The sequence below is a fragment of the Peromyscus leucopus genome, chromosome 15 (assembly GCF_004664715.2).
Source record: "Peromyscus leucopus breed LL Stock chromosome 15, UCI_PerLeu_2.1, whole genome shotgun sequence".
Lineage (NCBI taxonomy): Eukaryota > Metazoa > Chordata > Mammalia > Rodentia > Cricetidae > Peromyscus > Peromyscus leucopus.
This window is the reverse complement of record NC_051076.1, coordinates 86,659,041-86,731,129: the sequence shown is the minus strand read 5'-3', so window position 1 is coordinate 86,731,129 and position 72,089 is coordinate 86,659,041. Positions and strand designations below refer to the sequence as shown.

The window sequence follows — 72,089 nt, the reverse complement described above, 5'->3', positions numbered from 1 at the left end:
CCAGACTGTTTCTAATTACTAGTTATAATGACTGAATCAACAATAAACACATGATCAAGTTTCTGTAGTAGAATATAGCCCGAGAGTTTATTTAGATACTGGGAAAGATCTAGTCCTGACTTCCTGAGGAACCACCATACTAATTTCCATAGTGGCTGTACAAGTTTTCATTCCCACCAACAATGAATAAGTGTTCCTGCTACCCCACATCCTCCACAGTATGAGCTATCACTTGTTTTATTGATCTTAACCATTCTGACTCTTGTGAGATAAAATCTCAAAGTAGTTTTGAATTGCATTTCTCTGATGACTAATGATGTTGAAGATATATTTAAGTGCATTTCGTTTGTTTATATTTTCTCTATTGAAAATTCTGTTTAAAACTGCACCTCATTTTTTTCTTTTTTTCAAACTGAAAATTCATACAATTCCTTCTGATCATGACTTCACCTCACCCTTCTCCTATATACTTCTTTGTTTTCCATCCACCCACCTCCACACCTTAATATTCTCTTTCTTTAGAAAACAGACAAATAAAAAAGCTAACAAACTCGATGATTTAAAAACATAAAAGTGAGCTGGGCAGTGGTGGTGCAGGCCTTTAATCCCAGCATTCTAGAGGCAGAGACAGGCAGATTTCTGTGAGTTCAAGACCAGCTTTGGCTGCGGAAAGAGTTCCTGGAAAGACTCCAAAGCTATGCAGAGAAACCCTGTCTAAAAAAACAAACAAGCACACAAACAAACAAAAAACCCACAAACATAACAATGAAAAAGTAAAAGAAACATATACACACAAACAAAAAAGTAAAATTTTTGCAACCACAAACTCTTACAACCAAAAGACCAGTGAAATTAAAAAAAATGTCCAAACAAAGCAATATGAGAAAAAAATGTACAAAAACATTGTGTTATCTTGATGTCCAGTTTCTTTTAGTTGTTCATATATTTTAGTTAATAAACATCTAGCAGATATATTAATCAAGCAATCATGTCCTTTGCCATACAAAAACTTTTTTAATTTCCTCTGCTCACAATTATTGTTAGTCTTAGTGCTTAGTGTCCTGTCCAGAGAGTCCCTTCCAGTGACAATGAGTTCAAGATTATTCTCTACTTTTTCTTCACACAGATTCAGAAAATGTGACTTTATATTGAAGTTGTTGACTAATTAGGAGTTGAGTTTAGTGCAGGGTAACGTACATGAAAATATTTGCATTCTATATGCAGACATCAAGTTTGACCAGCACCATTTGTTGAAGATGCTATTTTTCCCCAATGTATATGTACTTATTTGCAATAAAATTAGTTGTCTATGTGTCTGTCGACTTTTTCTGGAACTTCAGTTTCATTCCATTGATCAGTGTTTCTGTTTTTATGCAAAGACCATGCATTTTTTATCACTATAACTCTGTAGTGGAACTTGAAACCTGGGATGGTGATACATCTAGCAATTCTTTTATCATTATCGGTTGTTTCGCTATCCTTGTTTTGTTTGTTTGTTTGTTTGATTTTTTGGGTTTTTTTTTTTTTTTTTTTTTTTTTTGGTTTCTTTCTAGATTTTCTGGATTTCCTCCCTGTCTTTTCACTTGGTTGTTCAGACCTTCCCCAGGATATTTTATTTTTTTCAAAGCTATTGCAAAAGGTGTTGTTGCTCCAAATTCTTAGGGTGTCATTTATATATAGGGAATCTACTGTTTTGTTTGCTAATTTTGTATCTTGATACTTTGCTAAAAGAGTTTATTAGAGGCAGATATTTTCTGGGGGAGTTCTTAAGGCTACTTATCTATAAAATCATATCATCTGCAAATAAGGATAATTTTATTTCTTTCATTGTTGTTTGTATACACTTGATCTTCTTTGGTTATCTTATTGTTAAGATAAGTTAAGGCTCTAAGTTCTATATTGAATAGGTAAGGAGCAAGTGGAAACCTTGTCTTATTCCTAATTTTAGTGGAAATATTTTGAGTTTCCTCTCCACTTAGGTTGATGTTGACTATAGACATCCTGTAAACAGGTTTTACTATGCTAAGAAATATCTCTTGTATCTCTAATCTCTCCAGAACTTTTATTATGAAATGATAATGGAAGTTGTCAAAAGGCTTTTTCTGTATTTAATGAGATGATGACGTTCTTTGTCTTCCAGTTCATTTATGTGGTAGATTATGTTTATGGATTTACCTGTATTGAACCTTTCCTACGTCTCTAAGATGCATTCTATTGGATTATGGTAGATAATTTCTGGTGTGTTTTTGAATTCAGTTCATAAGTTTTTTGTTAATATTTTTCATCTACATGCATAAGGGAAATTGGTCTGTAATTATCTTTCTTTGTTGAGTCTTTATATAGTATAGGTATCAAGGTAATTGTGGCCTTGTAAAAAGAATTGGGAAATATTCCTTCAGTTTCTATTTCGCCAAATAATTTTTGAATATTGGCATTTATTCTTCTCTGACAGTCTGGTAGAATACTGCATCATTCCATCAGGCACTGGGCTTGTTTTTGTTGAAACTCCTAATTACTTCTTGTATTTCAGGTGGGTGTCATTGGTCTGTTTAAATTGCTTATCTGATCTTGGTTTAACTTTCATTGGATACACACACACACACACACACACACACACGTAAATCGATCCATCTCTTTCATCTGTTACATTTGGTGGAATACAGTTTTATAAACTATATCCTTATAATTTTCTGGATTTTCAGTGTGTACTTTGTGATGTCCCCTTTTTCATCTCAAATTTTATTAATTTAAAAGAACAATTAGAACTCTTTATATACTGAATCATTTCTTTAGGCCTCCCCACTTTATGACATTTAAAATATTATTTTAATACATTAAAGTACTTATTTATCATAATGTACATTACAAAGTGATGCATTTCATAATTTGTTTCAGTTTTTAATTCCTTCATATTAGAACATAAATTTTAATATATTAAGCTATATCAATTGTTATAAATTTTATAATTTATTTCTGTGTGTTAAATGGTTAAGTGACTTTTTTGTATGTCTTAAAGAGCATTATTTTGCAATTGCTTTTACAATTGTTGTTATAATGTAAGTAAGATAATGCAAATTGTTTTACAACCAAGAGGAATATAATAAAATTTTTATTGCACTTTACCTGGTATAACTTTCAATCTATATCAATGATTAATTAGCCCAGAAAACATTGAAACTATAGTTTGCTGAATCTTGTTAGTAACATTAGAGAAAACAAATACAAGAATAAGTGCCTCCATATCTACAGTGTAGGAAATAAATACTAATGTATAATAAAAATATTAATTGTTATGCAAAAAATTTTGACCAGTCTAATTCATTCCCTTGTGGTTATTACCTGTATTGCAATTCTTCCAAATAACCACAAAGTTACAATGAGGTTATGAGTGCTGGGAGCAGACAGGCAGGAGAATGGGGTACTGTTAGTGTTTGTATTTATAGACACTTTTTCTTTTGTCTCTCTTTAAGTGCTATAGTTTTTTTTCACAATATTTCTTCTAAATACAAATTAGGGGACTGGTTTCTCAATCCTGTGCCTTCACCATGTAAACAAAACACTGTGTTCATTGCTTTTAGACAGGTACAGTGTATTTACACAATCATTTAACAAAACATGAGAGTACTATTACGGGATAATATCCTAATCTCTGAGAACATGCTATTTATACTAATTTTTTTTTTTTTGGTTTTTCGAGACAGGGTTTCTCTGTGTAGCTTTGCGCCTTTCCTGGAGCTCACTTGGTAGCCCAGGCTGACCTCGAACTCACAGAGATCCGCCTGGCTCTGCCTCCCGAGTGCTGGGATTAAAGGCGTGCGCCACCAACGCCCGGCTTATTTATACTAATTTAAATGAAATTAAAATTCTGTATTTCTTTAGAGTTATATAAGTAGAGTTTGTAGAAATAAAGTAAGTTCTTATTATGATGACAATGAATAAGAATTCACAAGGACTAAATGGTATATAGTGTCATCTAGCAAACACAATAAAAAATAAAAATGAATCAGATTAAATTCATACCCAACAGAAACTAATGCGTTTAAATGTGTGGTACCAACCATTTACCTTGGCCATATTTTTTTCTTTCTAAAAGAAGAAAAGTTGTCACTAAAGATCACTTTGAAGTGGGAAACATCTTGAAGCAATATATTTTTTCTTTGTCCTGCTGTCAGTCTGAAGTCCCATTTGGAAGTTAGATTGTCTGAAAAAAAAAAAAAAGCAATTTGAGGGAGAGCGTTAGGGATGGAGGATGAGTGATGTAAGGAGTGAAGTGCAAAGGGAGCAGGGTCTCACAAGTATGCATTGTTACTAAGTGCTAGAAGAAAACAGAAACCTTGGAGATTCCAAGGAACTCTGGACTTTGAAAAATGAATAAAACATTGCCTTTGAAATCCCTTTGTGCACTACAACAAAGAGATAAAAGTTTCATCATAAAGACAAGATTTAAAGATTTGACAACTTCTGCAAAATCATTCAAGGAAAGAGACTTTATGAAGAATCATAAATAAAATTAAGAATAAAAAATCTGTAGAGTATTTGTCATGCACACTTAAACATTGCTGGAATATTCCTTGCTGATAATGATGTTTTAAGCTAATTATTTTATAGATTTCTATTAAGAATTTATGAAAAACTTATTCTATGCATATTGAAATTATATGTTTTGTTTAAAGCCTCAGTTTGATCTTGGAACATTTGTAAAAAAATGAACATTTAGGGACTGTTTATGGGCTACAGTTCAAATCTCCCAGTCACAGCTTCTCAATACCCATCTTCTCATAATTCCAGATCAGATTCATATATCAATATTTGAAAACCCAGGAAATCTAGAAATGAAAAACTAAATTATATCTTAAAAAGTGAAAGCCATGCTCAAGTTTATATGAATCTGTCAGATTACCAAAATTCTGCCATTTGTTATTTTAAACTGTGCACAGTGTGGTGTATAAATACAGCAGGTTTGGGGAGGTAAACTAGTATAGCTATTCTAGCCATAATTAGAATAATAAGAACCATAAAGCAAGAATAAGGAGAGGAAGAAAAGAAAAACAAAATATTAGAGGAGGATAACAGAAAGGGGAGAAATATAATGGAAAGGATGAGAAGAGAGATGAGGGGAAATGGAATATGGTGATGCAGGAATAACTATATGCCACAGCAATTTTTATGAATACTATTTTATTGAAACCACCATTGCTTTGGAACAAAGATACTGCATTTCACATCCAGGGCTTTCTAACAGGTATTGGCTAACAGATGCTATTTTACCTCCCCAAACCTGCTGTATTTATACACCACACTGTGCAGTTTAAAATAACAAATGGGATTCTCTCACTTTCTGGATGATAGAAGCCTGTCTCAGGTTATGTGTGGGGTTCATTTTTTCTTGGAGACTTGAGTGGAACATCTCGTTCATGCCATTCTTCAATTGTACAGCAATGTTGAGTTCTTTTAACCGTAGATCAATTTTCTAATTATGACACCTCACTGAATCTTCTTTTTTGTATCCTCTTTCCTCGTCTTCATGAAGCCATCAGTACTGTTGTATTACAGCTTCATTATACCCCAATATGAGGCACATTGTAAGTAATTGCATTTGATTCAACTCTAAATCTCTAAACAAGACCACACTGTGAGGTTCTACAATGATAAAGATTCTGGAAGATCCTCTCTAACTCAGTACATTTTGCAGGACAAGTTAATGACTTGATGCTCACATCATTGTACAAAACAAAGAAACTAGTTTTTGAGAGTTTCACTATTTCCCCATCAACAGTTATGTCACTTTCTAAGTACCTAACAGGTACTCAACTACACATCAATTATTTGCTTGACAATATTGAAAAAATTAATTAAAAAGCCAAAAAGCAGGCATTTGTTACTATGGAAAAATAGATTCACATTTTATGTTAAGATAATTTTAATCTGTGTGATTAACATGGAAATAAATGCTGCAACATCCAATAAATAATGCAAACAATTGGATCCAAATTATGAATCATTTAATTGGGCACATGTTGTAGAATATTATTTTAAGGTGTGTTAACATTTGCTTATGTTGCATGTGTTTAACTTTGTAAAGCTGTGTTGCTGTGTCTGTCTAAAACACCTGATGGTCTAAGAAAGAACTGAGCAGCCAACAGCAAGGCAGGAGAAAGGAGAGGCGGGGCTGGCAGACAGAGAGCGTTAACAGAAAGAGAAATCTAATAGGAGAAATATAAAAAAGAAGTAGCCAGAGAAGGAAGAGAATTCTAGGGGGCCAACCAAAAAGCTACATAGCAGGACACAGATGAAGACTAAAATTTAAAGAAGAGAATGGGGAAATCCTAGAGGCAAAAGGTTAATGGGATAATTTTAAGTTAAGAAAAGCTGACTAGTAACAAGCCAAGCAAGCTAAGGCCAACACTTATAATTAAGGATAACCCTCCGTGTGTTATTTATTTGGGAGCGGGCCTCCAAAAGAGTAAATACAACCCAAAACAGGAGATTTTACACTCAACTTCATTTATGGGCAAATAATGTAATATAAAATATAAAATGTGGTATCTGTTGTCAATTTAAGCATTAAGTCTGTAATTATTATTTAGAATATAAGTTGAATTTTCCAGTTCACACAAGATATTTCACACAGAGAATTCACTGTTTATGCAAATATTTAATATTTTATTTCTGGAGATGACTCACTTCCTGTTCAAGCATGAGGACCTGTGTTCGAATCCCCAGGCCCTTCATAAAGTGTGGAATGACAGCTTGCATTTGTATCCTGGTGTTCCCTGTGGTGGAATTGCATGAGAAGACAGGAATGAAAGCCCTGAAGCTCACTGGCCAGCTAGCCCAGGCGGGAGCACAAAACAATGAAACCCTTGTTCTAACAAGGTAGAAAGTGAATACTGCCATAAGAGGCTGTCTTCTGACCACCACACCTGTGTGCCCACACCACACTAACACACATCTCTCTCTTTCTCTTCCTTTGTCTCTTGCTCTATCTCACATACATACACACACACACACACACACACACACACACACACACACACACACACACCACATTACTCATACACATGACAGAAAAGGAGTGGAAAATCACAAAAAATTCTTCCTTTCCCTGACCCATAAACTACATAGCCTAGGCTTACAAGTATTATTTTATACAGCTTTATTAAAATTTAAATAAGAAAATAATGAAGACAAATAACTTTAGCACAAGTATGCTACCTTAAATATTGCTGAACAAATAAATTGATTCTAATTTTTATTAGTTTACCACAAGAAGTTGAAATGTAAGAAATTTAAAATTCCATGGGCAGGCTATGACTCCAAAAATATTATTTAAAAAGATAAATAATTATAAATATAATATTATATCAAATTATAGTTAAGAGTTTAGTGTAACCAAATAATCTTTCTTTACAGAATGATTTATCTTCTTAAAAGATAATATTTTATTTTATAAGTGTTTTATTTTTCTTTACTAATCAGTTTTTAAATTTATTTTGTTTCTTACATAATATAATTATACTATTTTGCTCTTACTTTTCCTTACTCTAACTCCTCGTATATTATGTACCTCTTTGTCTTCCAAATTCATTAGCTGAATATGGACAACAACAATAGAGAAATTTAAGGTGACTGGAGAAAGTCCAGGAGCCCTCAACCCTTTACAAGCCCTAAATGCAACTAAGGAATTGTGAGAATAGGTGAAATTGTCTTCCCTATAGAAGAGCCCACTGTTGGTTATCCAATTCCGAATGATCAACCTAAATACATATATGCAAGTAACATTATACACATTTTCATTATAGTGTTACTTTCTTGGTAATTCCAAATTTGTGTTAATATATTATGTTAATACATTTATTTATATTTTATTCATCACAACTTATGAGTTCTTGTACTTTGCCTTCTAATAACCTTGTTATATCATGCAATAATGCTTTGTGTAGTATATGCATTTTTTCTTTCCATGTATAACTTCTTAGGTTTTATTTGTTGTTTCTGATATTTTCTATTATCTTAACAAATAATGAACTAAATTAAAGACCATTAATTATGTTTTTTAGTTGTTATTCTTCATTTATGTGTTGGTTTCTTACTGAGACCTTATTTTACTATATTACTCAGGCTTATATTTTTGTCCTGACCTCCTATATAACTATGACCAAAGGCCCATGCCACCATTGGCTTCTGAAGCAAAACGATAGTGCATGGTAAAATCAAAAAACAGTTGATGACTTCAAGAAAACTGTGTCTTCCAGGCACAGGGCATACACATATATGAATTTACAGAGGCTACAAGAGCATGCCCAAAGCATGTATGGATACATGTCAAACAAAATCCTAGCATTAAAAAGTAAAAGTGGACACCAAGTTTTACCCTTAAGCATGAAGCTTTTTCCCAATGGCATGTGTTAGAAGAGGGAAAAATCAATTTTCTCTGAGGAGTGTCACTGTGCAACATGCACCTGCATCAACAAACAACCAAACCCTCCATTTTAGGTGTGTTTTTCATTTAATTTATGGCATTTTTGTAATATTGGACTTTTTTCATAATAACTTTCATTTTTTTTTTGCTTTGTTTCAGAGAAATAAGGAAAACATAAAATGTGGTGAGTAAGGAGGTGTGGGGGATCTGAGAGATGATGAGGAAAGAAAAACTTGAACAATATATATGAAAAAACTGAAATAAAAGAAGAAAATGATAAGGCATGGTTTGTTGATAATTTCCATCCATTTATTTTCTTCAATGATCAGATAAAAAAAAAGCTATGAAGTCCTAGTTTTGCATATTTTTGTATGATCTCTCATATATGATCTCAGATTTAAATGTTTTGTTATTCCTTATTTCCTTCATGGCTAGTGAGTACGTGTGTGTGTGTGTGTGTGTGTGTGTGTGAGAGAGAGAGAGAGAGAGAGAGAGAGAGAGAGAGAGAGAGAGAGAGAGAGAGAGAGAGAGAGAGAGAGTGTTTGTGTGAGTTTGTGTGAATTTGTGTATGCCTACCATGGAATCCATGAGGATGTGTGAGGAAAAATTGCAGGGACTGTCTTCTTCCATCATGTGGATCCAAGGTGACTAATTCACCTCATCTTGTTTGGGCCAGATGCCTTTACAAACTGAGACATTACACTGGTCCATTTCTCAGTTATGTGTTCAAGAACCTTTACACAAATCAGAACAAAACTTAACTTATTGTAGCAGTTAGCTTCAAGTATAGCTTTGCATATATTTTGATAACTTTGGTTTTCATGACAATACTTGTCAGAGCCTGCCATTTTATTATGGAATTCAGAAATTACAAGCCATGTTTAATTTTCTTTCTCTATCAGTTTTACTTGGGCCTTTCATACTAGTTATTTGATAAATAACCTTTGATACAGTCTCTCTAGACTTTTCTCTTTGGCCACATTGAATACTAAATGTGTATATTAAAGAAGATGTTTTAATCCTGTTACCATTGTAATCATTTTATAATTGTTACAAGAATTTGTCTCATATTTCTTTACATATCTGTTCTGTCATGCTTATTTTAGAATCTGTCACAGGACTATTGTGTTTGTCTTATTTTCACCCTCTTTTATTCTTTTATTTTTTTCTGCTTCTGCTGTTTCTTTTCTGTTTGCCTGTCTCTCTTTCATCTCTGAATTTGGCTTTTCTGTCTTATGAATGATAGAACAGTATTTGAAGCTGAATCACAAAGGGTTTAGGCTCATATTTATTGACTTTCATGTTTTAAGCAGCACATCTTTATTCTCCATAAGCTATCTCTGAATCTAGATTTTAGAATGTCATTGGGTTTCATAGTAGAGTCTTTGTCACCTAATATCATAGCCTGACAATGGCAACTTTCAGATTGTCCTGTCAGTCATCTGTATCTCCTTGAGAATGAGATCAAATATACAACAGCACCTTTTTTCTTTTTGCTGTACTTTCTTTGTGATGTACAGTTGACCCTCACTCTATTCATCAAGACAAAATGTATTATTATCATAAATACAAGATTTTGAAATTAGCATGCAAAGCAGTGTGTTTTATTATATGTTTATAACATTTGGTTCATATTCATTGCTTTATATATGCTTTTCTTTTCTACCATCTTCTTACTGGAGGGACACTGAAGCTAATCACTATAAGTAATCTTAATATGTCTTGATACCCCTTTGAGAACTGTAACAGCCACCTTTAGGAACAAAGGTCATTGATGGTCCTAAGGTCTCAAGAGATTCTCATAATGACAATACACTTTTCAGTGTCAGCTTCCCCCAAACTCTTCACAGCTGTGGGTTTATGTTTGAAATTTTAGGGAATTTTTTTATCTTGATTGACAACTCTGTTTATTTGGATCGTATTTCCTAGTCTACCTTGTTTCAAAAAAGCCATTGAGATGAAACTCATTTAATTCTCAAAACTAAAGCTGATAAGGTTTTTTATTTATTTATTTTTATTTTTATTTTTTTAGGATTGGAAATTTAAGCTGTAACTGAGGTTATATTATATTTTCTTTAAAAATGGCACTATTGTAGTCTCTTAATATCTTGTCATTAGACCTGATTTTTTAAATAAGTCAAGAGCTCCCTAAGAATTCTGAGTTATTGAGAGGAATTTAAGAGAAAGTAGGATGAGTCTAGAACTGACGATCTTGGAGAAATGTGAAAATCCCACATTCCAAAGAGAAGTCCAATATTCATTTACAGTCAATGTTTAGAAGCAGTTTTTACTTTCTTGTATTATTTATTTATTTCAAGCACATTATGCAAGCATAGGAATTAAACCAATAAGGATAAAGACATTTTATGATCTTGAAACCTTAAAATTCACCAGTTCTGCCATGGCAAAAATTCTGAACATTGCTTCAAATTAAATAATTATGTAGAACTAGCATAGCAAAACCCAGAAAAACTATCTAAGGCAGTAATTTCACCTCCACATCCACTGTAGTTTCTCACAGGAAAAATAAACTTTTAATTTTCAATATCTACAACTATGAAGCAACACAAATGTTTGCATATAATTGGCACTGCATGATACATGTTTACTCTACTGTGTTAAGGCTTTGGGATATAAGCTCTGTATATAGCTGAATAACCTGAACATAAACAACAAACTTATTTTAAGATGTCTCATCACTGATTTTCCCAGCAATAGATCTTAACTGGCGTGTGCTTAATGGCTTAGCATTACAGATGAAATGATCCAGTTTGCAGAAATGTATCACAGGGGAGTACTGTGTCTTGCAATAGTATATTGGTCTAGTAGATGCCTGTCTTCTTTGGTGCCAAGATAGTCTAAAATAATTTATACTTTTCCCAAACGATATATGAAAAGCATTTTGGGAAATAGCTTGTGCATTCATGGTATCCAGCAATTTACTTGATTTGTTAAAAATGTTCAAGCAGGAAAGGTTGCCAGAGTAAGAAAAATGGAGTTTCAGCAACTGTAATCTTCCCTGCTCTCTTCCTGTGCCTGTTGTTCTGTGTATTACACTTTCACACTGATTGAGCATCCAAAACTCCACCATGCAATTTGACTCCCTGCTTGTGATTTGGAAATTTCTTCTGCAGAGTAGCATCGTTCCAATAATTACTGTGATAATAACCAAATTCTGCAAGATTTAAACATTTTCTGGTGGCTGAAGAGATGGCTCAGTGCTGAACAAATCTTCCAGCACACAATGAGAACAAGAGTTTACATCTCAGCTTCAGCATAGCAAACAAGGCAGTCCACATACACCATGTACACCCAGTTCAGTTTTCTGCTCAGTAGCTGTGCCCCCATCACATGTGTGTACACTCTCACAGTTGCGCATACACAAGCAAATATCAATAAATAATAAATAAGTGTATCATTTATTCTCCTTCATTTGACTGTCACATCACCTCACCTGTGAATGGTCACCTTTCTGGGATTTCAAAGTTCCACTCCCTCCAGACTTTCCCTTTTGGCACCCGCCTCCCCTCCCCTTCCCTCTCCTCCCCTCCCCTCCCCTCCCCTCCCCTCTCCTCCCTCCCCTCCCCTCCCTCCCCTCCTCTCCCCTCCCCTCTACTTTCTCCTCTCCATTTCTCTCCCTTGCTATTTCTTCTCTAGCCCTTCCACTTTCTCTTGTTTCCAGATTCCCCCTAGACATCTTTTTTGTTATATTGTAAGGGAATCATGAGAAGCCACATGTTTAACTACCTATTTTGTTAATTATTATAACCACTAACTGGAATTTTCTGCAGAGGCACAAGAAATAATAGGTTTGAACCTCCTAGTTCATCAGTTTCCTATTATAGTACAATGATCCAATCTCATCTAGTATATAACTTGTTTATAAAATTGGATTGTGCCGGGCGGTGGTGGCACACGCCTTTAATCCCAGCACTCGGGAGGCAGAGCCAGGCGGATCTCTGTGAGTTCGAGGCCAGCACAAATCTACACAGAGAAACCCTGTCTCGGAAAACCAAAAATAATAAATAAATAAATAAATAAATAAATAAATAAATAAATAAATAAATAAAATAAAATTGGATTGATGAAATAAAGCTTTATTTTATATTTATCCTATTTATAATACGAAACTATCAAGATATCAGTGATCATCTACTGATTAAATATCCATAGTTTTGCAGTATCAATTAATTGAACCCAGTGGTAGAGGGAGCCTTGGTTATTAATAATGGACATGTGTCAGTTTTGATAGAGATCAATTTCAGTGTCAACACTTTGTTATACTGCAAGGTTCAAAGTTATTAAATTTTAATGTGAACGAATCATAGTTAGCTGTGCTGATGCCCCCTCTTCATAGAGTACTATAGCTAACATTTTCATGTGACCAAGGATTTCTCTCTTTAAGTATAGCTTCTAGAAAAGTTTATATAGAGAAGGCAGTGACAGTAGTCTTGTGTACACAAGTCATATAAACCTAATAACTGCTATTCTGGAGGATTTATAATAAGATGTTTTCAGGAGAGTTTCATATAAGTGATTATATTGATAAATTTGTAAGACTGGGATTCTTATACAAGCATCAAAGAAACTGTAGACTCAATGTAAGGATAGAAGTAGCAAGTGTCAAGGGTGCCTTAAATGTTTTCTTAAGATACTCTGTGTGTGTTGTTAACTATGTTTTTGTTTTACCTTATTTAAAAAACAAACTGAAGTATAACTAGATTGATCTACACTTCCAAAGTTCATTTGGAAAAATATGAGGTGGACTTGAGATTCCTTCCTTAATATTCATAAGCAATGTACATACCAAAACACTTATCTTGAACCTCAAAGACTCATTACAATACTGATGGACTCTGGTTTAAAAACAAGATGATTGAGATATCACCTTATTATATCACCTTATTGAGATGTCACGTTATTCATGAGTATTTTTGAAACTTAACATTATTTCAACTTCTTCAATCTGTTTAATTCTTGTAAGTTGTTCTGGGTGAGTTTATTTTCATCTTTCTTCATACCTTTGCCAACTTCATCATATCAGGACAAACTAATATTTCTGTCCACCATAGCATCATGAACTAAATATTTTAATTTTAAACTAATTATTTTTTGTAGTTCTGTGTGTATGTTTTTTTCTTGTGTATTGTGTACATACATCTCTGTGGGGTTGGATTAAACTATATTTGAGCATATGGAAGCCAAAGCTCTTAACCACACTTTTGGAGACAGTGACTTTGACTGAATCTTCTCAAATTGTGACTAGACTATCAGAGCAATGAATTCCTGGGTTCATCTTGTCCCTTTGTCCCTGTTCCACAACACAGGACTTACAAACAGGCATGCACTTTCCTGTCCATCTCTCTATAATGAAGCTGAGAATATGAATGTAGGTTAGCAAGCTCATTCGTACTTTACTAAACCATCTCTCCAGTACAAAATATTTATTTCTTTTCACATTATTACTTGTCATTCTTCTTTAATTACATAAATTGTTAGATAAAATATTCTCAAATTTATTCAAATTCTTTTTTAACTAGACCTTTAAGAATTCACTACAATGTGAATTGAACATATTCACCTATTTCCCCAAATCTTTCCAGATCCTATCCTTCTTCCCTACCCACAAACTTTATAATGCTGTTGTTTAATCCTTCAAGACAAATTGTGTTGTTCAAATATGATTCATCTTCCACTACAACAAAGTTGACTTGGAGAAATCTCTCTCTCTCTCTCTCTCTCTCTCTCTCTCTCTCTCTCTCTCTCTCTCTCTCTCTCTCTCCTCTCTCCCTTCCTTTCTCCCCATCTCTCTCCCTCTCTCTCCCCCTCCCTTCCTCTCTCTCTCCCTCTCTCCCTCCCTCCCTCTCTCTCTCCCCCCTTTCCCCCTCTCCCTCTCTCTTCCCCCCTCTCTCTCCCCCTCCTCTCCCTCTCTCTCCCCCCTCTCTCTCCCTCTCCCCCTTCTCTCCCTCTCTCCCCCTCTCCCTCTCTCTCCCCCCTCTCTCTCCCTCTCCCCCTTCTCTCCCTCTCTCTCCCTCTCTGCCCCCCTCTCTCTCCTAGCAATTGTTATTCTCTCCAAAGGGAGGAGTAGGATTGTGTGCCCATCTCACATTCTTATGCCAAGTTTTTTCCTGGCTTGGGCTTACACTGTGGGTTCTTATGTTCAGCTACCCTGCTGTGTATAGTTATTCCCTTGTAGTTCTCCACAGCCCCTATCCTTATCTGTTTTATTCATTTCTTCTACAGTAACCCTTCAGCCTTGTGTGAGAGGATGTAGTATTGTATATACTCATTTTTTTTTTTTTTTAACATTTGTCGCCTCTCTGCAATTTAGCCTATGGTATTTTAATCCATCTCATCTACCACTTCTCTTCTCTTCTAATGTTTTAGTTTGTAATTTGCTTAGAAATACAAAATTGTGCATGAGTTAAACTAAAAGTAGCTATTTTGCAGATTTTTATACATTTTTATTTTATGTATTTATTTTCTTTAACTGAACACCAATCATATACTAAAATATGTAGTAATAGTTAATCAAACAGTGTCAAAACTCATGATTAAAATATCATGAAGAGAAAGAAGTCATATGCAAATGATTCAATAAAGTAAGCAAGAGTAAACATCAAACACTGGAATGACAGAGGATTTTAGCTATATACACTAATATTTCTCAAGGGAAAAATTGTCTCGAAAAACAATGTAAGAAAATTACATTTGTTAATATCAATCTGTCCAATTGTTGAATAAATGATGGAACACTAATGGGAAGAATATAAACAAAATAATAAACACAAAAATCATAATTTTCAAAAAGTGACAAAACATGTAAGGCAATTCATAGAAAATGCAAACATACAATAAAATCACAAAAGAAGTTAAATGCATTAAAATGAAAATAAAATATTAAAAATGCAATCAAATCTTAAAAAGTAGAATACCTAGAAGTATCAGTGGTATCAATAGAGGAAGGATTATTTCAGCTCTAAGATGACTTGAAAATAGGTTAATCAACTTTCAAGGTTTTAAAGCCAAGAAATATATGATTGAATTCAGTGATCTGATTATTCATGTGTTCAACATAAAGCCTATATGTGAAAAAGAGAATGTTCTAAAAGTATGAACAGAATCATTACTTATGACAGAAGAAAAGAAACAAATTTAATGTTAAGGGAATGATGAATAGTAAAGTTGTAAAGAGGAACTCTCACTCACTGTTGTTGGAAATGCAAAGTGATGAAACCAATTTGATAGTGAATAAGGAGAATCCTCCAAAACCTAAAATTGAATCTCCTGTATAACCCAGCTAATCCACTCTTTGGTATCTGTACAAAGGACTGTAGAATAAAGACACTTGCTCTGTAATATTTAGAGCAACCCTATTTACTGTAGTCAAGCATGGAAATAACCTAAATGTCTGTCAACAAGCAAATGGATATGGGAATGGATTCTGTACACAAACATGCTGTGGGAGGATCCTTCTGTGTGCTTTGAATGTGTGTTGCTCTCATTAGGTGATAATAATGTTGATTTGGCTTTTGACCTGGCAGAATAAGGCTAGGCAGGAAAGCCAATGGGAGATTCAGGGAGAAGCAGAGTGGAGAGACATCAGCTGGCCTCTGAGCAAGCAGGGTGTGTAGAAAATGAGGTAACAAGCTATGAACCATGTGGCTAAATGTAGATTATAATTATGGATTAATTTAAGTTTAAGAGTTAGTAACAAGCCTGAGCTAATTTCCAAACATTTATAATTAATATAAGCCTCTGAGTAATAATTTGGGAAGCAACTGTGAAATGGGGTGGGACAGAGAAGACCCTCCATTTACATATGGTGCCCAGCATTTAGCAACTTCATATACCTAAAACCTGAGAGAACTTTTAAGAACATTTCTAAAAAAGAGGCAAGAGCAGCTTCCTAGTCTTCAGTCTCTAATACAGGCTGCAGAACAGAGATACATCTTAAGGATGGATGCCACCTGCATGTCTGAACTGCCAGCATGCTTGGGCCACTAGTGTTAGCTGAGCCAAAGTGCTGTGTGGCTGGCTTTGGGTTTTGCTCATACAAACAAAAAAGGGTCAGAGATACACAGTAACAACATATTCAGACAAAAAGGCATCTAAACGGGTTATAGTATGCTTTAAAAATTTGTAGGCTTGAGAGAGAGAAGAAGGAGGGTATATTAAATAATAAGGTCCTCAAAAAGGTATAGAGTAATAAAAATTATAATAGCCATGTAAAAGTGAAAAATACACAGAGTGAATTCTATATTACAGTGTGTTGTATATAATTTTTGACTATTACTGAATAAATATTAAGTACTAAGAGACCTTGGATAATGGGAACTGCTATATTAAACCAACATATATTTAAAAAAGATCTTGATTCCAAAATTTAAGATATGCTGCTTTGGGGGAGAAGTTATGTTTTTATTTCCACAGGAAATAAGAGAATATGGATTCATTCTAGGTTAAGGAAAATTAGGTTTGATAGAGGAAGACCCCCTGAAATCCTAACTACAGACATGAAAAAGTAAACATAAAATAACTGCAAGATATTAAACATATATTTTACCTGCTCAAACATAAAACAAAATTTATCTATGGCTGGCTTATGTACAATACAGAGTTTATATTGGTATTAATACAGAGATATATGTTACCTCTGAAAGTTTCAGTATATTCAGATCAAGGGGCCAGACACCATTAAAAATGATGGCCCAAATGATCAGCATCCAGGACAGCTTCAGGGCTGCTGTTGACATGATCCAGCCTCACAAACTCTACAGCCAAGACTTAACAATTATCCTTAATTTTCTTGAGGTCCTAAAAGAATGGCCAGTGGCCCCCATAAAGCAGGAAGTAGTTTAGAAAACTATGCCCACATTCCCATAAAATTAGAATATAAATGTTTGTCTTTATTTAGGGGATTGATTATAAATTGTTATTGGTTATAGACAATTTCTTTCTAAAAGACGAAAGGGGGATATGATGTAAAAATGGTAGGATAAAAGGGTAGATATTGAATATGCTTTAACAAAAATCTATTAATCTTATATATTTTTCATTAGTATGTATTTTGGTTTATTGATACAATATTTGTTTGTTTGTTTTTCAAGACAGGGCTTCTCTGTGTAGCTTTGGAGCCTGTCCTGGAACTCACTCTGTAGACCAGGCTGGCCTTGAACCCACAGAGATCTGCCTGTCTCTGCCTCACAAGTGCTGGGATTAAAAGCATGTACCACCATTGCCTAGCTATTGGTACAAATTTTAAGTTAATTTTGTTATACTGTGGTTGTTTAAGGTTTATACAGCTCATTTAAAAAGAAAATATACAATTAAGAAACACATGTTAGCAACAATGTATAATAACAAACTTATAGTCATGCTAGTTAGGTTTTTAAGGTTATACAGAGATATTTTTCAAATAGACAGGCAATCTCCAAAAGCTTCAAAGACAAATAGAATATGGCATTTAAAATGTTTTAATAATCTAGAATTCTTTTGACTGAGACACATCTGCTCCTGGCAGCACTGATCTACTCCCAAGAGAATGATGGGCACCAAAGACACTCCATATGGGATTTGTTTTCCTTTTGGCAAAATTCACCTATTGTGCAAGAAACTGTCCTTGCTTTGACTGCTGACAGTAATTTTCCAATCTGGAAAAGCAGGATACAAAGAAAAGAGACTGACAAACTTTGCCAAGGGTAGGACACTCCATATTTTTCTGTTTCTGAAAAATGCCTGTCAGATATTCTAGGCCTATCAGACAAAACTGAATGCCCCAACATTGCAGAGAAAACTTGAGAGAATGCCCAGGCAACCAGCTGTTTCTGTCATTTCTTAAACTTTTTTGGCAGTCACTTACTTGCACTTCCTACTTACTTATGTATTATTATTTCCTTCTTACGTCTTTGATGGAGTTGAAGACTAGAGAGTTATAATTATAGTTTCTTTAATTATGATAAAAGATAAATTAGATATGAAGCTTTAGGCTCACCATGATAGGACAGGTAATTAAATGTTTTCTCTGATTTTGTCAAATACAGATAGACAAGATATTGTAACTATAATTCTTGCTTGATAACTACTTTGTTAATTGCAATTTTATTATGTTAAAGTTAAAACCTTCATTTTTTGATTAGACAGAAATGGGGAAATATTGTGATGATCTTTATAGATGCTGTTAATGTTTGTTGTTCTCATTGTTTGATAATAAAACCTGATTTTGTTTATGGCCAGTCAGACTAAGACTGGGCAGGAAAGCCAAATGGAAATATAGGGAGAAAGAAGGGTAGAACAAGGAGGCACCAGCAAGCCACCTAGCATGCAGAGTGTTTAGAAAATGAGGTAACAAGCCATGATCCATGTTGCTAAACATATGTAAGAATTACACATTAATTTAAGTGTAAATGTTAGGTAGTAACAAGCCTGAGCTAATGGCCAAACATTTATAATAAATATAAGCCTCTGAATGATAATTTGGGAAGTGACTGTGAAATGAGGCAGCATAGAAAAGAGCCTCTGTTTACACACACATAAACACACACACACACACACACACACACACACACACACACACACAAGAATACAATGCAGCTGTAAAGAAAAATAAAATAAGAAAATTACAGTAAAAGGAAGGACCTAAAAATACTCTATTGATAAGGAAACAGACTCAGAAAGATAAACACTCCAAATTCTTTCTCACCTGTGGTTCTTAGTTCTAATATTGATATATGAATGTATAATTGAGTAACCACACAAATCAAGGGAATGTAAAGGATCCATGGTGGAGATTTGAGGTTTACAGTTGATACAAAGTGGGAAACAGAATGATGGGAGGTCTTCAACTCTTAAGGATGGAGACAAGCCAATATAGAAGTGTAAGGATTGACATAAAATACCAAAGTTGTTTGACAAAGCTTCAAGGAATTTTATTCTTTCATATTTACCTAGAATTATGAAACTGTTATATATAATTTAAAGAAGTTAAGACATTAGTTAAGGTATCTGGGCTGACAATGCTCCTCACAAGAACTATATACCCAGTAACATATATGAGAAACCCCCTTATAATAGGTTTATCATGGTAGTCAAAGTGACCCCCAAAACAATATAGATTATTAATGTACCCTGTTGTTGCTTCTTTGCCTCTCAGGGATTGAGGGTAGGCCATCATTGCTGAAGACAATAAAATTAGAACACACAAGATGACTCAAGCTGTATCTGACTTGGAAGCCTCTTTCCTGTTATCTAGCTTCCATGATCCCAGAAAATCCTATGTAAGCTGCCAAGGCAGTAAAGAATTTTAACAGTAAAGAATTTTAACATCCCTTTATACAGTACCACCTATGAACCACAACAATCTGTAGAAGAGAAGCATACAGAAATGGCACTCACATTTTGATGATAACCAACAGATGTCTGATTTGACTTAAGATCCACTTAACATGAAGGAAATCATGCTTGGTACTGAAACATAGCCAGCTTCAAGTAGAGCGGTCATAGTCCTTAGAACGGAATCTACTACTTCCACTTTGGAGAGACCAGCATAATTTCTTACCACATTATAAATCTTAACCTCATATCCAAGACAATTATAGCTATCAACAAACAAGCGTTTCTTTGTAGCAAATAGGGGTCATCAAGAAATGAACAACTAGGTACAATGCAGAGATCAGATTATGGGGAGCTCAGCCACAAAAGATACATCTATATGACAGATAGTGCATTTGTGTTTCAGGAAATATCATGCAAGAGAGGTTAGGTATATTTTAAGAGACAAACTACCAGGAATTTTTTCTGTGTAACAGTCTATGTAAGAAATTGCTACATCAACCGGACCATAATATTATCATTATCAATGGGCATGTTAAAGTGGAAGGAGAAATATTTGTAGGGTCCTACCCCTAGATAAAGATCATCTAGAAACTATTGATTGCTGGTAAAAAGAAAATGGTTGTCCAATGTAGAATAGTCAATTTTCAAATCTCTCTCTCTCTCTCTCTCTCTCTCTCTCTCTCTCTCTCTCTCTCTCTCTCTCTCTCTCTCTCACACACACACACACACACACACACACACACATATATATATATATATACATATATACCACGTGTGTGTGAGTGTGTGTGTGTATAAAACCAGGCTCAATAGCATATATGTGTGTGCATTAGTGTAAACAAATATAAACATATATTTAAGTGACAATTATAATAAAAATTAAAAATGTAATCAACTTGAAAGTGGAGGAGTTAGGTAAGGCTTTGAGGGATAGTATCTGAGAGGGTCTGGAGGGAGGAAAGTTAGAAGTGATGTAGTTCTATTTCAATTATCAAATTTAAGAAAGAGTGCAAATATTAGGTGAAAATCATGGTTGGAGGATATAAGATTGTTGAAAATATGGAAGTATCAAATAATTTAAAAACTTTAAAGAACAGAAAAGTATAACTTTAATTTTTACAAATAATTACATGACTAATCATAAAAACTGAAAAGTTTCAGCTTGCTATTTCAAGCATTCAAATTACTTAAATCATTATTTTATTTTCTAATTAATATATTACATAAAAACATATAGTTTAAAAACTTTAAGATGTTGTTTAGCTATGTATGCCTCACTAGAAAATGCCTTTTATCCACTAAGAATGAAATATATCTAAATAATAGAGAAAAAAGTCATAAAAATGTTATTAGCAATATATACACATTAGTTTATATATATATATATAATTAAATAGTAACCATAGCTAGATAGACCTGAGTATAGACAAATGTAGTTAAGTGAGAAGATTAGACACATAAATGGTGTGTTGTTGTATGGTAGGCTTGAAGAGAAAATACAGGAAGGAATAACTAACATCAAACTTTCTGGAAAAATTCATATGAAAAACTGCCACTGCAGAAGCTCCCTAAAATACAAGCATACATATTTAAAAAGGCACTACCCTATATTTGAGTAACAATATTCCTACTAGACACTACAGGCTAACAAAAAAAAAAAAAGCCCTACCAATGTGCTTTGTCTATTGGAGCTATTGGCCCATGAAGTCCCATAGATCCAGAAATATCATAGGCTATTGTCAGTGCTCTTGATTATTTTCCAGAAATTAGTGGCAAGACCCTATTTTTGAAGACAGTACACGGTTGAGTCATAAAACATGGAGAAATCAATCTGGTATTGACCTTGAAGCTTCCTGTCTACTGTCTACTCTGCATAGTCTGAAAGGTGCTGTGCATACAATCAGAGGAAGAAAGTAACCATCCATCTTAACCTTCAGTGAAATAAGTGGCCTACAATTATAAGAACTTTCTGGTTAGCTTTAAGGCCTGCTCAAAGAGACAGATCTTATAGCTGTCATGTTTACCTGGGACAAGAATTGTTGACATAGGCCATAGGCCCTTAAGAAGAACCTACTACTATTGCTCGCTAAATGGACATAGTACTAAATTGACTCCTAGTACTTGATGATTATACAAATATTTTAATGCATTTCTGAGACTTCATTACAGAGGGTTTTTTTGTTTTGTTTTGTTTTGTCTCTCTCTCTCTTTTTTTCAATACAAAGTGTTTAACACAGAGACCCAAGGGATTATGGAGTGATAGGCCCTAAATGGGATTTCTTTATTAGAGCCTCCTTCTCCTAATGCTCAAGAATCATTGTAGAGGAAGAGATAATTGCCTAATGCAGTAGATGACTACCAGGAAACAATGTTTCTATATAAAATAGGGCAATTTCACATTTGAGCTCTCTGTAGTTAGAACATTGTAGGCAAAACCCATGAAATCTCAAGGTAAACAAAATTCCAGCAAGAAAATGTGGAATGGGAAGAAAGTTCCACACCCAGCTGAGGACATTATGATCATTGAAAGCTGCTGGGAAATAAAGAGTTGGTTTTTTTTGAGGTGTGACTCCAATGATGTCCTTACACCTGATTGTACATAGACAGTACTAACTGGACTCAATGGGTTGAAAAATTAGGTTGGGTCATGGTCCTGGAAAAAGACAGAGGAAGAAAATAAAATTGCTAAAAGTACATTGTATGAAATACTAAAAAAATTACTAAGATGCATAATCATATTAATATTATGCAACCAATTATTCAGAGAAAAGTTAAAATTAACTACTTAAATTTAGCATAGTTACAGTTTTTAACCTCTTTAATTTCTGTATCATCTTACATTGAAATAATGAATTTCATTATCTATGAAATATAATTTTTAAAATAGATTTTAAACAAAATCATACAAGTTTCTGTAGGAAAATATAATAGAAGTTATTTAAAAGATTGTTTTCTTTTAAGGCTAGAAAATACAACATAAAACATTTTTAGATATTCAGTATATGAAAAATCTATTGTGATTCATGTGATCTTCTTAAACTATGGAAATTATTTCCATTTAAGTGAATAGAACTTGCATGTTTTATTTTTACACTTTATATCAGATTGCACAGCACTTTCAAAGAAGCAGCTGTCATGAATCCTGAAAGTTAAGCTGTCCTCGCTCCATATCTATGCAAAAGATGTTTAAACGAATCTCAGAAGTCACTGTGATAATCAAAGGAGAATGATTCATATCAGGAAATACTACTGAATCACAATTATGTGTCAATGGAGGTGAAATCAATTAATAATATGTTCTTCTCCAGGGAAAATCGTGTTAATAAAGACTGTGGAAAGTACAAAAAATTTCCATCTGAGATTCTTAGAATGTGCAGCAGCAAGAAATTATAAACAGATATTGAAAAATAAATTATCAATATTAAAATAAAAAAAGGTCAATATTCTTAGTGGTCAATATATTTCCAGATTTTATATATTACATCCTGTACTTCCTAGTAATACTCCCAAATGATGAAATTGCTATTTGGCAAAAAAAGAAAAAAACATTAGTTCCCCTAAAAATTCATAAGAAATTTGTAGACACAAAATTAGTGTATAAATGTCCTTTCCCTCCTTTTAATATTTCTTTTGCTTTTGTGCTTTGTTTTTTGTTGTTGTTACTGTTTTTGCTTTGTTTTGTTCTTGAAGCAGGGTTTGATATAGAGTCCACAAATCTCTGGAATTTAAAAACTTCTTACATTAGCTTCACAAGAACTGAGATATATGTCACTACATCCAGCTAAGATATCGCCTAATTAGCTCTGCTATGAAACACAAAGATTAAAATAGCAACAAAAACCTCTTAAGTTTATGCTTCTTTTGTTTTCATAGGGCAACATAAAGATTTTCAATAGTTGTTGATAAAATTGCACAGTATCTAGAAGAGTGAACATGATTGGATTATATATAAATCACTCTGACAGTTATAAGTTCTTGGATTGGTTGAAACCTTCCTTGTTAAGTCCCTCCAAAGGAAAGCACATGTTGAATCTGTTGTTATAAGTCTGAGATACTGTGTCCTCAAGAACATCCTCTACTACTTATGCTATAAAGTTCCCTACCTGTGTCTACCACCACAGAATTTGCACTGTTCTGGTTGTGAAGGCAACCTTCATCATCAGCTCATCCACATTTGTGTAAGTTGTAGTTTTCTACATCACACAATGGTAAATCTATTGGGTATAGAGGAAAGGAGAAATATTAAGGACTATGGATTGTATCAAGCTCTACTTCTTATGCTCACCCATTTCTCCCTTTCCTTCCACAGCTACAGATATCAGATGCTTGCTGTATTTTTACCTCTCTTACTGAAATACAGATTCTAGGCATTAAAACTCTCTGGGAAAAACTTTGATTTACCCTAGATTCATGTTTTTTCTGACATGTTTATCTCACCAAATTATTAGAACATACTATTAATAAAACCAGGTATGTTTGAATGATCTCGATCGCCTGATGATAAAGGCTCTTCTTTCAAGGGAGTAGGAGAGCATGAATATGCTAATCTATGTAGCAGACTATATTCTTTTATTTCTTCTGAGACATAGGCAAATGTTCATTATGAAGTTGTCATTTGCTCAAGCATTTTGAACCCATTCTTAAATCTTTATAATACATTAACAGTGTAAAGATCCCTAAGAATTCTGGCTGAAAGTTGATTTAAAGTTTTTTTTTTGTTGTTGTTTTGGATAAAAATTTCCATCATCATTATGGAAATTATGCCATGGATTTCAGCATGCTGTGTAAGGTGGTTGCTTTGAGGAAAAATGAAAAGTGCAGTCACAATTCTTCATTTTTAATAAGTATGTTTGGACATAACAGTGAAAACTGAAAAATTTTCAACAATATTGGAAAGCTATGATAATTTTTACTCACTATCTGAAAATGTATGGCCTCTTCCTCTTGTCAAACAGTGACAACCTAAAACTCTGGTTAAAGTCTCTAAAACACTGTGTTTTAAACTGTGCTAAAAGACATTGAATAACACATTTTTGTTTTGAAAATAAATGTAGAGTTATGACTTTTATAGAACACAGATGTACACATCTATTTCTATCATATATTAGTCAGCTGCAATTACAGTTCTTTTTAAAACCATATAGTTTAAAACACACTTCAATGCCTCAAATTGTTACACTTTATGTTAAAATTAAACAAGGCATATTTCAAATGCAAAGCAATAGCTAAAAAGGCACTTTTAAATTCATGAATATCTGAAGTGAAAAAAACTATACTGATGAAATACTTTAAAAGTATTCTTTAGTGTTAATATGTCAATATATGAATAACATGTAAGATTAAATGTCAGTTTATAAAATGTAAAATAGTCCTTAAAATGCATTGATATGCAGCTCATGTTTTTCTCCTATAATTTTTCAGGATGGAAGAAGTATCTATTTATTTGTCAGTATAATATATGTTGCTAAAATTTCTTCTTTCATGGATATGAACAATTTGTTGCCCTCCTCCTACAGTGCCAACCACAAACTATGGTGTGATGTAACCAGAGTTCACTCTTGGAAAGCAATGCACTTGTACACTGATTCACAGAGGAGTGGATGAAGATTCACAGACAGCAGCATGGGTGACACTAAAGAAGTCACACTGGAAGGTCTGCACCCAACATGAATGATGACTCCCCCGGGTTGTGTAGTATCCATTCCACGATGCCCTCCTACCTATCAGAGGACACATTCGATAATGGCAGAACTGAAGATAATTTGTTGGGAGCAATGGCTGGATACTCAGGTGAGGGTCCCCGGACTCCTTTTCCAAGAGCGAATATCAACAGTCAATATTGCTTCATTTTGATGAGCTTTGGTAAGGAGATTCATTCAAATTCCTGGAGATGGTGACAGTTTTGTTCTAAGGATAATTCTGTACAACAGTTCATTACTATCATGGGCTGGGAAAATGGTAGAACAGGTAAAAACCACTTTCTCTACAAGCCTGCAAGTCCCACCTGTACTTTCTATGCATAGTTATTGGCCATTCAGTTGCAGAAGGCAGGCAAGGCAAAATAGCAGCATATCTTTTCATAATTAAACAAAGCCAACATAAACAAATATAACACATCTTTACATAATTAAACTAATATTGTATAGCATAAACAAACGTAACACATCTTTACGTGATCAATATTTCTCAACAAACATATACATCAACAAAGTAGAATAAGTAATTTAGTAGGTCACAGAATTTCACAAAGTATAAAATATTTGTGAAAGAATACCATGTTAAGATTATGATGGTTTTTGTCATCATTTGAATTCAGGAATCACTCCACAGCTAGAAATTTCTATTAAAGGGACTGTTAATGCTAATATTTTACACTAAAGTCAAACACAGGCAAGAACTGCTTTAGTGGCAAATGAAGACAAGTTGAATGAAGTGAGATTTAATGAATTAACTATAGAGCTGATGATATATTTCAAACATAAAAATTAATTTAGGAGGAAGGAACTATAAGTAGAAACAAAAATACAGAATTAAATTTGATAAAAAATGATAAATGTTAAACCAAAATTTCAAAATAATGATTATACTAAAGTGATTAATATTTTAATTGATGTTAGGGAAATCATTATTGAAAAACAAGCAAATATGATAAGGTGAAAATGATTAGGTAGGAAAAGGATTAACTGACCAAAGCTCATGTTATAGAATATCAACCCAGAGAAAGAGGAAATTTGAGGTAGAATATATTAACATTGGTTTGACTTGGTCTCTTTGATCTTGTTAAAATGAACAATTGATTGTAATTCACTCTAGTTTAGTATCTTACTCTCGCATTTTAAATGTCTTCAAACCATAAGCTAATGGTTTCAATTATTCTTTAAGAATTTTACTCCTTGTCTTCTGTTGGGATTAAATATGTGGGTAATTGGTTTGACTCAACAATTTTCAGTATTTCAATATGATCATGTTTCAATGTAATATATGATGTTTTAGTAAAGTATTTCCCAGGTGATTTTGTCTGATTGTTCTTTAAATACATAGGTATACTTTAGTAGAATGATAAAACAAAGGAATAATATGATCCAAATTAAACAGGTTAAAACAACAAATTTGTCTTTGGTAGGACATATGAGTTTTTAGTTTCCTAATCTATTTATTTATATTGTAATGATTAAATACAAATTTTATTACACTATTCCCAAAACTGCAGGCAGAATCAAAGCATTGTGCAGGAGACTGAATCATGCACTGCGATGTCCAGTTCCTAAGACTCTAATATTATGGACTCTTGGGATTCGTCATCCCATCTGTGTCTTACTTAAGGTTACTATTGCTGTGAAGAAACACTGTCAACAAAAGGATCTGGGAAAGGAAAGGTTTTATTTGCCTTATATTCCATATCATTGTTCATCATCAATGGCAGTCATGACAGGAACTCAGGAGAAAACAGTGCAGAAAATTGGAAACAAGTTCAAATGCACAGGCCATGGAGGAGTGAAGCTTGCTCCCCATGGCTTGTTTGTCTGTTTTCTTATAGATTTCAAGACTACCAGCCCAGAGATGGCATCACCCATAATTGTCTGGCCCCTTCCCCATCAATCATTAATTGAAAAAAAAATGTCCAACTGGCTTACCTACAGACCCATTATGGAGGCACTTTCTTAATTTAGGTTCCTTCTTCTCATGAAATATCTTTAGCTTGTGTCAAGTTGACATAAAACTACTCGGTGTAGTATTTGTTTCCATGACACTTACTAATTTTTAAGCCATACTGTCATCACAACCATGGAGTTGCTCAGTAGGTTCACTCATCTATTTTCAGCATCCTTATGAGAGAGTGGAAAACATACAGGATAGTGTTTAACACAATGGAGCTTCTGTAGCCATTTATCTTTAGGAAAACATTCAGAGACATGAGAAACAAAATTAACAAATATCTGAAAACATATTATAATTGTCAAATTATATAACCTTCTGTCCAGGAACAAAATCTAAATGGTAGAACAGAATTTCATGACTGATGCAATCTTTTCCATTTATACAGTATTTAGGTAAGAAAAAAGCTATATAGAAACATCTTTGGTAGTTTGAAAGAAAATTGCCCCCAAAGGGAGTGGCCCTATTATGAGGTGTGGCATTGTTGGAGTAGGTGAGGTCTTGTGTCACTCTGGAGGCAGGATTTGAGGTCTCATATATGCTCATGCCAAGCACAGTGTCACAGAAAATTTCTTGTTGCCTACTGATAAGAATGTAGGGCTCTCAGTTCCTGTACCATGTCAGTCTACATACATCTTTATGTCCCACCATGATTATTCAGGGACTAAACCTCTGAGCTGTAATTGAGTCACCCCACTAAATGTTTTACTTTATATGAATTGCAGTGGTCATGGTGTCTCTTCAACAGCAAGAGAAACCCTAACTATGATAAACACCTACTCAATTCTTTCCTCTTTAATGTGTGCTTGCTTAAATAAAGGTTTATATTAATGGGAGGAAGAAAGACTGATAGTGAAGAACAATTGGTAATCTGTCCCACTCATCAACAATATACCAACAATTACATTTCTTGTTGTGTGCACAGAACATTTACTTTCAAGGCATTGATACCAAAATCCTATTCACAAAATAATCAGAACCTTAAAAGTCATCTAAGTTCTGATAGCCACCCATCAAATCTCATGACTAAAAAGAGTACATATTAAATTCCTCAAGTTAAAATCTTTATCTTAACTAGCGACAAGGAGGAAACAGTTACTCAAATTTCACCACATCTTAAAAATGCTGTGAATCCAAACATTGTTGATAGAAAGATATCCTATTCAATTATTACAAAAAGTCATGCAACAAGATTTACTTTTTCTGTTCTCCAGCTCTCTAAAGCATTTCATTGCATCTCTAAAGTAGCTAAAAGTCTTATCAATGTTTGTTATGTGATAGTCACCTTAGTTCCAGAGTTCAGTACAATATTACATTATGAATATATTGGTTTAGAAACAGTTCCCTCATTTTTATACTCTTTGCTATTTTGGGGATTAAGATAGCTTAGTTTATTTTTCCTTTAAAAAAGATATTTTTAACACAAGAACTTAGCATGAGGCATTGCATCTTACAAACATCCACTCAACAGTATTGAAAAGGCAAATATTTGTTCAACAAACATTTTTGATGATAAATAATTTCTTACTATATGTGCAGTTATTTCTGGAAAAGTGAGTGGTTCCATATGATACTCTGAAATGAAATTATTTGAGTCCTTTGTAAACCAAAACACAAATAGAAACAAGTATATAAGTGCGTGTAAAAGCACAGAAACACAGCATATACAGTTATGCAGGTCTCTCTTCCTCTCTACATGTTTCTGAGGAGTCATCTAGATATCAGATGAAGAAATTAAGGGTATCATTGATGACTATGTGACTGACTAAGTGGTGACTGACCAGTATATGAATGTTAGAAAAATATCACCATTGTTTAAGCTCCTGTAGCTTGTATGACCAGTATCCCTGTTTTGATTAAAATTTTGTTGTTATTTGTATTTTTATTTTTGAGACAGGCTCTCACTATGTAGATATGGCTCTCCTAGAACTCACTGTGTAGAACAGGCTAGAATCAAACTCACAGAGATCCACCTGCCTCTGCCTCCACAGTGCTAGGATTAAAAACTGCCACTAAACTCCAACTTATTTACCCATTTTGATTAACATGAATTCAAATAATTCTTAAGACCAGAGGTAGTGTAATAGAAACATGGAATTGTATAAAAGTTTGCATTTTGAGAAAGGTTTCATATACATGGTCTCATACTCTAGCTTGGACCAGGAATTCTTCTGAGAACATAAAAATTTAAAGAATTAATAAATATATTAATGATTCAGACATAGACCAAGATTTAAAAAAGCACAGGAACTAGCAAATGTGGAAAGAAAATGTCGGCTAGGCCAAAGAAAATACAAGAAACCCAGTTTTGCCGCCTCTTCATGTCTTTCCAAGGACAGAATCACCTTTTTCTGCAGCATGCCTCCAGCACAAGCTTTTGTGTAAAGTGGGTCTCCGCGATGATCTGAGCTTGACACAGAGTCTGCGCAGAAGCCTGGCTGCTATCAACTGACTATGGCCAGTTATCTCGTACTTTAAAAACACATTATATGGACTCTAGGTGATTTGGAAGAGAAATGTCCTTCATAGGCTCATGAATTTGAATACTTGATGATCTCTATTGGTGTTTCTGTGTAGAAAGGTTACATCACTTCCGGGAGCCAGAGCCTTGTTGGAGGAAGTATATCACTGGGTCACTGGAGGTAGTCTGTGAAAGCATGTAGCTCCATCCCACTTCCTGTTTTCTCTCCCTTTTCCTGTGTTGAATGGAATGTGATCTCTGTTTCTTAACCATGTTGCCATACCTCTCAGTATTATGAAAACCATAAGGAAAATGTTTACTTTAACTTATAGTTCATTGATTATTGTTTCTTATTTATATTTCATTAATTATAGCCCTAATTTTGATAATGTCTTCCCAGGTATTATTTTGGGGTACTGTTATTATTTTTCTTTTCTTTTTTTCTCCATAGGGGCATGAATGCTTTATTGTGATAGCATCAGATACTGGTTTCTCTGACATCTTCTCCTAGTCCTTTGATTCTTTGGTTTGTTTGTTTGTTTGTTTTATTATTATTAAGAAATTTTCTATTCATTTTACATACCAACCACAGATTCCCCCTTCCTCCCTCTTATCACTCCCCAGGCTTTCCCCCCAACCCACCCTCCCATTCTCACCTTCTCCAAGTCAAGTTCTCCCATGGGGAGTCAGCAGAGGCTGGTGCATTCATCCCAGGCAGATCCAAGCCCCTCCCCTCTGCACCAAGGCTGTGCAAGGTGTCACACCTTAGGCACTGGGCTCTAAGAAGCCCGCTCATGCACCAGGGATGGATCCCAAAACCCCTGCTTGGGGGCCTCCCAAACAGTTCAAGCTAAACAACTGTCTGGGTATCCAGAGGGCCTAGTCCAGTCCCATGAGGGCTCTACTGCTTATGGGTTTCCACTAGTTTGGTTTGGTTGTCTCTGTACATTTTCCCATCATGATCTCTATGTCCTTTGCTTATAGAATCCCTCCTCTCTCTCATTGATTGGACTCCTGGAGCTCAGCATGGTGCCCGGCCATGGATATAGGCATCTGCTTCCATCAGTCACTGAATGAAGGCTCTAAGATGACAGTTACATATTTACCAATCTGGTTACCAGAGTAGACCAGTTCAGGCATCCTCTCGACTATTGCTAGTAATCTAAGGTGAGGTCATCCTTGTGGATTCCTAGCAACTTCCCTAGCATTCTGTTTCTCCCTATTCCCATGATGTCTTCATTTATCATGGTACCTCTTTCTTTGCTCTCCCACTCTGTCCCTGTTCTAGTTTAAACCTCCCATTTTCCTATGTTCTCATTCCGCATTCCTTGCCCTCCATTACCACCCCTCCAGTTTGTTCATATAGATCTTGTGTCCCTCTTAGGGTTCTTCTTGTTAGCTAGCTTCTCTGGAGCTGCACTCCAGGGAAGTGGGTTGTAGTCTGATTATCCTTTGCTTTACAATTAGTATCCACTTATGAGTGAGGGCATACCATGTTTGTCCTTCTGAGTCTTGGTTACCTCAGTCAGAATGATATTTCCTAGTTCCATCTATTTGCCTGAAAATTTCATAATATTTTTTTAACTACTGAGTAGTACTCCATTGTGTATATGTACCATATTTTCTTAATCATTCTTCAGTTGAGAGGCACCTAGGTTGTTTCTAGGTTCTGGCTATTATGAATAATGCTGTTATGAACATAGTTGAGCATGTGTCCTTGTAGCATGATCGAGCATTCCTTGGGTATATGCCCAAGACTGGTATAGTTGGGTCTTGAGGTAAATTGATTCCCAATTTTCTGAGAAAGCAGCATACTGATTTCCAAAGTGCCTGTGATTTGAGTTACACCATTAAGTTACTCATTTGAGTTTTCTCAATTTATTTTTCTGATGCAGGAACATTATTGTATAAAATTTTTTGTTTAAAATCCCAGAGATTTGGGAGTGTTGTATTTTCATTTTTACCGAATTCTAGACCTTTTTAAATTTCCTTCTTGATTTTTTTCTAGACCCAAATATCATCTATTAGTATGTTATTTAGAGTCTATAACGTACATGCTTTCTGGTATGGATATCTACTATATTACATTGCACTTTCTAGAATTCAATATGTAAATAGAATTTAACTATTTTTTGACTTTCTGTGTGTTCTTTGCCATCAATTTTGGAGAGAGTTCTAGGTACAGGTGAGGAGAAAAGGGTATTGTTTAGTTATTGGATAGACTAGTAGATTAATGTCATTAGGTCCATTTGATTCATGGTATCATTTAATTCTCGCTTTTTTCTGTTTACTTTTGTTCAAATGACAGTCTATTAATGAGAGTGAGGTATTAAATTAAATGACTTGAGTTAACCCATTTCTATTAATCTACATCCTACCATGTGGCTTTTGTCTCTCTTTCATTCTGTGTGTCCTACTTCCTCAGTGTCTCTTTGGTATCTCCTGCATTCCTAGATTCTCACCCTGACTTTCACTCTCTGCAAAGAAATCTTGCCTATTCCCTCCTGCCTAGCTATTAGCCATTCATCTCTCTATTAACCATCAGGTTACTCAGGCAGGTGAGACAAAGCATAAACATATCTTTATGCCCAGTTTAAACAAATATTCCATAGCAAGGAAGGTCACATTAGCTTGTTTAAGAAAGGCCACAATGATTTATTATGACTACAGAAAGTAACTAAAACATCCATTAGCACTAAATTGGGGAAATTTGTGGTTGCACACCTACAAGATTTTTTTTTCATTTTGTAATGAAATTAAGTGCACACATGTGTCATATGCATATCTTTTGATTTATAATGTCTTCTGATGTATTGTTGCATTGGTGAGGATAAAGTGACCTTCCTTGTCTTTTCTGATATTTTTTGGGTTGAATTCTATTATGTCAAATGTTAGAATAGCTGGGCCTTCTTGTTTTTATATATATTTGCATATAATACTATTTTCTATCTTTTGCCCTAAGGTTGTATCTGTATTTGAAGGCAAGATGACTATTTTGGAGCCATCAAAATGATAGATTCTGTTTTCCAATCCAATCTGCCCACCTCTACTATTTTGTCATGGAATTGAAGCCTTTAATATTCAGAGGTATCACTTTAAGATGTATGCTAATTTCTGTCATTTTATTGATTTTATGATATTTTCTTAATTTTTCTTGATAACTGCCCTGGTATAATCTATTCCTTTTGACCTCTTGACTATTTTAATCCTTCTCTTCAGACAGAACTTGTATGCTTTGCAGTGCTAGGACCATTAAATTAATGACCATAAATTCTTTTAATGTAATTTTTGCCATGGAATATTTTTATTTCTCTTTCAATTTAAATTGATAATTTTGCATGGTATCATAATTTGGATTGATCATTATGACTTTTCAGAATTTGGAAAACACCTTTCAACATCCTTCTGTCTTTAAATGTTTCTGGTGAATAATACTGTGTCATTCTAGCAGGTCTGTCTTTATAGGTAACTTGTCCTTTCTCTCTCAAATCTTTCAATATATGTTTTACTGTGTTTTAATTCTTTAATATGCTATGTTATTAAGAGTGAATTTTCTGGTCCTTTCTATTTGGAGAACTGTAGGCCTCTGATGCTTGAATAGGCAATTCTTTCTCCAGATGCAACAAATTATCTTCTATCATTTAACAAATATACATATATATTATATACTAATATATTATAATATTACTAATATATGTATATATAATATACATTTTGTATGTTTATTTCTTCTTATAGGTCCATATTCCAAACATTAGGATATGTATGTTTACCCAAACCTCTCTCATATTCTATGCATAGATTAAATTAGTACTTCCTCTATATTTTTGTGATTATATTAAAATTGCATAATTTTTACCTTCCCATTCTTCACTCCCAACTCTCCCACATGTCCCTGCTTGCTTGCTTTCAAATCCATTACCTCCTTGTTCATTAATTGTGTTTACAGTTATATATACATAGGCATATACATGCTTATTCCTATATACAACCCCCTCAGTCTATGTAGTGTAATTTGTATGTTTGTTTTCAGGATTGACCATTTGTTATTTGAAAACCAGCTGGTGTGTTGTTCCTTTGAAAAGACAGTTCATACTCTTAGCATTCTTTATTTGCCTGTGGTTTCTGTATATGATTGAGTCCTCATGCATTTCCTTACTACTAGACTGTTAATGACAACCCCAAAGCAATCAAAGTACAGAATTATGGAGTCCATTCCCAGTAGATACATTTACAAAACAACATCAGCACAAAAGGATCAGGAAACAATGGGGAAGATTATAAGAGCCAGAGGTTTAGAGAGCTTGCTGTCAGACAATGTCAGAAGTCACATCTCTAAAGGTCATGGATTTTTATATATTTATTGATATCTTCTTGGATTATAATTTTTAAATTTTAAGCATATGGGTGTTTTTCATGAATGTGTGTCTGTGCAGCATGTGCTTGAGTAGTACATACAGAGATCAGAAGGACTGGAGTTACAGACAGCCAACTACTGAGTAGGCTCTAGGAATTGAATATGGGTGTTCTGTAAGATCAGCTATTGCTCTTAACTGCTGAACATGCTCTCTAGTTCCTAGAATTATAATTGGCTTGTATTAAGTAATTCCTCTATTGTTTCTTCCAGCACTTATTCATTTTCACATGATCCATTCTGTCAGAGAGGTTTGACAGATTTTTATTAGGCTTACTCAAATTTTTATTTTGGGATCATTTTGATTTCTCTTTTCTTGAAATTATATTTCATTATTGAATTCTATTTTCAAATCATATATTGACTTCCTCATTTAATTAATGTGTTTTTTTCTTTAAACATAATTATATTTATACTTCTAAATTCATTGTAAGTTCTTCAAGGTCATTCTCATTGTAGTCCACTAATATAGGATTAGTGGGTTTTTGTTTTGTTTTATTTTGTATTTTTTCCTAAGGAGATTTGTTGTCTTGGAAGTTCATTTTGTTTCAGTTTTTTTCATTGAGATTTGCAGCTTTGGAGTTAGTTGGTTGAGTGGAAGTGTGAGCTTGGGGTTGATGGTCTGGGAGTTGCTTGCCTCTCAGAAGAAGGAGCTAAGGGAAGTGAAAAGATGAGGGCAGAGTGCTCACAGTCATGACTGTAGCTAGAATTTTCCTGGTCCTGCTTGACTCAGGGTGAGGACAAATCTCACTCACTCGCCCAGTCCCACAGTTGCTCAGACCCAACCGAGTAAACACTCAGACAGACACTTATATTAATTATAAACTATATGGCCACAGCAGGTTTCTTGTTATCTAGTTCTTCTATCTTAAATTAACCCATTTTTATTAGTCTATATCTTGCCACGTGGCTCGTGGCTTACTGGTATCTTACATGTTGCTTGTCATGGCCATGGCTGGCAGTGTCTCCTGACCCAGCCTTCCACTTCCCAGAATTCTCTTCTCTGCTTGTCCCGCCTATACTTCCTGCCTGGCTACTGGCCAATCAGTCTTTTACTTATCAATCAATCATCCACAGCACATGATCATTTATTTTTCTGAAACATGAGTTAAGCAAACCCAGAAAATGGTCTAGGATAAAATTGTGTTTTATACACATACACCTGATGTATTTAGGGACATATGTATCTATATTATTATATTTCAATATACTCCAATGGGGATGTTACACATAACTATGGCATATATAGAATAATATTTAGTTAACATTTGTATACAGTATTGTAAAATTGTTGCATGAGCAAAACAATATCAAAAGGCTGACAGAGCACTCCAATTTAACTCAGATTGAACTCATGCCTTTAGATAAGCAATAAATCTAATGTGTTCATTTCATAGTTTGTGGCCTATTCTGTTCTATTGTTGGTCAACAAATTTTTATATATATTTTGTATATATAAAACATATGTTAAAAATGTCTACTAGATAATAAAACACAGCATAACATAATGTTTCTAAATTCTTCTCTCTCCACATACATACACAAACATACACACATAATGCTTTTGGGCTCTTCAGATTCTTCTTTCTTACGTTTGAGCTAAATCCCTTGAATTTGTACAAATAATATAACATAGTTATATATCTTCTCTGACTCATTTTAATATGGAAATCTTAATATAGGAATGCCCATAAGTGATAATGTATTGCCAAAAATAATGCACCACCAATAAAAATATAGAGAAAACTGAGAAAAAATTCAGATTCTGAAGCAAAGCACTTTAAAATATCACTGTGCTTTTATCATGATCATAGATAAGAAATTTATACATCTAGAAAGAAAGATATTTTTGACTCAATGTAAGCCCAAGATAATGTCTGTGAAGGAGCTCTGAAAACTATTTAGGAAAGTAAGTTGTATGACACAAGGTAGAGATTTTGTTCAGCTCCAAAGTGAAGGGCAGTGATGTAAATGTTGGCATGATAGAAAACTGTTTTACTATGGGTGATTCTTCACAGAAATATCAGCTGTTTTCTGAATTTCAAAACATATTCCATGGCTCCTTATAACTGAGCTATTTTTATAATCAAGCTATTCCTTTTTCAAACACATATGAGGTATGTGAATATTATTGGAAAAATATTATATAATGGAAACAAAGCAGAAGTTTGCATAAAGTGAGAAAATAGGACAACTGAAATGAGAAAAAAAAATAGATGGAAGATTGGCTGGGTAGTAGTGGTACATGCCTTTAATCCCAGCACTCTGGAGGCAGAGCCAGGCAGATCTCTGTGAGTTCAAGGCCAGCCTGGGCTACAGAGTGAATTCAGGAAAGGCACAAAGCTACACAGAGAAACCCTGTCTATAAATAAATAAATAAATAAATATTTTTTAAAAAAAGAAAATAGATGGAAGAAATATTTATATAAAGTTTTTCTTGTTTGTGAATTTTCTTGGCAGTTATAAAAAGAACATTATTTACCCCAGGTAAGTAAATGACCACAGGCCAAATAAAAATATCTAGGCAAATAAAACTTAACAAATGTTTTATGGGGTTACTTGTAGGAAAATAGACAAGAAGTAGTCACTTACAGGAATATGAATTTTCAAAGTCAGCTCTATCACCAATTTTTTTTTTTCTCCAGCAGGAGTGACAGTTCATGAAACCTAAAACATTGACCTCCCTACCTTAACTGGTTGACATCTCCAACAAGAAAGGACTTTTCTCTCTTAATAACTGCTTCCTGCTTACATAACCTTGAAGAGGAACTTTAGGCATCTTCTCCTTTTGTGCCCTGTCAGTTGTGTAAGTTCATGAGCTCCTTGCCTTGTGCACCTTTGTCCTCCACTTGGAGGTGTAAAATGCTGTGTAGCACCTTCAGTGAATGTTATATTTTATGGCTAATCATTGAAATTTAAGAGACTAGGAAATGTCAGTAGTTTAACAAATATTTTGTGAAAAGTAAATGATACATATCAAGATATACAGACTTATATGAATATGTTATCTGCTTTATCTGTTATCACAGAACACTAGTTATAATTACTTTCGAGGTGATTTGAGTCCATGAGTGAGAAAGCCCATTCTAGAAAAATCAGGTTCATGCAAGCTCAATAGTCTAAGCCAATTGACTGCAATTAGAACTTGAAAAGGTCACAAGAGTCACACATTTCCTTACTCACTAGGGATAACTGACTACATACAGTCAAAAGAGTACATGGTACATTTTCATGCTGAGTCACCTCAACAAATGCACCATAAAGAGCACAAGAAATTAGACTCAGAGGACCTGTTGAAAGATACAAAAGTCATGATTTTTCATATTTAAATTACTTTTCATTTAAATATGAAATGGTACATTGACTTATACAATTATATAAATATCTTGTATCATTAATTTATTCTAAAACATTCTGTTTCCATATTTGTCTTCTGCTGTGTGTGTATGGGGGAGGGGCACTCTCTCACGTTCTGGCCATGGAGTCTACTGAGGTCAGAGAACAAATGGAGAGAGCTAGTTTTCTTCCATATGAGGGTTCTGCAGCTTGAAGTTGGTTATTCAGGTTTGGAAGCAACACTCTTTACTGGCTGGGCCTACTGTTTACTTGCCATTTACACTCATCAAGTTAAAATAAGTGATATAGACTGAAGTTTTTTGGTCCTGTCTGACCCTGCCTGGGCAGCAGCCATTTTCATAAAACAATCACTCAGAGGCTTAATATTAATTACAAACTGGTCAATGGCTCAAGTTTATTGCTGACTAATTATTACATCTTAAAATTAACCAATTTATATTATTTTATGTGTCACCACATGTCTTGTGGCTTTATCTGTGTCCTATTACACCTTGCTCCCAGGGCAGCTCGCAACATTTCCCTAACTCCACCTTTTTCACCCTGTATCTATCTTGCATTTCCCCCCTGGCTATATATTGTGTTACCATGGACCAAAATAGCTACTTTATTAACCAATAGAAGCAACACATATCACAACATACAAAAAGACCATCCCAGAGCAAAGTGATTTAAAATTCATTGCAGAATATATGCCAATTTGGCCTTGCTTCTTTCTATATTTTACATTTATGTAATAAAATGTAATGCTTTCTTCTAAATTTTCTGATGTGTATGTGGAAAACTTTGAGAAGATTTCCTTACAGATGTCAAAGTTTTCACAAAAGTAGAGTAAGATATTTGTGGGTATCTTAAAGGTTGCCTATGCTGTTGTGGAACCCTGCTCATTCCAAGTGATCAATAAAGATACATCTGTGCAGGAAAGGCTTTCATGAGCTACTGTAGTCAGAGCACTGCATCATCTGATCGGCTGACATCTTGTTTCTCTTCTTGCTGAGTTTTGACTCTGGATCTTCTGAGGAAGTGTAGAGTGCTCAGTTTAGGTCATTGTCTTTGGATACTGAGACTTAGTTAAGAATGAAATAGTCACAGAAGTCACAATTTTTAAATAAAAGATGTTACTTTATATGCATTTGTGTAGTGACAAATGAAAACATCAGGAAATTTGTTAAGTTTTGGATGAGATTACCTGTGGACAGACGTCATGAGACTGAGGAAACACAGTAGGAATGCACTGTAACTGGAACCCTAGAGCTGCAGTGATGTTAAATCATATGGTTAAATGTAATGCTAATTAATAAAAACTTTTATGAAAGTATGTATATTGGCTTGTGCTCTTAGTATAAAAATAGAATACTTAGGGGAAATTGTGCCATATTAAACAAAATGATCCATGTTCTTGGGCATATTTATTTGCAAGCAACAAAGTAGAAGAAAATATTGGTTTTAATACTAATACTGCAGGACAAAGTAGAATATGCCTTTAATTTCTGTAGGCATAGCCTCACATATCTCTGTTACTTCCAGGGTAGCCTGACCTACACAGTGAGTGTCAGGCTAGTCAAGGCTACATAGTGAGACCCTGTCTCAAAGCAAAAGTAAAAGAGAAAAAAGAAAAGTGAGAATTCTCATAGTCATTGATTGAATATACTAACATAAATTGTCTTTCAGAAAACCTCAATTCTTTATCATATTGTATGATTTGAGGCATCAAAGTTTTTGTCCTTTTCTTGACTTATACTTTGATGCCCTTCCAAATTTTTTATTAGTAAATTTTGCTTGTTCACAAATTTGTAGTGTTTATTCTTGTTCTTTTCTTCTCTACCCAACTACTCCTGCTGTCCTCCCCCAAACATATGTGACAGCCTGTCAGAGTCCAGTTGAACCTATCAAATGTTCTTGAGGGAGGAGGGAGGAATGATGAAATATTAATAGAAAGATAGAAGGAGACAATTAGGAAGACAGAGACACAAGATAGCTTTGAAAGGGCCCTGGATCACTACCTGCCACTTGAGGTTTATTTCAAGGGATTTTTATGAAATGCCAAGGGATGATGCAAAAGACCTCCCCCTTTCAAGATCAAAGCACAATATACAGCCAAGTGTAGACCCTTCAAAACACACATGGCTAACCACAATCATGGCTAAATCATCACATTATGCAAACCTTCTGGGTAAAGCTAGCCCAGATTCTCTGACCCTGGGAAATGTCTCACTAGAGAGCCTCTGTGGGCCCCCACAGATTCCCCATTCTTAGTAATATAAAGGGTCTCTCAGACCCCTCAGATGAATTGTGACTGTCTTAAGTTGCCTTCTTCAACCAGAGAGTCTTGCCTGTCTTCAAAACATACTTTCTGCCAAGTGTGCTGTCTTAGTTTGACAACTAGCAAGTAGGACTTACCTGTAGATGTAACCAACTGTCTTATTAAATGAGAAACACAGAGCCAATACAGAGATTAAAACCAAGAGATCAGAGCAATAGCTAAGATCTAAAAACCTTACCCTCCACTGTCGCTGTACCTCTCTGAAAGAGATCTACTTCCTGTGTCTGTCTTTTTTTTTTTTATATAGAGTTTCTGTTCTGTCTTCTCATCGGTTGTAAACCCTCCTAGTCACTGCCCGTCTGTACAGACCTCCAGGTCTTCTATGGTTGGTATTGAGATTAAAGGCATGTGTCTCCAATGCTGGCTGTATCCTTGAACACACAGAGATCTACCTAGCTCTGCCTACCAAGTGCTGGGAAAGGCTTGTACCACCATCACCCAACTTTCTCTATGGCTTGCTAATAGCTCTGACCTCTGGGGAACTTTATTTATTAACATACAAATCACATTTCAGTACAAATAAAATATCACTATACTTACACATCTCTGACTACCAGTGTCTGGCAGCAGAAGGTACAGAGCCTAACTCCATGCAACTCTAAAGCAGCTATTCCATGAAGAGCTTGCAAATAGATGGAATAATTATAACAATACTCCTGCTCCTTGTGGCTGCTATACGTCCTAGTAAAGGAGTAGAGAATGATCAAGATGGCTTTTTAAAATGAGTCTAAGATGACTATAGCAGTTTTAGCTGCATCGAGCCTTTTTAAAATCAATAAACCCCTGATGCAACCACATCAAATAAATCAGTAAACTCCTGATTCAACAGCATTAAATCTAAGGACTCCTTAGCATCACCATAAACATTAACAGGTTACATCATAATTCTAGAATGAATATTGCTATATACAATTACAATTCTCACAAACATATATCTAAAAGCAAACTCATAACAGACCTATTTACATTTAAAAAATTTTAGCAAACCTATACAAAACAGTTTTATAAACAGTTCAATTTCTACATAAAACAGACCATGAATCAGCTCAGTTGATAGAGTCTATATGGGTAGGTGAAATCAAAACTGTCCCATTTCTGGTGTAGAAAGTTAAAAAAAAAAAAAAAAAAAAAAAGCCTGTTCTCATACCAGTGTTAATGTTCCACTAAAAGCTGGAGATCAGGGCCCGGTCTGCCAGCTGCCCTGAAATTTTGTATAGCTGTCCAAGTCATAAAGAATCTGAAGTGAAAAGCTTCAAATATAAAGAGTCCCACAACCAAAAATTGGTTGCAGTTCTTTTGCATGCAACAACCCAGTTCAAACACGAGTCTGTGAAACTTTGCTCTCAGCACAGAGGCATTTTAAAGCCAGTAGTCTTCCTCTAGGCAACCTGAACCTGAGTCACTACAGAGTCCTCTGGAAAGAGCTCTCCTTGCCATCAGCATGAACCATGAAGCCATCTCTTAACAGAGCCATTCATTTGTTCACCACCAATGAACAGAAGCTGTGTGGCTTTCGCTTCCAGCTCCAACCTATTTCAGCATTTTACAGTCCTAGTTCATCTGCTCCTTCTGTCTCCAGCCACCTGCCTAGAGACCCCTGTATGCTGAGGCTCAAAGGCTCTCAATTGCCTCAAGTCACAAGGGCTCAAGGTACTGCCCCTCTGTTACAAGCACCCCGGATCCTGGAGAAAAGCCAGCTACAGCCATTTGCGACTGCTGCACCCCAGCTCAGTTACCTGCTCTGCTGGTGCCCTTGCATCTTCTCTGTGCTGCCTTACAGAAGCCCGACTTTCAGCCTGGAACTTGACTTGGCCTCACTCAGAAGTTCCAATGCTGCTGCTGCTAAGAACTCAGTCCCTGAGCACCAAACCTCTGCTACACTCTCCACACCTGGGCACATAGCTCCTGGGCATCCTGTCAGCTAGCAGTCTCCCTAGGACCTGAAGCACTGTCTCTCCCATGGCCACTCTGCTCAGCTCCTCAAGGTTGCAGAGCACAGCCACCAACCATATTAGTCTCATTTTCACAAACATCCTGGCTGACTGTGATCTCCTCACTGAGGCTTCTTCATGGCAGGAAACTCACAGATCCCTGCTGCTAAAGCTGGCCCTCTTGGCACATGCTGCCTGTGACTCGATGACACCCCTCAGGTCTCAGCAATGCCAATACTGGGTCAGCCACAGCTCCTCCTGCTGCTGCTTGTGATGGGGGCTTCAGAAGCCACTGCTCATTCTCAGACTGCTAGGTCCACATGGTTGCCCGGTCCCAGATGCTACTTTCTGTGTCCAAGGTCAAGCATTGGGGAAAATCTGCTCTACCCTAAGTTTCTATTAAACCTTCACAATATCCCTATACCTAAAGCCTATATTTCTCAAAGCTAACTTGGGAGAGAGAGAGAGAGAGAGAGAGAGAGAGAGAGAGAGAGAGAGAGAGAGAGAATGATAGATAGGGAGATACTTGCTACAGCCTAACCTTAGTTCCCCTAGCTTTCAAGCTATCTACAAGTGAATGTACAAACAACTGTCTACCATTTCCCTGTTTTATATTTACAATTTTACTCCTGAGAAAAGAAATTCACCACATTCCAATTAATTATTGAGCATGCCCACTTAACCTGCGGTGTCCCTTCTCTTTGACCTTCTATTACTCAAGTTCCAAGTCTAGGTGCCATATGTGGGAACCTGTCAGAGTCCAGCTCCAACCTGTCAAATTGTTCTTGAGGGAAGAGAGAGGAATGAGGAAATATTAAAGAGAAAGATAGACAATAAGAAAGAAAGACACAGTTTAGCTTCAGGAGAGCCCTGGGTCAATATCTAGCTGTCTTGAGGTTTATTCCAAATGGGCTTTTTATAAAATGCCAAGGGGTGAGGCAAAAGACTTCCCCCTGTCAAGATCAAAGCACAAGGTACAGCCAAGTGTAGACCCTTCAAAACACCTAGTAACTACAACCATGGCCAAATTATCCCTGCTGGGTAAAGCAAGCCCAGATTCTCTTGACACTGGGAAAGGTCTCAATGGGGAGCCTCTGTGGGCTCCCACATACATCCCTATGAATCTCCTTCTGTAGACACATTTCTAAATGGTCTTAATAAATAAAACACTGAGCCAGAAATTTGGGCTAAACCCCGAGAGAAAGATCAGTAGAATAGAACAAACCATGAGTTAACCTCACCTCACCAACTCTGCAGCTTCCAAAGAGAGCTTCTTCCTGTTTACTCATGTTCATATGCCTTTTCTGTTTTGTTCTCTCATTGGCTCTCTTAGCCAAGCTACATCACTTCCTCTTCTTACACAGCTCTGTCACTTTCTGCCTGTCTGTACAGACCTCCAAATCTCTATGGTTGATACTGGGATTAAAGGCATGTGTCACCATGCTTCACTTTGTACCCTAGTGTGGCCTTGATCACACAGAGATCCTGCCTGCTACATGATAGGATTAAGGATATGTGCTATCACTGTCTGACTTCTTTGTTTACTTATAATGACTTGCTATTTCCTCTGATCTCCTGGCAAGCTTTATTAAACCACAAATAAAAGATCACCACATTTGAGCACAAATAAAATATCACCACACCCTTCCCTGATTTTTAGTTTTCATTTTCTTTGGCATCTCACAGTGGTTATCCACAGAATCCTGTGTTACCTTGAGTTTAGAACTAACCACGATATGAAACTAACCATAGAATATGAAAATCTGTCTGGAACTAGATGATAGTACACTCTTTCTAATTAACTAAAAATGTTAATGTAGTCTCAAATTATAGTTTTAGGATCCATCAGAGGATAACATAGTTTATGCATTATTGTTTGATTTAAATCTATTTCCCTTTATTACTTTACAACAAAATGAAGTGTATTGTTTTTGCCTTATCTTTTTCAAAGTAACTCCTGCAACTCAGCTGCTAAAAGTAGTTCTTAGATAACATCTCTAGTTTCTTGCAGGGAAAAAATTTCTATATTTTTAATAGAATGGTTCCACATATTTTTCAATTTTAAGTAGTTCATTTCATTTTATGATAGTGGTTACACACAGGGGTAAATTGTAAAATGTGTGAATGTGGTTATCAAAGAGAATAATTCAATGGGCTTTGAGGATCCTTAGTTGAAAAGTACCTGGCTCATCCAGAATAACTATATTATAGGTCAAAATAAGCTTGGTGTGATTAATTTAGATTTACTCAATGATTCTGTCCTGTGTTGTGTATTTTCTCCATGAAAAAACTGCACCAACTATACACTGCTTAAAAAAGTAAAAAAAAAAAAAACCAGATTCTGTGAAATCATGCTGAAAGATTATGAACAATTTGAAGTTTTATTTGTGGTGAGATTTCTCAATGAAAGTAATTTTCCCTTATGAAATAAATTTAGCACATATTTAACAGTTCTTTGCTCAATCATGTTGACTTGTAATAGTCAGTTTTGTTTGTTTGTTTGTTTGTTTGTTTGTTTGTTTCTTTTAGAGGTATTATAATTGTCTTTTTGTGGTTTCTTTTTGTCATGTTTTTAATAGAGGAGTATTAAATCACTTCTTCCCCTCTGTCTTTCTCCTTCCAATTCCATGCAGCTACCCTCCCTTGAACTACCCAGGCTCCCTACACTCAAGTTAATAACCCCTTTTATTTGATTATATTAGTTAATATATAGATATAATTTTATGCGTGAACACACATGCATATGACGTGCTAGTTCATTTTTGTTGTTTTTTTTTTGTGTATATGGTTTCAAATATGACTGTCTTGCAATGGACAAATAAATAAGAGAGGTCATCATTGATAGAGGCTAATTTTTTCTCCAGGAGTCAATAGTTGCCTGTAGTTATTTGATGTAAACCACAAAAATGTACCCTAGTATGTTAACATGTTCATTAGTATTTCTATGATTCCAGTCTTGTTTATATAGCCATTTCTAAGAGGGACAGTTTTACAGCAGACTTCTGGTAATTTCACTTCTTAAAATATCTCTGCCCACTCATCTGTGATGATCTCTGAGCAAAGTAACTGTGATTTAGGGGTATCCATTAAATCCGGGATCAATTGATGTCTGTACTATAATAATTGTAGTTTTCTATGATAGTCTCTGCTGTGAAGAGAAGCTCCTTTGATGAACCATGATAACAGTGGTAGTTACTCTTATCTGTGGATATAGTAGGATTATAATATAATGAGAAATTAGGCAGGTCTTTATATTTTCCTAATTTCTGTGGTTATTCCATGTTCTATATGCGCCTGAGGATTTGTAGTTAGAACCTGCTTATGAGAGAAAATATGTATCATTTGTCTTTCTGGGTCTCTGTTACCTCACTCAATATAAAGACCGGTTGGAATATAAGTCATCATACTGAAGGCTATAGTTGACAAAACCATAGCTCACTTTATCCTAAGTAGAGAAAAATTCAAAGCAATTATGTTAACATCAAGAAAGAGATAGGGCTGATAATTATATCTATTCATTTCTGATACCACTAGCTGGAGCAATAAGGTAAGAGAAGGGATTAAATGTATATAATTAGGAACAGAAGTTAAATTATTGCTATTTGATATGATATTCTACATGAAAGATTCTCAAAATTCTATAAGAAATATTGTAGAAATAATTCTCAATTTCAGAAAACGGCCAGGGAATAAAATTAAATAATAAATATAAGTAGTATTTTTATATACCAGTAACAAATACACTGAAAAATAGAGAATGAATACACTCCCATTTACAATAGCATAAAAGACAATAAAATATCTCGAAATAAACCAAATGAAGGAAGTGAAAATTCTCTAATATGAAATCTTTAAATAATGTAAGAAATCAAAAAAGTACTACAAGTGGGAAAAAAATCCCATGTTCATAGATCAGTAAAATTAATATTGTGAAAATTACTATCCAACCAAAACCAATTTACAGTTGTACTGCACTCCTCACATGTGGAAGAATGAAATTAGATCCATATCTATCATTATGCATATACATTAGATTAAAGTAGAACAAAGACATAAATTTGAAACCTGAGACACTGAATCTGCTGTAAGAAAGTATAAACAGTACCTTATAAGTTATAGTTGTAGGAAAGGGCTTTCTGAAATAGACTTCACTGGCCTAGAAACTGAGGTCAGCAACTGAGAACCATGATCTCATAAAACTTAGAAGGTTATGCACAGTTAAAGAAATAATCAAGTGAAGAGGAAGCCCACAATATAGGACAGAACCTTTGGCAGCTATACATCTGACATAGGACTAATTAATATCCAGAATTTACAAAAAGCTCAAAAAAGTCCAGGAATCAAATGCCCTAATTAAAAATGGACTAGGTATCTAAACAGAGAATTCTTGATATAAGAAATAAAAATGACTTAAAAATAACTCAGAAAGTTTCATCATCTTTAGCAATTAAGAAAATGCAAATTACAATAGCTTTGAAATTTCAGCTCAGGCATAAAGGCCAAGATGAACCAAACAATGGAGAGCAGACCTTGACAAGGTTGTGAAAAGAGAAACTCTCCTTTACTGTTGGTGGAAATGCAAAATTGGTGCAGTCACATTTGAAATCAGTATGGGGGATCCTCCAAAGCCCAAAAGTCAGCCTGCCATATACTATGGGCTCTCTTTCTGTATGCTGTGAATATGTGTTGCTCCCATTGGTTAATAAATAAAGCTGCATTGGCCTATGGCAGGGCAGAATGGAGCCAGGCAGGGAAACCAAGAGAGATAGAGAGAGGAGGAAGGCAGAGTTGAGGCAGATGCTGAGAGCCACCACCAGGAGAAGCAAGATGTAAGAGAACAGATAATGCCATAAATCCACTTGGCGAAATAGAGATTAATAAAAATGGTTTTAATTAAGTTATAAGAGCTAGTTAACAATGAGCTTGAGTCATAAGCAATTTGCAATTAATATAAGCCTCCATGTGTTTACTTGGCACCAAGCAGCTGCAAGAACAGGTGGGACACAGGAAAACCTCCAGCTACAGACATATGACCCAGCTCTACACTTCTTGATGTATACAATAATGACTTCAAATCCCACTTGGCAGATACATGTTCCACAAAATTAATTGCTGCTCTATTCACAACAGCCAGAAAATGGAAACATCCTGAAAGCTCTTTACTAGATGAGTGGATAATGAAAAGGAGGTACATATACACTATGAAAAACTTTTCAGCCGTAAAGTGAAATTTTTAAGTAAATGGACAAATCTAAAAAAGATTATATTGAGTGAGTGTGGAAAGATGTGAGAAGGGAATTGAAAAATGTTGATGATATGAAATGAGACATTTATCTATTGAAAGCAAGGAACATATATATATATAAACTGTGTAACTGTGAAATACATACAAATGGTTTACTTACCTCTCTTCATAACTGGTAGTATCTTGAGATAACTGTATAAGAGGTTTTCACAAACTATGACCAGTGTATTTTTATCCATGAATATAGTTCTAGACTCTTCCATACTTGTGTTACTCACTTACAACATTGAAGGTGTTGTGCATCTGTTAGTTGTTATAAAGAAGAGCTCCTTGATTCAGTAGCTGATTATTTGTGCATCGTAATTCAAGTTTTTATATATAAAATAATACTAGGATATTGTTAGGTTACATTCAATAGGAGAATTCAGAAACAAAGCTAATGGAAATGGTCTTGAATGCATAGCTCCCCTTTAAAAGTTAAGCCAACAACTTTCCTTTGGGCCATGGATTGTATCCTGGTTATCCTTTGCTTTACATTTTCTACCCACTTATGAGTGAGTACATGTTTGTCTTTCAGGGTCTGGGTTATCTCACACATGATGTTTTTTTCTAGTTCTATCCATTGGCCTGCAAATTTCATGATGTCATTGTTTTTTACTACTCGGTAATACACCATTGTGTGAATACACCATGTTTTCTTTATCCATTCTTCAGTTGAGGGCATCTAGATTGTTTCCAGATTCTGGTTATTACGAACAATGCTTCTGTGAATATAGTTGTGCAAGTGTCCTTGTGATATGATTAAGCATCCTTTAGGTATATGCCCAAGAGTGGTATCACTGGGTCTTGAGGTAGATTAATTCCCAATTTTCTGAGAAACCACCATACTGATTTTCAAAATGGATGTACAAGTTTTCACTCCCACCAGAAATGGAGGAGGACCCTAAGAGGGACTCATGGATTGACCTGGCAAGGGAAAAAAAGATGAGATCTCCTGGGTAAACTGAGGGAAGTAGGGGTAGATGAGAGGGGATGGAGGATGAGAATGTGAGGGATAGGATGGTTGAGTTATGGGAGGGACAGAGAGGGAGAGCAATGAAAGAGACACCTTGATAGAGGGGGCCATTATGGGGTTAGGCAGAAACCTGCTGCCAGGGGAACTTTCAGGAATTCACAAAAATGACCCCAGCTAAAAGTCCTAGAAATAGTGGAGAGGGTGCCTGAACTGGCCTTCTCCTGTAATTATATTAGTGACTACATGAATTATCATCATAGAACCTTCATTCAGTAACCAGTGGTAGCAGATGCAGAGACCCACAGCCAAGTACTCTTTGCATCTCCTGACTTTGCCTTCCTCTTCCCAGAATTTTACTTGTCTGTTTATCCCATCTATACTTCCTGCCTGGTTACTGGCCAATTTATTAAAATTTAATAAAAAACATTTTATTAAACTAGTGTACAAATGCATAATCCCACAGCAGATTCCCTATGGTGGGATGCTTCACTCAGGCTTGATGCAGGGGAAAGGAGCTTTGTAGATTGGAGTTTGTTGGACTTGTCCAGGCAGAAGCCACATATTCACAGTGTACAGACAGATCATCCCACAGTACTTCCCCTTTTCTGTCTAAATCTTCTGTCAAAAAGGAAGATTTTAACATTAACTTAGTAAAATTTTAAATGACAAAAATAGTTATCAAGCAAGAATTACAGTTACAATATCTAGTCTATTTGTATTTGGCAAAATTAAAGAAAATAGCCTGTTCTGTATCCTGTATTTGTGAGTCTAAGGTTTTATATCTAATTTACCATTACTCATAACCAAGAAAAATTATAACTATCTAGTCTTCAACTCCATCAAAGACTCCAGAAGGATAAAATATTACCTGGGTAAACAAGAAGTACATTGCTAGAAAGTTTCAAAATTCTAGAAATGACAGAGACATCTGGCTGCCTGGACAGTCATCCAAACTTCCTCTGTAATGTTGGGGCATCTATCTTCAGCCTATAGGCCTAGAGTCTCTGGCATACTTTTTAGCGAAGCAGCAAATTTGAAGAACTGTTTTGCCTATTGGCAAAGTTCATCAGTTGTTTTTGTCTGTGTCCTGCAGAATATCTAGCAGTTTCCTCTGTGAAGCAGGAACCATCTTGCCTTGTTTTGGCAAAGTTCAGTGGTCACCTTCCTAAGGGTCCTATATGTCCAGTTTATCAAGACGTCTGGACAAGAGCAGTTTCTTGCCCAGATGGTCAGCCTTTTCCTCATAGTAAGCAAGATCCATAATGAATTTCTTTGATGTCCATCATCTTCTTTGAAGTAATTGGTGCTACCAGGGGCAGACATGTCTCACTGTCCAGAAAAGTCTGTTATTCTTAATATATTTTGTATGCCATATTCTGTAGGTCTTTGAAGTGTTTGAAGATTATCTTTCTATCTGAAATGTATCTCTGCATATCTAGAAAACCTAACTAGGATGACTATAAGTTTGACTATTACAGCTGACTATTAATTTGTATTGCTTAACTATATATTTCATTTTTAAATGAGTGGTATAAATATAATATCTTGAACTAGAGTAGAAATATGCATATAGTATAACAAAATTGACCTTAAAATTGTATCAAAAAGCTAAAATCCATATCAATGTAAAGTATTTTGAGATTAACATTTTTTAGATCAAAGTAGATTTAATAATCTATCTTTTATTAATCATTTATATATATTATATCCCTTTTTTCTTAAGAGATTGACTATGACCATTAATCATTTATTATCAACCCTCTTTAAATGAAAACAAGCATTTATAAACAATATTTTGGGAATTTGGACATAATTTTCTATACTACTTCCTGTTGACTAGGAGCTTTACTAATCTTATGGAGAACCTGAGAAAATTTAGAATTATGGCTAAATCTTGACTATAGTAGTCTGTGAGGTTGCATAGTCTCATCCAGTTGCCTTGAAGCTGTTTTGGATATTGGATCATCTGGGACATTATTCTCATCAGAGAGACCTCTTAGGGGGTCTTGATCAATCAACCCATATTAACCTGGAAGCAATCTATAGGTTCACATCATCTGTGGAAACAAAACTAGAACCTCTTTTTCAAAACAACATATCCATAGACCCAAACTTTGAAGTTAAAATACCTTTAAAATGTATATGTTGGTTTAACTTAGCAGTCCCCACAATCAAATGTCTCTGTGCAGTTAAAAATCCCAAAGACAACACAATAACATGCATTATCTAGACACTCTGTGCATTTTCCATCTTTACATGGCATATATATATATATATATATATATATATATATATATATATATATATATAATTACTCTTCCTTTTTAAAGACTTTCTTTATCCCCCCCCAAGTCTACATGTATTCTTAAACACATGATAACCCATTTCAAGGTATTTTCCCATCTGAATCTGTTTTATTGTGTATTTTATTGTCTGGACATCTTGATAAACTGGACATGTAGGACTCATAGGAAGGTGACCACTGAACTTTGCCAAAACAAGACAAGATGGTTCCTGCTTCACAGAAGAAACTGCCAGATATTCTGCATCATTTTCTGACCAGGAGAATTTTTGAGCTGTTAAACTCAAGGCCAGGATGAAAGCCCAGCTTTGGTTGCTGGCTCCACTGTGCTCAGGCTTTCTAACATGCTGCAGGTACCAAGGAGACACACTTACCTCCCCAATTCTGGGATGCAGTATTAAATATCATGGAGCTGTGTTTTTTAGCCTGTGACTGTGTTCTCAATCCAAAAATTAATGGCTAGGAGAATCTATTTTGTACCTCAGACTGCAGAAGCCCACTACACCATTTAGCTCTGGCAGCTGGTGGCTAGAGGCCAGCTCCATATAGTAGGCAGCTGTCACGAGATGCATCTCTGTGCTATTGATGGCATGAGACTATGAGACTAGGAAGCCCAGTTTTGTTCCATTTCTGTGCATTTGGAATCTTTTAGAATTTTTTTCAGGTCTATATGGATCACTGACTGATAATGGGTGCCAAATGTAGCCTTCCAGTTTTATCTGTGCTTTCCCAGTCCACAGTCCCTCAGTCATTTAAAAAATAATCACTCAGAGGCTTTATATTAATTACAAACTGTTTAGTCTATGGCCCAGGCTTATTGCTAGCTAACTATTACATCTTAAATGAACCCATTTCTATTCATCTATATTTTGTCACGTGGCTATGGTGTTACTGGTCTGCTGGCATCTTGTTCCTTGGCCAGCGACTTGGTGTCTGCCCTGACTCTGCCCTCTTCTCCCTGTATCGCTCTTGGATATCCTGCCTACCCTAGGCCAAAACAGCTTCTTTATTAACCAATATTAGCAACACATATTCACATAGTACAGAAAGACTGTCTCACAGCACTTCCCTGTTTCTGGATCAGGCAGAACAGAAACTTCTGCCTAAAGAGCTTGGTCCTGCCTCAACTTGACATGCAATGCTTTGTTGACTCCCATGGGAGGCCTTACCCTTTCTGAGGAGTGGAAGGTGTAGAAAGGAAGTGAGGGAAGGAAATGGAAGGAGGGGAAACTGTTGTTGGTACATAAAATACATTTAAAAATTTAGTAAAAATATTGTATCAATAGCTTATTTGAGATATTTTCTTTTTTTTTGGTTTTTTGAGACAGGGTTTCTCTGTGTAGCTTTGCGCCTTTCCTGGAACTCACTTGGTAGACCAGGCTGGCCTTGAACTCACAGAGATCCACCTGGCTCTGCCTCCCGAGTGCTGGGACTAAAGGCGTGCGCCACCACCGCCCGGCTGAGATATTTTCTTTTACCAACGATATTTTAACAAAGTCTTGTGGGCCACGGAAGCAAAATTTAATTAGCTTACTTTAAATAAAATAAAAAGTGTTAAGAACAAGCAACATATTCTTCCATCATATTTGGCAATAGCTCTTATACCTCATATTAGTAGTCATTCTGTTAGTCATTAAAATCTGCTCAGCTCATTCATGTTGCTAAGACTTTTATCAAAACCAACCATCTCATTCCCAGAACAGTCCTGTTCTTGTAACAATTCTCCTTACTGCTGAGTTGGCTGCTACCTGTTTTTTACATGTCTGGGAATCACAAGGAAGTGAGAAATAACTATTCCAGTGTTGGTATTCCTGTTCCCTTAAGTTACAAAAGCCTCAGAGCAGTGATGGCAGACTCAGAGGTGGTTAATTCTAAGCACTGAGAACCTGATATGTGGCTCAGGCTTCAAAGAGAGACTCAAGGAACTGTATTTGATTGTCAGTAGCCTATCATACCACCATAGTTGAACTTGTGTTCCTCAGTAGCACTCAGCAATGCATAGAGTTGAAGCAGTATCTCATGTGTGGGAATATTGGGCTTCGCACCAGATAGCATGATAACTTGAAGACTGTGACATTGGTTTCCCAGTCCTTTGAGAACCCAGGGCCTGCAATCTTTCTTCCTTGGTGTCTTAACTAGGGTTTCTATTGATGTGAGGAGATACCATAACCATGGAAACTTTTAAAAAGGAAAACATTTAATTGCTTGCAGTTCAGAGTATTATAGTATTTATACAGATGCAGGAAGCGTGGCCATGTGCATTTAAACATGGTGCTGAGGAAGGAGCTTAGGGTTCTTACATCCTGACTCAAAGACAACACATGGTGTTCTGATTCACTAGGCATAGCTTGAGTATATATGAGACCTCAAAGCCTGCCTTCTCAGGGACACACTTCCACCAACAAGGCCACACCTATTCCTACAAGGTCACACCTCCTAATAATGCCACGCCCTTTGGAGGCCATTTACTTTCAAACCCCACACTTGGTTTGTCACAATCTTACTACTCCTTCAGTACTGGCTTTCTGATTTCCCTCCATTCTCATTCACTACTGTCCTTTCCACTTTTTTCTCATACTGTTCCCTGTTGATTCTTCTGTTGATTTCTTTCTGGGACCCATCATCCATTCTGTCATCAATACCATTTTTACTACTTCTCTGACACTGAGATAGGGGCTGCTACTACCACCTCTACTGATATTATCAGCTCAGATCACTCTACTTCCTAGAAAAGTAACTGACAGTAAAACAAAACAAAGCATAAGAGAAGAGGAGGTGGAACACTCAATAGATGCCGTAATAAGTTGTAGTAGTAGATGGCAGAAAAGAGAGTACCATCCAGTTTAATTCAAAGGGTGAACTAAGCATCTAGTACTCCAGCTGAGGGGAAAATGACAAAGGTGTGGCATACACACTGAGGACTATACTGAATACCAATCCTATCGCATCCTCAAGAGCAGCCAGTAGTGTTTCATCTCTGTTCCCTGGTCCTAGAGAAGTTGACTCATTCCTCTGCCTTCTGTTAGTTATTGTACTGCAATATTTGTTCAAGATGTTTGGCAACACAAATGCACACACACACACACACACACACACACACACACACACACACACACACACACACACACACACACACACACACACACACACACACACTTTACATTGCATCTAATCCAAGGATCAAAGATTAGACAGACTCACCTGTGCTTAATGTGATAGGAGTAGCTATTTTTGCAAGCTTGGTCTCTTAAAACCAGATTCTGTCATTGCTATACTAATAATAAATACCCTTATCGTCGAAGAATAATCATTTATCAAAGCTACTGCTCTCCATATGATGTAGCCTTTGCCGAACACTGTTATCATTAACACTTGATTCTGCCGAACAGAATTTCCAGTAATACCAGCATTAAAACATGGACAAACTACTGAATCTGCATAAGAGATACTATATAAAGTGATAATTTTTAAGATGAAATAATCCTAATTCTTATAGAATTCATATATATATATATATATATATATATATATATATATATATATAGTTTTTCAAGACAGGGTTTCTCTGTGTAGCTTTGCGCCTTTCCTGGAACTCACTTGGTAGCCCAGGCTGGCCTCAAACTCACAGAGACCTGCCTGGCTCTGCCTCCCGAGTGCTGGGATTAAAGGTGTGTGCCACCACCGCCAGGCTAGAATTCCTATATTTTTATGAAAAGCTATAGAACACTGTCAAATAAGACAATGGAGTAAAACTAACATGACCAGAATATTTAAGGGAAAACACTAGAAACTTTAAACTCAGAAAAAAAAATAGCCTAGAAGTTGAATAACATTATTCGTGTAATATATATAATATAATATAATATAATATAATATAATATAATATAATATAATATAATATAATATACAATATGAATTGTACATGCAATATATGTGTATAAAATAGATAATAGATAATAAACAAGTATTTAAGGTTTCAAGCAATTGCATAATATATATATATATGTATTTAAACTATATTTAAAGAATCTTATATCACACAAATGAGATAGTAATTAAGAAGCACATTTTATTTTTTGTTTCTTAAAGAATTATCAAAACATTTCATTTATAATCTATATTTGAATACAACAGCATGTCAATGTTCCCAGAAATTTTATTAAGCCCCAACAAATTACATTCTTACTCCCCTGATTAAAATATTGCTTGACTGTCAGGCTATATATATTAGACACTTCAAATGTCTCAGTATTAAGACCCAACATCATCACTCTGTGCTTTGTCATTGTGTTAGACAGGAGCCAAGTAGGCAGCATATTTTTTGTGTTTACTGTTAATTTTTAGAAGTGTCATTTAAATGAGTGCAAACAAAAATAAATTGAGTCAAACCTCAAAGTTTAAATCTGTTTTGGAATAGCAATATTTTGGCTTAAACAACACATCACCATAAATACAATCTACAAAGATATGTGCATTGCATCTAGACCTTTTCATCTTCCATTGTTACTATAAAAACAAAGGAAAGCCTTCAACCAGATTTCCCATTGTAAGTTCTCTTCTCATTTATGGGTGTATTTTAAATAACATTAGGTTTTAATTATCTTTTTAAAAAATAGAACAAACTATAAACCTGGGACATGATACAGCAACAGAGATTTTAGTTGAGGTGGATCTTATTTAGTGTACTTTACTGCCTCCATAGCAGATGATTCAGTACTTCATTGAGGAGAATGTGTCAATATTGATAACTCCTCAGGTGCTTCAGTAGCTTTGGAGATCAAAGATTCTTTGGTTACTTTTGAAAATGAAATCAGCGTAAATTTGCGGACTTTCCAGCACTTATGACCAAAGGGTTAATGTGTAGCAATGGTTAGTTAGCTCACTTTTCATGAATTTTGTTAACAAAGTTATGTCATTTTGAAACAAATACTGGTCAAAGATAAATATGTGAGCTACAGCCTGAATATTCTGAATGTTTGTTGCAGTTACGTTTACAATGTCAGTTATTATATTGTTAGGTAAAATCACCAAATATTATCTCAATAATTATATAACTTTAACTTTAAGCTTGGTATTACTCAAACAAAGCAGGCAGCTTTCAATAAAGCAGCAAATCCAGACTGAGCCAAATTCCCATAAATTCATAATTGCATGATTTCTTAAGATTTTTAGCAAAAATTCAGGTTTGCACTATAAAGTCAGAATTTGCTTTTTACCTACATGGTGCTATCTTGTTTATAATATTTTTACTTCATTTGAAAAAAAGAAGAGACAAGAGAAAAAATCCAAAAAATTTGGGAGGTGAAGGAATGTACAGAAAACAAAATTGTCTTTTTAAATAAAATATATAATATAATACATCCAAAATGATAAGCTATAAATAGAGAAGTGTAATAGCATTATTGTCTGCCCACATATAAGATAACAAACAAGAGAAAGAAAAATAATTTTAATGGGTAAGTTTTGTTTAACTTCACTTGCTTTGAGATAATTGATTTCTTCCCAAAGCAGTCAATGTTCACAATTGGTAATAATTAGAAACAAATATATAGAAAAACGTCATAAAGGAATTCTATTTGTCATTACCCTGCCAGTGTTTCTTCTTGTAAAGTTATTTCTTTCTATTTTTTGTCTTTCATTTCTGTTACTTTGAGTTGAAAACATGTGTAACACTTCCTCACTTCCTGCACATAAACAATAAGGCCAAAGGAAAGAACCTGTTTTACTCATCAATCTACTTCCCAAAATAAAATAATATTCTCAAAATTATATGCTTCCCTGGGGAAGCACGAAGATAATGTAAAATCGAATAAACAATAGCACAGTGAAAAATAGAAACACCTCACCAGATGAGCAAGCAACATAAGCTGAAATTCAAGCCCAAAGTTTAAAAATTCAGAATAGAGCACTCCCAGAAACCATGCTATATATATGCAAATGCCCTTCTTCACATAGGGAGATCAGCAGTGACTTGTTATCAGCAGGGCTTATGCTTCAATTATTTTACAAAGAGACTATTGTTTTCTTTTTATTTTCCATGATCTCTTTTACTTTGTAAGAAGAAATGAGATTGTTCAAGAAAATTTCAGAATTATGACAAGCATTTTAGAAACAGAATGTATGTTTCTGTATGTCTATTCAATAAGTTAAGTCCAGGAAGCCCTGTCTCATATTCTGGGAAAAGTCTAATTCTAACTAACTTTACTGATGTTTATTTGTACTTCCTGAAGTTTTTAATTTGTAAATAGTTAACTAGAATAAAAAGAAACCAACATATAGTGAAATACATGTAACAGGGTATGGTCAACACCTATCTAAGCATTTGTCTTTATGCCTTATTAGGTTGCTATTATGATGATCATAATATTTAATTTAAAATATTTGAATATTTTATACACGTATTCAAAGAAATATTATTATATTCACTTTGCACTTCTCTAGTCCAAGTCCTCTCGAGTGTTTTCCAACATATCCACCTCCAACCTTCATGTCTTCTTAAAAAAACAACTCACTAAGATTAATTAGCAGTACTTTTGTACATGGATGTGAAGTGATTTACTTCAGTGTGAGCAACCTATTATGGGCCACCCCTATCAAAAACAAAATGACTCTCCCTCCCTGAGTAGCTATCAAGTGCCATTATCTCCTCATGAATATATTCAGTTGAAGGAATTAAAGCCCAAAGTTTATTCAACTAAATCACAAAACACACACCAGGCACAGAAAACATAATATTAAATATCCCATAGAATTCCTTCTCTATTGATAGTGTTGGCTCAAATTCATTAAACATTACTAAAAAACAAGACGAATACATAGCATGGGTACATTAAAGAACTTCAAAAGATGAAACTTATTTTAATGTGCTTGCTGGTGGACTTTACATAGTTTAGTTGTCCAGGAAACATCTAGTTACACTGATCTCTTTGCTATTCTTTCTATCTTTAAGGAAGTGATTTATGGGATACTTATTTACAAAATCTATCTAAGAATTATAGAATGGGAAATGATACACATTAACTTAATGATTTCCAAGTTCATCAGTAAGGCAGATAGCATGCATATTACCAATACTTTTTTTTTTGCATCAGAATTCTTATGAAAGAATAAGATGTCTTTGATTTGATAAATCTCTTTTGTTGAGTTTAGGTTGGTTATCACCATTAACACTGTAAAATAATTAATAGCTGACTTTAAGAGAAAGGAAATATAAAATAGAATAGATACATGGTAGGAACAATTTAATTTTACTTTACTGTGTTTTACAAATGACTTTTAAAATAACCACTTATTAGTAGAATATTAAAAGTCAGCTAAAAGCGTTGTTATAAATAATGAAGCAATGCCATGAAGGTAGTAAGAAATTGTACACAATGAGCCATAAATAGCCAAGCACACAGAGGCCTAAGTTAGTAAATGCAAGAGAAATGATGTCATCAGAAAACATTTGACTGATGTGTGGTATGACTCATTATTAATTGCTTAGTAATCTGAAACTGTAGAAAAAGATACATACATGAGGAGTGGAGAAACAGGTCAAATGTCTCTGTTTATCAAGAAAAGAAGGAACCTAGAGGGCAAAGTCTCTGGGGGATAATATTCATTGTACTATGAAATTCACACCCTCAAAAGTGTCAATGACTATAAATGTGTGATATGGGCCCCAGAAATTCATAAATTAAAAGCACTTGTTACTTGTGATAACCTGCTAATCTGACAATTTCTTTTGTTATTTTCTTTATTTGAGATAATCACTTTTGTTATATTTTGACTATCAAACACATCCTGGGGCAGGTCTCATGCTCCAAGTAGTTGACCAGATTAGCCAACACAAAACAGACTACATTTAGTGTGTGTGTGTGTGTGTGTGTGTGTGTGTGTGTGTGTGTGCGTGTGTGTTGTTGTTGTTGTTGTTGTTTATGGTTTTGTAGTTTGGTCTTTTTTTTTGTTTTCTTGGTTTTCGGGTTTTTTTTTTTTTTTTTTTTTTTTTCAGTTTTTGAGACCAAACTTGAATCTGGGCTGATAGAGAGGTTGGGAGGAGTCAGCAGTAGATGACTGGGTAGAAAGAGTACAACTAAGATATATCATATAACAATTAAAACATAAAAATGTAACAAAGAATCACAATTTTTCGAGTTACATTCTTTTTTAAATTTTATTTATTTATCTATTTTTAATTATCTTTTTATTCATTTTACATACCAACCACCCCCACCCTTTATCCCCTCCTCCAAAAGGGTAAGTTCTCCCATGGGTGGACAGCTAAGCCTGGTAGATTCAGTTGAGGCAGGGATATCTTCGTAGAGGGAGACATTATGGGGTAAGAGAGAAACCTGGTGCTAGGGAAATTCCCAGGAATCCACAAGGACGGCAGATTAGACCACTAGTAATAGTGGTAAGGTTGCCTGAACTGGCCTGCCCTGGTGATCAGATTGGTGAATACCCTAACTGCCACCATAGAGCCTTCTTCCAGAAACTGATGGAAGCAGATACAGAGATCCACAACCAAACACCAGGTCAAACTCTTCGGAGTCCAGTTGAAAAGAAGGAAGAGGGATTATATGAGCAAGTTCATGAAGGGGAAATCTACAGAGACAACTGAACCAACAGGAATTCACAAACATTAGACCAACAGCTATGGAACCTGCATGGGACTGGACTAGACCCTCTGCATACAGAAGAGAGAAGTGTAGCTGGGTCTGTTTGAGGGGCCATTGGCAGTGTGATCAGGATCTAACCCCAGTGCATGAGCCAGCTTTCTGGATGTCATTACCTATGGTCAGACACTTTGGTTATTCTTGATGCAGCAGGGAGGGGCTGAGTCCTGCCTCAACTGAATGTACCAGACTTGGCAATGAAAGAGAATTTCTTTCTTGAGAACAGTATTTACATAATTCCTACTCTTTCTTATTTCCTCCAATTAACCAGATGCTACCTTATCAATCTAGGACATCTTCAATAAATATTTTTATACACCCCTACATCAAATATTTATATAAATACAGTCTGCTGAGTCAATTTAGTGTTGCTCACATGTTTATGAGTTTGGAGATGATCATTTGGGATTAAATAATCTATCAGTCAATTTATTTTTTGTCTGAGTGGGAAGGAGGATGAATTTAGAAGAGATGCCTGAATGTTAATGGCATCAGTATCACAACTGTATTAAAAACACAATGATAATCATTGCTACTTTATTCCTACATACAACTAACATTAGGTATGTTCACTGCATTAATTACTTTTCTCTTAGGCAATCATGGTTTAAAACTGACTACTTTCTGACAAATTTTCCTAGAAGTTGGTTGTATAGTTACTTCATTGAATAATCTCATCTGGAGGGAGGGACTGGCTCATTAGACTTAGGAAGCAAGTGAAACATTAAAAAGCAGAAACATTAATAAGACTTCTTCCCAAGGTTATGAAAGTACTAACATTGCCAGGGAGGGGGAATCAGATTTCTTCACCTATATGAAAGTTGGGCAAGGAGCTCAAGGGTTATGGTTTTCTAAGTACCTCCTACTGTGTGAGGGCTTTTCAATTATGTGCTGCCTTTGAGTCACTCCTGCTCCTGTACTCATATATGTAACCCTCTCCCATTATCCTGTAAGCAGATCCAGTGAACTCAAAGTTCACTAAACTAGGCCTAAGTGTAATTGTTTCTGTTACAGTGACCTATCTTGGGTGGGTACATAGATTTGCTTTTAATATCTCAAGAAAAGTCACTCAACTAAGTAATAATAATTATGTTATTATAGTTCTATAATAATAATAGAATAATATTCTATAGTTCGTGTCCTATAATGTTCTATAGTCCGTGTCCACTATGATTCACTACCTGTGAAGGGAATATGGTGGAATGCTCATTTGGGTTATATATTTAATTATTAACAAAGAATTTTTTAATGTACTTCCTCACAATAGGCCATTATTACTAAGCTTCATAAAATATTTAAAATACAATGGATGTTCTCAGAAATGATAGTTCTTATGCAGACAACACATGATGATGTGATTACATGCCTGTGTGTGGGTAAATGCACATACTTGTAGCAGTGATGGTAGGAGGCAATCACCTGATGGATCCCCTGGAAATGGAGATTCAAGTAGGTAAGAACCGCTAGAGGTGGGCACTGGGAACCAAATGCAAATACTCTGCCATAGTGCTCCCTGCTGTTGAGCCATGAGCCGATTTTCCACCTCCTGACATATGTTTATATAAACTGTATTTTTATTTATACAAAATGTATTCATACTTTTTCCTATAGTACATTTGATCATGATTCCCCCCTGCCAATTCCTTTAAGATCTTCCCTTCCTGCTTGATCACTCTACTTCATGTTTTCTCTCTCAAAACAAAAATAAAAAAACAAGCAAAAAGTAAGAAAAATTTGAAAACAAAGCAAGACAAAAAGCCAACACAAAAAACAAATAAACAAAATCCACAGAGTTTGTTTTGTGTTGGTCAACTACTTCTGGCATAAGCCCTGTCCTGGAGTCTGTGTGATATACCCAATTTTTAAAAGTTGACAGAAAAAGCCACATGATAGGAAAATGAATCTTATTGTATTCAGATTTTATTTTGCTCAAACACATTATTATACTAATAAGCTGACTATTCTTTTTTTTTAGCTTTTTGTTTGTTTAGTTTTTTGTTTGTTTCTTTGCTTGTTTTTCAAGACAGGGTTTCTCTGTGTAGCCCTGGTTGTCCTGGAACTCACCCTTTAGGCCAGGCTGGCCTTGAATTCAAAGAGCTCTACCTGTCTCTGCCTCCAGAGACCTGGTATTAAAGGTGTGTGGAATCACCTTCTAGCCCATTTCTAGTATCTATGGATTTACCTACTTATATTGCTGTGGTAGTCATAGTGTATCTCACATATTTATATGTACTTAGCAGATTTTCTAAAATACTTATTACAAAGACATCACATATCATTAGAGTGTATATCACTAAATTCAGAATGGTTTTCTTGGGTAACCACAGTATCATCTAATCAGAATGTTTTTGAAATTGATATAGTAATATATAATTCACTAATCACTAATCAAAACATAAGGAATTATACTAATACAGTTTTTTTTTTCTTAATGGCAGCCTAGCAGTACTATGTTAAGATTTCACTGTTGAAAGCTGACTTCTCCTAATGTATTTATAGCATGTTCTCATAGACATATATGCTTTTTACTGGTCAAATAAAATATCTAGTAGGTATATTTAAAATATACAAAAGTGATTCATGCACTCTCAAAGGCACAGACACACGTAGTGTATGTGTGGAAGTCAAAAGAAATATTCTGTGCCTCACCTCTTTATTTCCTCTGTGGAATGTAGCTGACTTACTCAGAATATCAGGTCTGCCTGCTTTGCAAGCATTTTTACCCACTGAAGCCATCTCACTGCCCTCTGATTCTTAATAAAATGACACTTATAGTTATTTATAATCTATTAACACTGGATAAAGTTAGTACATTCCTATACCTGTTATAAATATGTGCTGTGGGATTTAACACACTGAATTTCACACATTGAGCACTTTGAATTTGACATTAATATTTCCTTTTAGTGACAAGTAGTTCACACTTGATATAATAGAAAACAAAACAATGTGTCAAAATCATAAAATCTGTAACTTCATCCTTTGGTTGTCAACTCAGTTTCACCTTGTAACCCAGTAACCTTACCAGTGGCCTGTTGGATCCTCCATTGTCTCATATTAAATCCACAACTACATCTAAGAAACACTGAAAGATGAGCCATCATTTAGTTTTCTGAATTTTAAATATCATTGTGGATCTTGTTCTTATGGTGATAAAATTGTATTTTGTAATTCCATAATGTTTTGTTATTCTTTAGCATTTATGCATGCAATTTAATCAGAAGAAATATGCCCACACAACTCAATTTTATACAGAAAGTCTTTTCTCTTTTCTAATACTCTAATCTCTGTTTGCATTTAGTACATTCTTAGCAAAGCCTGGGGTAGAATAAGTCCTAATCCCAGTTAATACCACATTTTACCAGCCCCCTGCAGTTTCTGCCAAAACTGAAATATAATCCATCTGTCAGCTGTGCATTAGTAAGAGTCCTCAGGGAATTGGATCTATAGTAATTTTTGCATGATTCCTACTGATCCACAGAGATTTTGTAATGTCTTAGTACTTGTACCAGGTGCACTAGAATTTGTATTATGGCTTAGATAAGTGATACACTTACACACTTGTTGCCTTACATCAGGCATGAAGATTTTAATATATGAGAGGTCTCTTTTTGAATATTAAACTTCCTCTGATTCAAAACTTTGCTTTATTTGGCATAGTATGTCTCACCTTTATGTTCCAGTGTCTGAAAGAAACTTCAATAATTGTTTGTACTTATTAGAGTGGATTATTGTCATGTCATCTCAGGCTTAGTTTCCTGACATTGTAGTAAAACCATCACATATGATGAGGGTTCCCTAAACATTCTCACCCAAATCCATTTACAGACTAATTCAGTTTCTAGTCCTCCTCTTCTGCATATCTTATTAGCTTCAGCAGTAAATAGAATGTTACTAAATTCAGAAGCTACACAGATAATAATTGAATCTCTGGCTTTTGAAAATGCTAATGCACTATGCAAAAGGGTAATTAGCCTGTTAAAGGCAAGATTAGCACCCTTTAGGAATGGATCTAAAATACGATTAATATTGAATCTCATGACTATGATGATACTTGGATAGGAAAGGTGATTTACAGAGGTTTGAAGAAAAATTATAATGTCAGGTACTTTAATTACAGTAAATAAGGTTGCCTAAAAAGGGACTGTTAACAGGGTATTCCTAGAAACAATGTTTTTTCAAGGAACAATGGCAACAGAGTGCCCCTCCCTTCTGGATTATGAAGAAGGTGTAGTAAGGTTGTGGTCATCGTATAAAGATTATCTTTTTTATCAGGATAATAGCCTTCTCCAAGAAGTTGATTTTAGGAAATCTCTACACCTCTAGCTTTACATCATTGTTCTACAGTCTTAGCCTCCTCTTTCCACCAGGCCTTCCATTGTAATTGGGTTCCAGCCTCTAAAACAGCTTTAACCAAATATTTCCAGTCTTGAAGTATAATTCTATTAAAAGTTGGCCACGAGTTTAACATCTGCTGTGCAAATGGAGAATGCATACCATATACGACTATAGCTTCCTTGAATCTCCTCATTTGCACAGGAGTCCAATCAGGTCATATACAGCCTTGAGCATTTGACAGTTTCTGTAAGGTTACCAGATAGATTAATGTTGGCTGTTTGAAAGCCTTAAACTGTTTTGTCTGTAACCACATAATCCAATGATGAGATAGGTTCATCTTTAAATTCTTCTATCTGGGTCCAGATATCTCTATGATCTATTTTAACAAGTTTTTTTTTTTAACTTTTATCTTCGCATTCAAATTAACCAACCTTTTTAATGATAAAAAGATCAAACAAATGATATTTATAATTGATATAATGTATGTCCCATCAACATTAACTATCTTCTCATTTACTTGCTCCATTTTCAGACCACCTACTGTGTTACCAAACAGAAAGCAAATCCCTGCATTTTCTCATTATGTAGAGACTGGACAACAAATGATACAGCTACTTCTCCCAGGACTTGACAATTAACCCAAAATGTTTCTTTTCAGGATCCCTTAAAGATGCCTTCACCCCCGGACAGCAAGAAGTAATTTTAAGAATACATCACTCAGGCCAGGTGGCAATGGTACATGCCTTTAATTCCAATACTCAGGAGGCAAAGCCAGGTGGATCTCTGTGAGTTCAAGGCCAGCCTGTTCTACAGAGCAAGATCCATGACAGAAACCAAAACTACAAAACTCCACAGAAAAACCCTGTCTCAAAAAACCAAAACCAAAAACAACAAAAAGGAACAGTACACCCACATTCCCAAGAGGTGGGGTGGGTGATTTTTTTTTTTTTTTTTTTTTTTTTTTTTTTTTTTTTTTTTTGGTCATTCAGTGGGTTATGGATAATAGTCATTGTTTATGATGGTTGGTTACAAGCTGTTAATTGATAATGGTCAGGAAAAAAAGGTTAAACAATGGAGATTAGATTAAGATTTTGTTTGAGAAAAAAAGAGGATATAGATATGATAAAATGAAAGGTAGATTATTCAATCTACTCTGAAAATAAAGATATAGAAATGATGGATAAAGGGTAGATTATTGAATTTACTCTGAAAAGAAATGAGAAAATATGGATGTGATAAGATAAAAAGGTAGATTACTGAATCTACTTTTAAAAGGCAACTACTAATTTTAAATATTTTACATTGGATTGGATTTTTGTATATTGTATACAAATTATGTATATTGATACAAATTTGATATTGATTTTGTTAGAAAATACTGTACCTATATTTCTAATCTTGTTCAAGTTATTGTACCCGTACAGTTCATTTAACAATGTAATACAATTTACTAGTCTTTGAAAGTTATTACCAACTCTTAAGGATAATAAAGAAATGCATGTTAGTAGTAGTTAGTCATGATAATCAAACTTGTAGTCATATTAAGAATATTTTTCGGTTCGCCGAGTTCTGGCGGCTGGAGGCTGCTCTGCCGGCAGGCAACGGTAAGCGGTGGGTGTCCCGCTCCGCCAGCCTAGCTCCTGCGGGATCCCAGGCTGGCCTTGGCCCGGGTGCCACACTCACGGCGGCTCCGCGAGCGAGCAGCAGCCCGCATCCTCCGAGGTCCGCGTCATGAGGAGCCTGCCGTTCTTCTGCCGCGGTCAGGTGGTGCGCGGCTTCGGCCGCGGCTCCAAGCAGCTGGGCATCCCCACAGCCAAATTTCCTGAACAAGTAGTAGACAATCTTCCAGCTGATGTGTCCACTGGCATTTATTACGGTTGGGCCAGTGTTGGGAGTGGAGATGTCCATAAAATGGCGGTGAGCATAGGATGGAACCCATACTACAAGAATGTGAAAAAGTCCATGGAAACCCACATCATACATACCTTCAAAGAGGACTTCTATGGAGAAATTCTCAAAGTAGCCATTGTTGGCTACCTCAGACCAGAAAAGAACTTTGATTCTTTAGAGTCACTCATTTCAGCGATTCAAGGTGATATTGAAGAAGCTAAAAAGCAACTGGATTTACCAGAACATTTGAAACTCAAAGATGACAATTTCTTCAAAGTTTCTAGAGGCAAAATTATGAATGGCCACTGATGAAACTGTCCACTCACTGTGGTGTCTCTAGCCTGTGATACAGTCTCACCTTCATCATAGTTTAAATCGAACCTTTGTCTGTAGCAAGTGTTCTTCAGCTATTAGCTCCATCATGTTCTGTAGTACTAAAAGATTCATTCAAAAATCAAGACTTTTTAAATGTAATATGTTGATTACAATGTAGCACTAGAAAGCTAGTGTCTTGTAGCGGAAATAAAGTCTGAGTGTCACTGGGGGAGTGAAGACTGGCTGCGGTTCTCGTAACCATGTGTGCTGGCGCTGCTGAGTGGGGCTGTTCCCAGGAAATGCAACGCGGACCTTACCCTGGGAGGAAAGTCTACAGTGTATTTTTATTATGTTGTGTATTAATATATTTTACAGACCTACAAAAAAAAAAGAATATTTTTCAAGGTCAAGCAGAAATGTATTTTACATATACAGGTCATCTTCAAACACTTCAGAGATCTACAAAATATGGCATTAAAGATGTTTTAATAACATAATTTTTTATGACAATGAGACATGTTTGCTCTTGGCAGCACCAATCTATTTCAGAGAAGATGATGGGCATTGAAGAAACACTTTATGGAGTTTACATTCTTTGTGGCAAAAGTTAGCCACTGGGCAAAAAAATGCCCTTGCCTCTACTACTGACAGTATGCTGTCCAAAATGGACAAGCAGGACACAAAAGAAAGGGCTGTCGATCCTTGCCAAAACAAGGTAGGAAAGCTCTGTAGCAAATCCTGCTTCATAGATGAGTCTATCAGATATGGTAGGCCACTAGGCCAAAGATGGATGCTCCAAAGTTGCAGAGAAATCTTGAGTGACTTTCCAGGCAGTCAAATGTTTCTGTCATTCCTTAATTTTTTTTGAAAGTTGCTTATTTGTACTTCCTGTTTTACTAGGTAGCATTATTTCATTCTCGTGTCTGAGGGTGTTGAAGATTAGATAGTTACAGTTTTCCTTATTAACAAATTCAGAAAAGAAACTCACTAAAGTGGTATAATGTGTATAAGTTTGAAAGATATCAAAAGGTAGTTTTTAGTTGGTAATGCAAATTGGGATAGAAGGTGAATTAGATACAATCCTTTGGATTCACACAGATAGGATAGATAATGAAGTATTTTTGCCAAATTTGTCAAATGCAAATGAACTAGACGTTGTTGTATTTATTGCCTGTATGTATTGTATGTAGTTATATTTATTATATATAGTTTTTTTTATTAGTTATAACTTTTTTTTATTTTAGACAGAAAAAGGGAAATGTGGTGATATTTTATTTGTGCTCTAACAAACAAAGCTTATCTGGGGATCAGAGGACAGAGCCAGCCACTAGATTAGACATAAAAACCAGACAGTGGTGGCACATACCTTTAATCCCCTCAGGAGGCAGAGATCCATCTTGATCTCTGTTAAATTCAAGGCCACATTGGAAACAGCCAGACAGTGGTGGCACACACCTTTAATCCCAGCACTTGAGATTTCATGCCTTTGTGTGGAAAGTACACAAGCCTTTAACCCCAGGAAGTGACATGGCTGGGTGGAGAATGGTGTATAAAGCATGAGGAGACAGGAACTAAGCAGCAGTTCAACTGAGACTCTCAGGGGTGAGGACTCAGAGGCTTCCATTCTGAGGAGTTGGTGAGGCAAAGTTAGCTGTGGCTTGTTCTGTTTCTCTGTTCTTTCAGCTTTCACCCCAATATCTGCCTCTGGGCTTTCTATTAATAAGACTGTTTAGCAATTCATGTTACACAATACAACATGCAAGAACACAAACAAAAAACACAAAGCAAAAGATAGGGGGGATCTCTTTACCTGTTTATTTTGTATATTTTACTGGGATTTTTTTTTCCTCCTACAGTTTTCATCATTTCACAGACACAATCAATATTTCTGCTCTTGAGATTTTCTAATGCAGGAGTCAGAGTATCAACAGCCCCCCAGAGAGCATTTCATAATTGTCTTCCACATGAATTGCTCTAAGGAGCACATTACACAGATTCTGAGAACCAACCCCAAGAGTGCTCTGCTGGCAACTTTGTCCAATTTCTGTGTGACGCAGTTCTGTGTGCACTTTCTTCACACATGCTGCTAATATCATAGGCTAAGATCAGTCAGTTCATGAGAAACTAGTAGGACTGATTGAGACACAGAATTTTGTAAAACCTTACATGCTATTTTGAATCACTCACTGTTCAAACAGATAACTTTTCATCCTCTATAAATTAACATCCAGAGAGCTCCTAAACAAACATTTTTTTTTTTCTTTTCTTCAAAAAAACTGACCAGCCTTCATGGGTTTGAAATCCCTGCAAGATCCGTGGAAGATAACTTATTCACAAATTTTGAAGTATATCCATAGTTGCTGAAGATAAAGACTTGCATTTAAACTGTGTTGATAATCTTATCACACAGGTGACACATTTGCAGTGTAGATTTCTCTGAAGTGACAGCAATGATGTCATCACTGGTTTTGCTCTAATGAACTGTAGCTGAAAGTTTTTCTGTGTCCAACCTGGCCTATGATTAGGACAAATCTCTCTCACCCGCCCATGCCTCACTCAGACCCAAACAAACACACACAGCCTAATATTATTTTTAAACTATAGCCATGACAAGCTACTTGTTATCTAGCTCTTATCAACCCATTTCTATAAATCTATGCTTTGCCATGTGGCTGGTGGCTTACCGGTTCATGGCGGTGGCTGGCAGCATCTCTCTCTCACCTCTCCTTTCTCTTCCTGTTTGGATTTTCTGCCTGCCTCTAAGCTGCCTTGCCATAGGCCAAATGGCTTTATTTATCAACTAATCAGAGCAACATATTTTCACAGCATACAGAAAAGCATCCACAGCAATGAACTACTTTGAAAATTGTTAAGCCCGTGTTTCACCTTGTTCTATTTGGGAAATTTGCAACAAATCCTTTGAAATGCATATTTCAATGGTGTTCTAGTAAGTACCTGCCATAATCCAAACCAGTAAGACTCAAATTTTCCCAGCTGAACTCAAAAATTGCAATGAATTTAGTGATATAATGGAAATGTCTAGTGACTTGTCATCTACCTATGACTGATGGTGTTGTTGATGGTCATTTGCATGTCAGATAGAACTTGAAGTAATCTGAGAATTGACCTTGCTTGATGTTTTTTGGTTTATTATCAACCTTCATCGGCACTAAATTTTCAGCTAGACAAAATAGGCCATTAAAAAATATTTGTTATGAAAGCAGCTATTTCATACTTACAATAAAGTGATCTTATATTTGTTTCTCAGGAATTCTATATACTTAAGAAATGATTGAAATTGACTTATTTTAGAGGTTTCCACCTATACTTTCCTTAAATGACTCAATCATTTCCATCACAACATTGTGTAATCATAGACCCCACCACCTCTGTACCCATAACCCTTGTCTTATTTAGGTTTTCTATTACTGTGATAAAACATCATGATCCAAAGCAACTTAGGGAGGAAAGGGTTTATTTCATCCTACAGATCATAATTCCTTCATTGAGGGCAGGGACCAAAATCAAGTTCCTGGAAGTAGAAACTGAAACAGATGTCATGTAAAAATGCTTCTTGCTCACCCTGCCTTCTTGCAGCAACCAGGACCACCAGTGCAGGGGTGGCACCACACACATCAAACATCAGTCATAAAAATGCCCCACAGACTTGCCCAATGGCCAATTTGTTGTGGTGTTTTCTCACTTGTGGTTTCTCACTAACAAATTCTACCTTTTCTCCAGTTTACACACAAACAGCCAGTATGCCTCTTATATTCTGTCTCAATTTTGGGAATTTTCATGGATCACTGAGAAAACTACCTGGGAATGATAAAGATCTCCTGACATTGCTACAAGACTGTATATCTTTTGTCTCTATTTCAAGTTCACTCAGGAGACAATATGAAATGAACACCTATATTTTGTATTGGTATTTAAAAATATCTTCTGTCCAGAATCTACCACAATGGATTTGAATTTTTGATATAAACTAATGATATATGTTTATATGGCATGAAAGCAGAATCAAAACTGTCCAAGTAAACAAATGGGACTAATAGTAGAGCAAAAGGAGAAAATATGCTTCATGTACAATATATGTGTATGAAAACATCCCTGTGTTACACAATACTAAATACATATTTATAAACACATAATTAATGTGATTTACTTCAATGGGTGGTAATATGCTTTTTGAGATCTGGAATAGTGACCAAAAGGCCATTTTACAATGCTTTTACAACAGTAAGAAATCTTTTACTTTTATTATCCAGAACAATCTTTGTGTTTTCCACGCAAAAAATGAAAATTTGTATTACTAGAGACATCATATACTCCTTATGCTCCTTAACTTGAATAATGTTATGCTCCAGAACAATCTTTGTGTTTTCCACACAAAAAAATGAAAATTTGTATTACTAGAGACATCATATACTCCATATGCTCCTTAACTTGAATAATGTTATGCCCCAATAAATCCATTGTTATTTGACTTTTTAAAAAGTCAATAAATTGAAGATTCATGAACCACCAATATCACACCTGTCTGTAGCAATAATCTTAGCAGGTCTTATTAATAAAATCAAACCCATGGCCAGTTATTGGGGTGAAATGCTGGAAAATCAGAGATCCAGAACAAGCCACAGCTAACCTCACCTGGCCAACTTCTCAGCTGATCCTTTTTCCTCAGACTGGAAGCCTCTGAGTCTTCATCCAGAATGAATCGCAGCTGAATTCCTGCTAGAAGCCTGAAAGCTTAACCAGCCGAATGCTTCTAGTTCCTGGTCCTCACGCCTTATATACCTTTCTGCTATCTGCCATCACTCCCTGGGATTAAAGGCTCACTTCTTGGGATTAAAGACGTGTGTTACCATGCCTGGCTGTATCTTTGAACAAATGGATTTCTGCCTCTGGAATGCTAGGATTAAAGGTGTGTGCTACCACTGCCTAACTTTCTATTTTTAATATTGTGGCTATTCTGTCTCAGACCCCAGATAAGTTTATTAGGGTGCACAATATTTTGTGGAACACAATACCACCACATTTCCACTTTTTGTCTAAAATTAAAAAAAGCTTATAGCTAATACAAGAAAAATTATATCCAATAAGTATATGCAATGTATGCAGTCAAAATTACATTAATGATATCTAGTCCATTAACATTTGACAGATTCAGACAAAAACTCCATTATATATTAACAATGTCCAGTCCAGTAACATTTGATAAACTCAGACAAAAATTTTTTTCATTGCTTATCCTATTTAAAACAAGTAGTTCCTTTTGAAAACTATTTTTTCTTTTCATAATAGATTTACCTTTTGTCATAATATATAATAATATATAATAATATATAATATATAATAATTTTGTCATAATTACTTTTCATAATAGTAATCTACCTTTTGTCATTTTTATATCTTCTCCTTTTTCTTTTTAGTGTAGATTCAGTGGTCTACCCATTTATCCCCGCCCCCACGCCGAAACAGGGTTTCTCTATGTAGTTTTTGTTGCCTGTCCTGGATCTTGCTATGTAGACCAGGCTGACCTTGACCTCCCAGACATCCACCTGGCTCAGCCTTCCAAGTGCTGGGATTAAAGGCATGCACCACCACCGCCTGGCTCAGATTATCAAGCCTTCTAACAATGAGTTTGTCCTGAGTTATTTCACTGGGCTAACGAATCTATTTTTAAGAATTAATATTTTATTGTTGAAGCAAATGTACTTTAATGAAAATTTTCATTTTAGATTGGTCATTTTTGATAAATAAAGCAAATTCTGTGTAAGGCATATTAGTTTGGGACATTATATATTTTTTTATTAGCTCTAAAAACTTTTCAGGGGATTTCCTTGAATTTTATATACTTTCACATGCCTCATTCAATAAATATAGTTTACTTCTTTCCCATCCAAAACAGTTTGACTTTCTTGTATTATTCTGACTTTAACTTCCAGAATAATGTCAAATAACAAAAACCTAGTTCTAAACATCCTTGTCTTTTCATAATATTGCTCTGAAAGTTTTATTTAATTATGATTAAATATTATATGTAGCAGATGCTTTTCATGTTCACAATTTGAGATCATTCTATTATGACTTGTTTGCTGAGTGTCTTTATCATGAGGAGTGTCACATCTTCCCTATAGGAATGATTATGTTCAATTTACTTTCCATAAGCACTTAAATTTTTTGAAATAAACATAACATTTATTTTATTATATCTTTTTAGTATAATCCATTTATTCCTATTATTTGAAAAAGCATATTATTTTTTGATGGATATAATGTGTCCACAGGTATTTGAAATGACTGATACTTTATAAATTTCTTCTTCATGATTATGTTTTAACATTAGTCAGGCCAAATAACAGTGCAGCTGATGTGATGTTTGTTTTAATTGAGAGTCTTTGAAAATAATTCATTTTGTTTTCAAGT

General features: G+C 35.2%; 1 protein-coding gene across 1 annotated transcript; it reads left to right on the top strand.

Moving 5' to 3' along the window:
- Positions 1 to 65,172: 65,172 nt before the first annotated feature.
- LOC114681456 (riboflavin kinase-like) lies at positions 65,173 to 65,894 on the top strand. Its single transcript, XM_037211071.1, has one exon. The coding sequence runs from the start codon at positions 65,184 to 65,186 to the stop codon at positions 65,649 to 65,651; it is 468 nt and encodes a 155-aa protein (XP_037066966.1). The 5' UTR covers positions 65,173 to 65,183; the 3' UTR covers positions 65,652 to 65,894.
- Positions 65,895 to 72,089: the final 6,195 nt, after the last annotated feature.

Bases quoted from the DNA above. Each gene is read 5' to 3' on its own strand.
- LOC114681456 (XM_037211071.1), top strand. From the start codon at position 65,184: ATGAGGAGCCTGCCGTTCTTCTGCCGCGGTCAGGTGGTGCGCGGCTTC.